The sequence below is a fragment of the Triticum aestivum genome, chromosome 3A (genome assembly GCF_018294505.1).
Source record: "Triticum aestivum cultivar Chinese Spring chromosome 3A, IWGSC CS RefSeq v2.1, whole genome shotgun sequence".
Lineage (NCBI taxonomy): Eukaryota > Viridiplantae > Streptophyta > Magnoliopsida > Poales > Poaceae > Triticum > Triticum aestivum.
Genome location: NC_057800.1, coordinates 250,922,628 through 250,994,716, shown reverse-complemented (window position 1 = coordinate 250,994,716; position 72,089 = coordinate 250,922,628).

The following is a 72,089-nucleotide window of genomic DNA, read 5'->3' as shown; positions in this document are numbered from 1 at the left end:
AAATGCCCAAATTCTAATATTTATGATTTAATTCAAAAACCCTAGGGTGGCCTAGGAAAATGTGCACCACTTTTGGCAGAGGTTCTGAACCAAGGCAAAAATGATGGGCATTTTAGAAGGGCATTTCAGGTTCATTGAAAAATTATTTTAGTAACCCTAGTTGGTTTCAGAGGGGACTGGGGGTTCTGTCATCCCCATTTCAAGTTTCTGATGAAAGAGTAAACATGATGCAACACTCTAATGCATGACTAGCTAGGGTGTGACAACTCACCCCCACTCAAAAGAATCTCGTCCCGAGATTTGGGTTCCTCCGGGAAGAAGGCGGGATATTCAAGTCGAAGACGATCCTCCCTTTCCCAAGTTGCTTCATCCTCAGAATGGTGCGACCATTGAACCTTGAGAAACTTGATATTATGACGTCGCATGGTACGTTCGGCCTGATCGAGGATACGAATGGGGTACTCTCGATATGTAAGATCATCTTGGAGATCAAGCGTTTCGTGGTCCACTCCACGGATAGGATCCGAGAAGCAACGCCTGAGTTGAGAAACGTGGAAGACATCGTGAACTCTGGAGAGGTGCGGAGGTAGTTCCAACTGGTAGGCAACTTCTCCTCGTTTGGCAAGAATGCGAAAAGGTCCAATGTAACGAGGAGCCAATTTGCCTTTGATACCGAAACGATGGGTTCCCTTCAGAGGGGTGACCCGAAGATAAGCCTTCTCGTCAACCTCGAAAGTCATAGCCTTATGTTTTCAGTCATATTGACTCTTTTGACGAGATTGGGCTGTTTTCAACTTTTCACGAACGATACGAACTTGTTCTTCTGCTTCCTGAATCATATCCGGGCCAAAGAATTGTCTTTCCCCGGTCTCTGACCAGTTAAGGGGTGTTCGACATCGTCGTCCATAGAGAACTTCAAAAGGGGCTTTACCCAAGCTAGATTGATAGCTGTTGTTGTAGGCGAATTCGGCAAATGGAAGGCACTTCTCCCAGTCCATTCCGAAAGAGATAACAGAGGCTCGAAGCATGTCTTCTAGAATTTGGTTGACGCGTTCCACTTGACCACTCGACTGAGGGTGGAAAGCGGTGCTAAAGGAGAGACGGGTTCCCATAGCATTTTGGAAACTTTCCCAAAATCGAGAGGTGAAAAGACTTCCTCGATCCGAGTTAATTTCCAAAGGAACACCATGGAGAGACACTATTCGGGAGATGTACAAATCTGTCAGCTGACTAGCGGTTATACTCTCACGAACAGGTAAGAAATGGGCTACCTTGGAAAGACGATCGACCACGACGAAAATAGCATTATTCCCTCTCTTGGTCCTAGGAAAACCGGTAATGAAATCCATACTAATTTTATCCCATTTCCATTCAGGAATAGCTAAGGGTTGAAGAGTGCCAGCAGGCCGTTGATGCTCTGCTTTTACATGACGACAGACGTCGCAATTTGCAATATACTGAGCAATTTCTCTCTTCATCCTAGTCCACCAGAACCTCTGGCGTAGGTCCTGATACATTTTAGTACTACCGGGATGAATAGTGAGAGGAGATTCATGAGCTTCCTTAAGGATTAATCGCCTTAGGTTGCGCACTTTGGGAACTACTAGTCGATTCCCGAAGTATACGACTCCTTGATCATTAATGGAGAAACAATCCGCAATTCCTTTCTGAATGTTCCTCTTGATGCGGGAGATTCCCGGATCTACCTTCTGTGCTTTGATAATTTGATCCGTAAGGGTAGGTTTTGCCACCAAGGTGGAAAGAAAACCTTGAGGTACAATGTGAAGGTTAAGTTTCCGAAATTCCTCATGGAGAAACGGTTGACTTTGTTGTAACATCAGGTTGTTACAATAAGATTTACGACTTAGCGCATCAGCCATGACGTTGGCTTTCCCTGGGGTGTAGGTTATTCCTAAGTCGAAGTCTGTGATCAATTCAACCCAACGTCTCTGCCTGAGATTCAAATCCGGTTGGGTGAAAATGTACTTCAGACTTTGGTGATCAGTGAATATTTCGCAACGATTACCGAGGAGGTAATGTCGCCAGGTCTTAAGTGCATAGACTACGGCTACAAGCTCTAGATCATGAGTAGGATAATTCTCCTCATGTGGGTGCAATTGCCGTGAAGCGTAAGCAATTACGTGTCGATCTTGCATGAGAATGCAACCTAGTCCTTGTCGCGAGGCGTCGCAGTAGATAACGAAGTCCTTGGAGAAGTCTGGCGGTACCAGCACGGGAGCAGAGGTCAGGCGTCTTTTCAGTTCCTGAAAGCTGTGCTCACATTGTGGAGTCCATTCGAACTTCTTATCTTTCTTGAGGAGTTCGGTTAGAGGTTTAGCAACTTTGGAAAAGTTCTCGACAAGGCGACGGCAATAGCTCGCTAAGCCTAGAAAACTCCGAACTTGCTTGACCGATTCAGGTGGAGTCCAATTAAGGACGGCTTGCACTCGCTCAGGGTTAACAGCAATACCTTTACCAGATATTACATGACCCAGATAGGTCACTTCTGACAACCAGAATTCTCATTTAGAAAATTTGGCATAAAGGCGATGCTCTCGAAGTTTCTTCAACACTAGCCTTAAATGTTCGGCATGTTCTTCCTCGTTCTTGGAGTAGATGAGTATATCATCGAGATAAACTACGACGAATTTATCCAAATACTCCATGAAGATTGAGTTCATTAACCGAGAAAAGGTGGCTGGAGCATTGGTTAAACCGAAGGACATGACGGTGTACTCGTATTGGCCATAACGAGTAACAAAGGCCGTTTTAGGAATGTCCCCGTTTCTGATTTTGATTTGATGGTAGCCCAACCTCAAATCCATCTTGGAGAAGACTGAGGATCCAGCGAGCTGATCATACAGGTCGTTGATCCTGGGAAGCGGGTATTTGTTTTTGATTGTGACCAAATTGACAGGTCGGTAATCTACAACCATCCGGTCCGTACCATCCTTCTTCTTAACGAACAGGACGGGGCAAGCCCACGGAGATGAACTAGGGCGGATGAAACCCTTTTTCAAGGACTCATCGAGTTGTTTCTTAAGCTCGGCTAGTTCTAGTGGTGCCATCTTATAGGGTCTTCTAGCAATCGGAACGGTTCCGGGGATGAGGTCTATTATGAACTCAACATCCCTGTCAGGTGGAACACCTGGCAATTCCTCTGGAAAGACATCCAGGAAGTCACAGACTACCGGCACGTCCTCAAGGTCTGGCAAAGGGCTGGCGTTAAGAGAATATAATTGTCGCTTGGCTATTCGGGTCAAGACATTGACTATCTTCCCCGAAGGATGGGTGAGTTGAACAGTCCTAGAGAAGCAATCAATTTGGGCATGATGAGCTGACATCCAGTCCATACCCAGAATGATATTAATATCTGAAGATTTAAGGGCTATCAAAGACGCGAGGAAAACAAGTCTGTCGACTTGGATTTCATTTCCATGGCTTACTCTAGAAGTTTGCCATTTGGATCCCGGAGTTTGAATTACCATAGAGGTTGGCATATCACCGAATGCGACGTTATGCAAGCGAGCATAGTTTTCAGATATAAAAGAATGAGAGGCTCCTGTATCGAAAAGAACAGATGCCGGGTGGCAATTAACAAGAAGCGTACCGAGAACGACGTTGGGATCCTCTTGAGCTTCTTCGGCAGAGATACAGTTGACATGGCCACGTGAAGCGGTGACCGGCTTGGCGTGGATTATTTTTCCTGTCGGCTTGCCACGGCCAACAGCTTTAGTGGATTGGTTGGGGTTGGTCTGGGGACACTCACGCATATAGTGACCAGATTCCCCACATTTGAAACAAGTCACGGAACTGGTACGTGGAGGAGCATTATTGGTTGGACCCCCATAGGGCTTGGCTGGAGCAGACTGTTGAACGGGGCGAGGCGCTTGGAAAGATGGCCTCGGTGTGAACCTGGGTGGCAGGGCGGTGTTGGGCACCCACACGCGGCGCTTCTGAGGACCAGCACCGGATGAGGAACCCATATCACGGCCATGCTTGCGTGTTGCGTCATAGTCAGTCTGACCAGTTTCAGCACTGATGGCTTTGTTGACAAGTTTCTGAAAAGATGTGCACTCATGCAGACGGAGGTCGCGGCGAAGCTCAGGACTAAGGCCCTTACGGAACCTTGCTTGCTTCTTGGCGTCAGTAGACACTTCCTCAGTTGCATATCGGGCGAGATTACCAAACTCCCTGCTATAGGCATCCACAGAAAGTCGGCCTTGGGTGAAACTGCAAAATTCTTCACGTTTACGGTCCATGAGACCCTCCGGAATGTGATGTTCACGGAAAGCCTCGCTGAACTCAGCCCAAGTAGTGACATGGCCCGCTGGCCGCATAGCTCCATAATTCTCCCACCATAGACTGGCGGGGCCTTCAAGATGATATGCAGCAAAGGTGACCTTGTCAACCTCAGCTACTAGCGCGGAACGCAGCTTGTGAGAGATACTGCGAAGCCAATCATCAGCGTCGAGAGGCTCGACGGAGTGGTGGAACGTGGGTGGATGCAATTTGATAAAATCACTCAGTGACACCACGTTAGCCCTCTGATGGTGTGCTGTATTCTGTTCAATACGCTCCAACAAACGGTTGGTCTCCCGCTTGTTTCTCTCAGCTTCCATCATAACCTCGGCTAGTGAAGGGGGATGAGGCAGATTTGCATCCCTGGCTTCACTGCCTTCGGCCTGCTCTTGGGAAGCAGGGTTAGCGCGCGTGTTGACCATCCTAGGTAACCAAGACAATGATTTAGTCAGGATGGTAAAATTCCGACATAGGATACATAATGTAAGGAATAAGTCGGAATGCAAGATGATCATCCGTATGCCATGGTAGATACAGAAACTGCTTCTTTTATTCCATCATCATACACACCATACAGGGTTTAGTACAAGACCAAACAAAGTACTATTACGGTGAAAAAGGATTACATCTCATTGGAGGCATTCCAAGCTCCTATACATTATTTTTCTACACCTCCGGAAGAGTACAAGCTAAGTCATATCCCACGAGTCACGCGGGACGATAGACGACACAGCTAGTGCGAACTAGTGATACTACCACTAACTCAGACCGATCCGTAGTAGTCCTCGTAGAAGTCACCTCCATAGCCTGGAAGTTCAACATGATCATCCGGAAACAGACGGTCTCGCGGAGCTTGTGGACCATAGGGGCTAGGATGAGGCCTTGGACCAGCAAACGGTGGCCTGCGGGGACCGCGAGGTGGGGTGATGCCTCCTACATCACGCCAAACCATCACGTCCGGCAGAGCAGATCTCACAGGATAGAGATCGCGCATATCTGAATATCCAGCTTGCACCGCCGGTGCGAACCGAGTCAACGTGGCCCAGTGGTCAGCACGGGTATTGAAGAGCTCTAACCTTAAGGCCCGATTTTCACGGTCCTTATCCTCGAGCATCTCAGCAGTGGTGCGAGTCCGTGAATCCTCCTGAGTGGGGTCAGCATAGATAGCCTGGAGATACCCTTGTGCTCCCGGAAGTGATCCTGGCATATACCGGAAATCAGAGTCCCGAAATAAACCAGATCTGACTCGCATAATGGTCATCATAGAGTAGGTGGCGTCCTGCACAGCCATCTCAATAGTAACCCCGAGTCCATAGGAACAGTGAAGAGGCTCGGTGGATCCAGGATAAGATGGAAATATCCTGACAGTGCAGAGATACTGGCTTTGATTAAAATCTCGGAATTGCTCTTCGACCGTGTACTCGGGATACCAGCGGTATCCAGCCTCAGTCATTACCCTGACCAACTTAGCAGTATGGCCGGGTACATCTAGACATCGAGTCAGGCGAACCACTTGATTGAGGTCGCGAGTGGCCATCTGAAAGCACAATCATAATGCAAAGGCATTAGAATTTCTAGCAAAATTTCGGCAGCATAACAGCTGTAAATGCTCAAGAAGGATTTGAGACATTTGACAAAGGATTTCGTACACACTCAACATCATCACCTCAAAGTTCTGAAACCATTCTAACAACATAATGTGGTAGTAGATCTGAACTAGGCTTGTATCCATCAAACCTATAAGGTACTACTGATTAGTAACATGTGATCCTGATAGAGAAAATAGATCCTAATTCCTTAACCCCCGGTGGAAGAATGGACTGACTCAGATCAGAAAGTCATAAGGTATAAGGAGTAAAAAGAGCCTTACGTTCCAACCCACAAACAATTCCCCTACATATAACTAAAGAATTTCTAGACTCAACATCGACCAGTTTGGCTTGGAGAACCTACAGGCAGTCCGGCTCTGATACCAACGCTGTCAGGACCCCGGCTCGATGTCACATCGATCTAGCCGGTAACACCTCATATCACTTTGCGGCCTCACGCACGGTATCCCCATGGGTGTCGTCTTACCTTTTCCCGGGACCGTTTGCGCCTTTTGGCTCACGTATATGATAGTGTCGCTAGCATCCATATGATAAGGAGCCCGGGCTGACATGACTAGTCGTAAACCCAAAGTGGCACGGACTTACAGGGACAGGCATCCATGACCCAGCTTCGAACGTGTCGGTCATCAGCAAGTGGGTCCGGGCTGTAGCACTGGGCTAGCAGGACTCCGGTAAACCGGGCTGTAGCGGGCTAACAGGACTCCGGTACTCAAAGCGTGACATTTCCCCGAAGGGACAGACACAGGAACGAAGAAGGACACATGCCGGCCAGCCTAAGTGTTCCAGAGCAGTAGCAAGCTACCATGGCTCAGCGGTAACACTAGGAGACATTTCCCGGTAAGAGAGGCTACTAAAGATAAACAACTAGATAGTCAGATCCCACACATACCAAGCATTTCAATCATACACCCAATATGCTCGATATGTGCAAATACAACGAAGCATCACAACATGACTCTACGACACAAGTACTTTATTTAAGGCTCAGGGAGCCATACATATCATACACAAAGGTACGGGTCTCACGACCCTACATACAAGTCATACAGTCACACTTATCTTGAGGCTTTTAACAGTATCCATTTACTTGTCTATGAACTGTATAGGCAACCAAGTAGTCCTTTACCGCGGACGCGGCTATTCGAATAGATCATGTTAACCCTGCAGGGGTGTACTTCTTCATACACGCTCTCACCACTTATCGTCGCTTACACGACATGTACTCGGCAACCTTCAAGCGGAAGCCCAACGTGGGTGTCGGCCACGACCTACCTAATCACCTAAGCCTCCAGTCCAGGTTTATCGCCTATTCAGGTTCCATCCGCAGGGAGTCCGGCCGAGGTTTCCCATACGGCCCCGAACGATGTGAATAGGGTTCCCGAGATACCTAACGGGTATTCGGTACACCGTGCCACGTACCTACCGCATCACAGCCCACCCCTACGGTCAGCGCTGTCCACGGCCTCCAGTAGGCTACAAACACCAGAAACTACTTGCAACTCCTGGACGGAGAACTAGGGTGAATAAGAAGCCGAGAGGGTCCATTGGTTTCGGGCCCAATGCATGGTAGTAGCTGATTCTTAAATCACACATACATATCTCAGTGCTTAAGGTCGGCTTCAATGAAACAACCCACCATGTACTCCTACATGGCCTCTCATCGATACCTTTACCAAATCGTGTTCACCACACCACTCTCATTACCGACATAATCATTTCACTCTAGCCCATCACCCAGATGGACCAGACCTGACACGACTCTAAGCATAGCAGGCATAGCAAGGTAGGAACAACACATACATAGGGCTCAATCAACTCCTACACATGCTAGTGGGTTTCATCTAGTTACTGTGGCAATGACAGGTCATGCAGAGGAAATGGGTTTAACTACCGTAGCACACAGCAGTTTGAATCGCGTTGTCTTAATGCAGTAAAAGAGAGCAGGAGCGAGAACATGGGATTGTATCGATATGATCAAATGGTTGGTTGCTTGCCTGATGGTTCGATGCACTGATATGGTTCTTCGTTAGGGTAATCACGGTACTCCTCGGGGGCAGAACCTGTCGCAAAGGACATCGATACACAAGCATCACCAAACAATGTGCAACAATATGATGCATGCATGAAACATGGCAATATGAGTGTGTTGGGCTAATGCAACTAAAACCAGAGGGGTTTGAACAAGTTTGAATCAAGGATTCAAATTTCAAATTCAAATATGGTCTTTTAAAGTGCTTTTCCTTGTTCTGCTTAAAACATCAATTTAACTTGTTTGATCATGCATGAAAATAGTACAGATGGATAGATTGGATTTTTCTGATCATTTTTCATATATAATTTGTCCAATTTGGAGTTACAGAATAAAAGTTATGAATTTTTGAAGTTTAAATAATATTCTGGAATTTCCTGATTTAATTTAAATCCAGAAAATCAATTACTGCGTCAGCCTGACGTCAGTGTGACGTCAGCAGGTCAACGGAACAGGTCTGGGTCAAACCTGACAGTGGGTCCCGCATGTCAGGGTGATTATTTTAATTAAGATTTAATTAAAACTAATCCTGTATAATTAGCAGGGCTGGGCCCCACCTGTCATTGACTCAGGAGAGTCAACCAGGGCCCACCCGTGGTCGAAGTCAAAGTCGGCTGCCGGCGTTTAGCCGCCGGCGAGCCCGACGCGGCGGCGGGAGTGGTTTTGGCCATTTCGGCCACCAAATGGACCGCGGAGACCACCGGAGTGGAGCTGAGGACAAACCGCAGCTCTTGGCGGAGTCCGTTGGGGTTGGGGTGGCCGGAGCTGGCGCCGGCGACGACTTTGGCGGCCACCGGGGTTCGGTCGAGGATGAACTTGGCGCTAGAGGGGTCGGTGAGGCTCGTGGAGTGGCTAGCTAGGTGCTGTGGGACTCGGTGAGCAAGATGGACACCATCTTGTGGCCGGAGTGTGGCCGGAAGCACGTCGGCGACGAGGTCCGCGACGGTGCGGGCGTGTGATCCTCGTGCGGTGGCTACATGGCTCGGGAATGAGAGAGAGAGGGTCGGAGGAGTAGCTAGGCTCACAGCGCTCCCGTAGAGGCCACCGGCGGGGTCGGGGACGAGCTGAGGCAGCGACGGCGTTGAAAGGGATCTCCGGCGACGGCGAGCTCGGGCGAGGTCGGTGCGGTGGTCTCGGGCCGCTCGAGCACACGGGGCTCGGCTAGCTCGATGAAGTGGACGGCGGCGAAGCTCCTGGACACGGTGGCACGGCGTGGGGTGGACGGAGGGCGTGGCTACGGCGAGGGGGTGGCGGCGATGGCGTCGGCCATGGCTGGGGCGTGCGAGGGGGAGGAGCTGGAGAGGAGAGGGGGTGTCTGGGGGGTTCGGGGGAGAGAGGGAGGCCGGTTCACGGCGTTAGCTGGGCGAGGGAGGCGGCGAGGCGGCGAGCAGCTGCGTGGCGAGCTGCGGTGCCGCCGCCGAGCACCTTGGATGCCTGCCTGGCAAGCCAAGCAGCTCGCTGGAGCGGTGGCCGGGCTGGGCCGGCCAGGTGGGCTGGCTGGTGGGCGACAGGTAAGTTTTCCCCTTTTTTTTCTGTTTCTGTTTTTTATTTAATATATCTGCAACTTTATTGAATTTAATAAAATACCTAGGCAACTTCAAAAATCACCAAACTATTCCTGGCCCATAGTTGGATTATTTCCAACATGAAACATTTTAGTTTGGAGATATTTGAGCATTTAAATATTTTATATTATTTTAAATGCCCAAATTCAAATATTTATGATTTAATTCAAAAACCCTAGGATGGCCTAGGAAAATGTGCACCACTTTTGGCAGGGGTTCTGAACCAAGGCAAAAATGATGGGCATTTTAGAAGGGCATTTCAGGTTCATTGAAAAATTATTTTAGTAACCCTAGTTGGTTTCAGAGGGGACTGGGGGTTCTGTCATCCCCATTTCAAGTTTCTGATGAAAGAGTAAACATGATGCAACACTCTAATGCATGACTAGCTAGGGTGTGACAGCAGGGTTCATGCCTGGTGTCTTGAGGAAGGTGACCTTGTCCTTAGGCGCGTTCAGTACGCCAAGGGTACACACAAGTTATCAACGAAGTGGGAAGACCCTTACCATGTAGTACGAGTCTCCAGACCCGGCACAGTCCGTCTCGAGACCAGAGATGGCACATTGTTGCAAAACTCATGGAACATGGAGCATCTCCATATGTTCTACCTGTAAGGCGCAGAGGCTTTCGGTCCCTGCCTGGCAGCCACCCATTGTACATGGCATTGCCGAAGTTGCATGTAACCCCTTGTACAAGCCGGGGCGATGACCCCGTGCAAGAGAAAATAAAGAAGCGTTATAGGGGGGCCCAACTAAGATTGCATGCATGCACAAGCACACCCAGATCACTGCATAAGCACCTCATGAGCATTTGCATATGCATATAGATAGGATTGCATCATGCATTCATTCTCATCTACATGGAGTTGCAGGTTCTTGCCGTGAACCTTGCTTCGGCAAAGGAAGAGAAGATTGCATGGCATGGCGATCCCCGGCAAGCCAAACAAATAAGTTCACCTCTTGTCTATTAGTATTCTGTAAAGCTACAACTTTGCATAAGAAAACCTCGCCCCCTCTTTGAAACTTAGGTGCTCCCATCCGTGACTCGAATGCTGCTTTAGTCAGGGTGGTCATAGTGGCCTTTGGGAAGAAGGGGTTAGCGGGGGGCTGGACCCTCTGTTTGTTCCCTGGCAGATGGTTCTCCGGCAGACAAAGAGGGTGCCGACAGGATATCCTGCTGGCGAAAACTCATTTATTCTATTAAAGAGGCACTTTGTCTGTGCATGGACATACACATGTATGAGTTCCCGACCAGATTCATCTTTTTATTCATATGCAGTTACAAGGACAAGCATTATAGAATACAAAGATGGACTTGAGATATTACATTATTTGAAAAAAAGATAAGTGCCCCGTGATCCCCTCTTTTCGTTTTCCCTCCTTCAGGCACTGCGGCGGAAGGAGGAAGAGACGAGAAAAGGAGCACTCAAGCAGGAGCCCACCCCGGTTCATCAGGGCCCATCGGGCACGGCCTGATAAGACCAGGAGTGGCAAGGCTGCAAAGGAGGAGCGCGGGGGACAGGACAGCCCCTTCTGGTCGCCACCTCCGGGGCCAGCAAGAAGCCCCGGCTTGAGCGCCAGTGGAGTCATCCATCCAAGCTCAGCCGGAAGACTGCTGGAGGCGAGGAGAAGACGCCAAGAGAATGTCCCTCCCTGGCTATCACCCAAAGAGGGTGAAGATGACGATCCCGGGGAGGGATGGGAAGAGCGGAAAGACGAGGCGGCAGGTTGACGGTCGGAGGCAAAGGCGAAGGCATCCACGCCATCATACTCCAACCTGATCCCCTGCCACCCGCCTTCTCCGTTTTCCCTCGCTTTGTCGTCACCACTACTGCTCCCTGGAGGCGCCAAGACTCTGGTCCAACGCCTCCAGCGGAGAAACAACAAGCACCCAGGATAGCCAGGAAGCTCGAGGCGTGCCACACCCTACCTTGGCGGGCAGGAAGGCAAACCTCCCGTCGTCAACGGCCCCAAGGCCTCTAGGAGGGGCACCATTGGGATTACCAATGATCTCCAGCTCCTCCTCCCGGACGAGCTTCAAAGAGACCAAGAGGTTCATCACACCAAGGACCAGACTCACTCCCCAAGCGTCAGCACCTACATGAGGCAGCAATTGCCCTGACAGAAGCCCGGGGGCTGGCCCCGGGCCCTTCCCTTCAGCATTACCAGAAGAAGCAGAGAACCAGGAAAGAAGTTAGATAGGGATGCAGGGGCGGACGACTTCGCCCTCCTTAGCCCCTCCTTTTATAGGCCAGGCGGGGAAGGGAAGCTGCTCCATCGACAGGCAATCGCCGCCTTCCTCCGCCAGTTCAAGACGGATGGACCCACTTCAAGATGCTCTTCCGCACCACGCACCTCCATTACCTACCCCGCGCTATGCATGCAGCATGCATGGCTGAGGATAAGAGCACGCTGTGGGAAGAGTAATTTGGCGGTTTCTACCCCGTGCGTTAAAGTCATTCACGGGCCATCACTGATGCGTCCCCACCACTGCTGGCTTCACACCACGCGCGGGAAAATCAGAAACCGCCCCCAAGATCAAAACTAATGAAGCAGCAATGGAAAACATCAAAGGGGCCAACCCCTTCAGCAGCCCTGCCTCTGCACTTATTAGGCCCTACCCCGCCGACGCTCCGCAGCGCGATCGCGGAAGGCCCGGGGGCTTCTGTCAGTGCAATAGACTTCAGGTATGTTACCCAATAGTGCACAGGCACAAGATCAAGATTGGAGCACTAGCTTAATGATGACCCACAAGTATAGGGGATCTATCGTAGTCCTTTCGATAAGTAAGAGTGTCGAACCCAACGAGGAGCAGAAGGAAATGATAAGCGGTTTCCAGCAAGGTATTCTCTGCAAGTACTGAAATAAGTGGTAACAGATAGTTTTGTGATAGGATAATTTGTAACGAGCAACAAGTAACAAAAGTAACTAAGGTGCAACAAGGTGGCCCAATACTTTTTGTAGCAAAGGACAAGCCTGGACAAACTCTTATATGCTGTAAAGCACTCCCGAGGACACATGGGAATATCGTCAAGCTAGTTTTCATCACGTTCATAGGATTCATGTTCGGTACTTTGATAATTTGGTATGTGGGTGGACCGGTGCTTGGGTGCTGCCCTTACTTGGACAAGCATCCCACTTATGATTAACCTGTATTGCAAGCATCCGCAAATACAACAAAAGTATTAAGGTAAACCTAACCATAGCATGAAACATATGGATCCAAATCAGCCCCTTACGAAGCAACACATAAACTAGGGTTTAAGCTTCTGTCACTCTAGCAACACATCATCTACTTATTACTTCCCAATGCATTCCTCTAGTCCCAAACAATGGTGAAGTGTCATGTAGTCGATGTTCACATAACACCACTAGAGGAGAGACAACATACATCTCATCAAAATATCGAACGAATAACAAATTCACATGACTACTAATAGCAAGACTTCTCCCATGTCCTCAGGAACAAAAGTAACTACTCACAAAGCATAAACATGTTCATAATAGGAGGGGTATTAATGTGCATATAGGATCTGAACATATGATCTTCCACCAATTAAACCAACTAGCATCAACTACAAGGAGTAATTAACACTACTAGCAACCTACTAGCACCAATCCCGGACTTGGAGACAAGAATTGGATACAAGAGATGAACTAGGGTTTTGAGATGAGATTGTGCTGATGAAGATGTTGATGGAGATTGCCCTCTCCCGATGAGAGGAGCGTTGGTGATGACGATGGCGATGATTTCCCCATCTGGGAGGGAAGTTTCCCCGGCAGAACAACCCCGCCAGAACCCTAGATTGGTTCCGCCAAGGTTCCGCCTCGTGGCGGCGGAGTTTCGTCCGAGAAGATGGCTTCTGATTTTTTTCCCATCGAAAGAGTCCACATAGCAGAAGATGGTCACCAGAGGGCCACCAGGGGGCCCATGAGGTAGGGGGGCGCGCCCAGGGGGTAGGGCGCGCCCCCCACCCTCGTGGGCAGGGTGTGCCCCCCCTGGTGAAGTTCTTGCGCTCAATGTTTTTTATATATTTGGGAAACATCATCCATGAAGTTTCAGGACTTTTGGAGCTGTGCCGAATAGGTCTCTAATATTTGCTCCTTTTCCAGCCAGAATACAAGCTGCCGACATTCTCCCTCTTTATGTAAACCTTGTAAAATAAGAGAGAATAGGCATAAGTATTGTGACATAATGTGTAATAACAGCTCATAATGCAATAAATATTGATATAAAAGCATGATGCAAAATGGACATATCAACTCCCCCAAGCTTAGACCTCGCTTGTCCTCAAGCGAAAAGCCGAAATCAAAAAATATGTCCACATGTTTAGAGATGAAGGTGTCGATAAAAATTAGATACGGACATGAGGGCATCATGATCATTCTTAGAGCAGCAACTTATATAATTCTTGTCATATGATATCTAATGCTAGAGTAATAATTCAATCACAATATCAAGTATGAATCGTAAACTTCATTGAGAACTAACAAACTATAATCTCAGTCATTGAAGCAATTGCAATTTATCATAACATAGGAAAGAGTAAATGTATAAGAGCTTTTCAGCAAGTCCACATACTCAACTATCATATAATCTTTCACAATTGCTGACACTCACGCCATACTTATGGGTATGTAGTTTTAATCGGACATAGAGAAAGATATGGGCTTATAGTTTTTGCCTCCCAACGTTTTACCTCAAGGGTAATGTCAACAGTAATAGTTCATGAAAATACACATCCAATTAGCCATATATACCAGGAACTTTCCAACATATTGTGCTTGCCAAAGGATAAAATGTAAAAAGGAAGGGTGAAGATCACCATGACTCTTATGCAATGTAGGAGATAAAAGTAAAGGATAGACCCTTCGCAGAGGGAAGCAGAGGTTGTCATGCGCTTTTATGGTTGGATGCACAAAATCCTAATGCGAAAGAACGTCACTTTATATTGCCACTTGTGATATGGACCTTTATTATGCAGTCTGTTGCTTTTATTACTTCCATATCACACGATCGTATAAAGCTTATTTCTTCCACACCAATCAATCATACATATTTAGAGAGCAATTTTTATTGCTTGCACCGATGACAACTTACTCGATGGATCTTACTCAATCCATAGGTGGGTATGCTGGACTCTCATGGCAAAACTGGTTTAAGGGTATTTGGTAGCACAAGTAGTATTTCTACTTGGTGCAATGAATTTGGCTAGCATGAGGGAGAAAGACAAGCTCAACATGTTGGAGGATCCAAGACAATATAATTTATCTCAGATGTAAGAAAACATAACCCATTACGTTGTCTTCCTTGTCCAATATCAACTCTTTAGCATGTCATATTTTAATGAGTGCTCACAATCATAAAAGATGTCCAAGATAGTATATTTATATGTGAAGACCTCTCTTTCTTTATTACTTCCTATTAATTGCAACGATGACCAAGACTATGTTTGTCAACCCTCAATAACTTTTATTCATCATACTCTTTCTATGTGAGCTCATTACTCTCCATAAGAGTCACATGATCTCTTTGTTTCTTTTTATTTCTTTCCCTTTTCTTTTATTCACTGAGGATCATGGCAAAATAATCAAGCCCTTGACTCAACACTAATCTTTATTATATAGCTCACAGACTCGATTACATAGAAGGATAATAAAGCAAAACTCACGACTAGATCATACTAAGAACTTTTTATTCTACTAGATAAAGATATTACCAAAAGGATCAAACTAAGAAAAATGGTAAAGATAAAAGTGATGGTGATACGATACCGGGGCACTCCCCCAAGCTTGGCAGTTGCCAAGTGGAGTGCCCATACCAGATACTCAATTCTTCTTTGTTGGAGGAGACGGTAGTGATTTTGTTGATGGCACATGCTTCTTCCTAAATTTGCGCTTGAGGACAGAATTTTGGTCCCTTAGGTCCTCGATCTCCTGCTCCAACCTCAGTATCTTTTTGCATAGTTCCTGTTTGTTCTCCTGCAAGAGGCGAAAAGGGATAAACTCGATCTTAGGTTTCTTTACCCTATCCAGGAGGCCTGACTTTTTGAACTCCACATGCATGTCCCCAGGCTGAGGTAGTGGGACTTCATCTTCATCTGAGCTCGTCTCCTCCTTTCCCTTGGGTTCATAGTCCTCTTCTTCTTCCGTAGTCCAACAGCAATGCTCCACATCCCCATAAACCTTAGGATCTGCAAGGTAATCAACCACGTAGCTTTCTCCTTCCGAATCCTGGGACGACATGCTGCTCTGTCTGTAGCAGGACAGCTCAAAACAAAGACAAGAGATATTTGCGTGATACGGGAATCAAAACCCCCGGGAGGTTATATAATGAATTTTTACCGACCAAAATACGTGTCATGTAAGCAAACAGAGTCCGGAGAGCACACGAGGTGCCCACGAGGTAGGGGGGCACGCCCTCCACCCTCGTGTCCTTTCCGGACTGCTGCTTATTTTTCTATTTTTCTAAATATTCCAAAACGGAGAAATATTGCCTTAAAAACTGTTTTGGAGTCGGTTTACTTACTGTACCACATACCTATTCCTTTTCAGAGTCTAAAACGTTCCGGAAAGTGTCCTTTATGTATTCTTCCGGGGTTAGGGTTTCAATAACATTGGTTTCAACATTTATGGGATTACTTGAGATATAGTGTTTGATTCTTTGACAGTTCACCACCTTTGGATTTGTGCCTTCGAAGTTGTTGATTTTTATGGCACCGGAACGGTAGACCTCCTCGATAACATAAGGACCTTCCCACTTAAAGAGAAGTTTTCCTACAAAAAATCTTAAACAAGAGTTGTATAGCAATACATAATCACCTACGTTAAACTCACGCTTTTGTATTCTTTTGTCATGCCATCTTTTAACTTTTTCTTTAAACAACTTGGCATTTTCGTAGGCTTGGGTTCTCCGTTCATCAAGTGAGCTAATATCAAATAACCTCTTCTCACCGGCAAGTTTGAAATCATAATTAAGTTCTTTAATAGCCCAATAAGCCTTGTGTTCTAGTTTGATAGGTAAGTGACATGCTTTTCCATAGACCATTTTGTACGGAGACATACCCATAGGATTTTTATATGCAGTTCTATAGGCCCATAATGCATCATCAAGTTTCTTGGACCAATTCTTTCTGGACCTATTAACAGTCTTTTGCAAAATTAATTTGAGTTCTCTATTACTCAATTCTACTTGACCACTAGACTAAGGGTGATAAGGAGATGCAATTCTATGAGTAACATCATATTTAGCAAGCATTTTACGGAAAGCACCATGAATAAAATGTGAGCCACCATTAGTCATTAAATATCTAGGGACTCCAAACGTTGGAAAAATAACTTCTTTAAGCATTTTAATAGAAGTGTTATGATCAGCACTATTAGTTGGAATAGCTTCTACCCACTTAGTAACGTAATCAACATCAACTAAAATATGTGTATAACCATTAGAGGAAGGAAAAGGTCCCATATAGTCATAGCCCCAAACATCAAATGGTTCAATAACAAGTGAATAGTTCATAGGCATTTGTTGACGTCTACTAATATTAGCAATTCTTTGACATTCGTCACAAGATAAGACAAACTTACGGGCATCCTTGAAGAGATTAGGCCAATAAAAACCAGATTGCAGTACCTTATGTGCAATTCTATCTCCAGCATGATGTCCTCCATATGTTTCGGAGTGACACTTGCATCGGATCTATTCCTGTTCATGCTCAGGTACACAACGTCTAATAACACCATCTACTCCTTCTTTATAAAGATGTTGGTCATCCCAAAAGTAATGCCTCAAATCATAGAAAAACTTTTTCTTTTGCTGGTATGTGAAACTAGGTGGTATAAACTTAGCAACAATGTAATTAGCATAGTCAGCATACCATGGAGCAGTATGAGAAGTATTAATGACATTTAATTGCTCATCAGGAAAGCTATCATCAATAGGTAGTGGGTCATCAAGCACATTTTCTAACCTAGACAAGTTGTCTGCAACGGGGTTCTCAGCTCCTTTTCTATCAACAATATGTAAATCAAATTCTTGTAGCAAGAGAACCCATCTAATAAGTCTAGGTTTAGCATCTTTCTTTTCCATAAGATATTTCATAGCAGCATGATCAGTGTGAATAGTTACTTTAGAATCAACAATATAAGGTCTGAACTTATCACAGGCAAATACAACTGCTAAGAATTCTTTTTCAGTAGTAGCATAATTTCTTTGAGCATTGTCTAGAGTTTTACAAGCATATTGAATAACATTTAGTTTCTTATCAACTCTTTTTCCTAGAATAGCACCTATAGCATAATCACTAGCATTGCACATAATTTCAAAGGGTAAATTCCAATCAGGTGGCTAAACAATAGGTGCAGAGATCAATGCTTTCTTAAGTATTTCAAATGCTTCTACACAATCATTATCAATGACAAATGGTATATCTTTTTGTAATAAATTAGTCAGAGGCTGAGAGATTTTTGAGAAGTCCTTAATGAACATCCTATAAAAACCGACATGACCAAGGAAACTTCTTATACCTTTGATGTCCTTGGGACATGGAATCTTTTCAATAGCATCAACCTTGGCTTTATCAACTTCAATACCTCTTTCAGAAACTTTATGACCCAAGACAATACCTTCATTAACCATAAAGTGGCACTTTTCCCAATTCAAGACAAGATTAGTTTCTTCACATCTCTGCAAAACTCGATCAAGGTTGCTCAATCAATCATCAAAAGAAGATCCATAGACGGAAAAGTCGTCCATGAAAACCTCACAAATCTTTTCACAAAAGTCAGAGAATATAGCCATCATGCATCTTTCAAAGGTAGCAGGTGCATTACATAAACCAAAAGGCATACGTCTATAAGCAAAAGTACCAAAAGGGCATGTAAAAGTAGTCTTTGATTGATCTTTGGCTGACACAGGTATTTTGGAGAAACCAGAATAACCATCTAGAAAACAAAAATGTGTATGTTTGGATAATATTTCTAGCATTTGATCGATAAAAGGTAAGGGGTAATGATCCTTTTTAGCAGACTTATTTAATTTGCGGAAATCAATTACCATCCTATAACCAGTAATGATTCTTTGAGGAATCAATTCATCTTTATCATTAGGAACAACAGTAATACCTCCCTTCTTAGGGACACAATGGACAGGACTTACCCACTTACTATCAGCAACGGGATAAATTATACCTGCCTCAAGGAGCTTTAGTATCTCCTTTCTTACCACTTCTTTCATTTTAGGATTCAGTCGGCGTTGATGATCACGAACTGTTTTAGCATCTTCTTCCAAATTAATTTTATGTTGACATAGAGTGGGACTAATGCCCTTAAGATCATCAATAGTATACCCAATAGCAGCACGGTGCTTCTTCAGAGTTTTTAATAATCTCTCTTCTTCATGTTCTGAAAGGTTAGCACTAATAATAAGAGGGTATATCTTTTTCTCATCAAGATAAGCATATTTAAGAGTATCAGGTAATGGTTTAAGCTCAAACACGGGATCACCCTTGGGTGGAGGAGGATCCCCTAGGATTTCAACAGGTAAATTGTTTTTCAGAATAGGTTCTGTTTAAAGAATACTTCATCTAATTCCCTTCTTTCATTCATAAACATATCATTTTCATGGTCTAGCAAATATTGTTCTAAAGGATCACTAGGAGGTATGTCAATAGAAGCAAGACCAATAATTTCATCCTTACTAGGTAGTTATTCTTCACGGTGTTATCTACTAAATTTAGAAAAATTAAATTCATGAGTCATATCATCTAAACCGACAGTAACAACATCCCTTTTGCAATCTATGGTAGCATTAACAGTATTCAAGAAGGGTCTACCAAATATAATGGGAAAAAAACTATCTTGTGGGGAACCAAGAACAAGAAAATGAGCAGGATATTTAGTTTTCCCATACAAGACTTCAACATCTCTAACAATTCCCATTGGTGAAATAGTATATCTATTAGCAAGTTTAATTGTGACATCAATATCTTCCATCTCAGCAGGTGCAATGTCATGGATAATTTCTTGGTATAAAGAATAAGGTATTGCACTAGCACTAGCACCCATATCACACAAGCCATGATAACAATGATCTCCTATTTTAACAGAAATAACATGCATGCCGATCACAGGTCTAGGTTTATCTGTATCACGGGGTTTAGCAATTCTAGCAGTTTCATTATAGAAATATATAACATGCCCATCTATATTATCAGACAAGAGATCTTTAACAATAGCAATATTAGGTTCAACTTTAACTTGCTCAGGAGGTGTATATGTTTTAATATTGCTTTTACGAACCACAGTTGAAGCTTTAGCATGATCCTTTATCCTAACAGGGAAAGGTGGTTTCTCAACATAAGAAGTAGGAACAATAGGATCATTATAAGTAATAGTCTTTTCTTCAACTTTAATAGGTGCAGCTACTTTTACTTCTATGGGAGGATGATATTTAAACCACTTCTCCTTGGGGAGATCAACATAAGAAGCAAAAGATTCACAGAAAGAAGCTGCTATCTCAGAGTCAAGTCCATATTTAGTGCTAAATTTACGAAAAATATCGATATCCATAAAAGATTTAACACAATCAAAACTAGGTGTTATACCTGACTCCTTACCATTGTTGAGGTCCCAATCTTTGGAGTTGCGTTTAATTCTTTCCAATAAATCCCATTTGAATTCAATAGTCTTCATCATAAAAGAGCCAGCACAAGAAGTATCAAGCATGGTGCGGTTGTTACCAGAAAGCCGAGCATAAAACTTTTGAATAATCATTTCTCTTGAGAGCTCATGATTGGGGCATGAATATAACATTGATTTAAGACTCCCCCAAGCTTGAGCGATGCTTTCTCCTTCGCGAGGCCAAAAATTATATATATAATTGCGATCACGATGAACAAGATGCATAGGATTAAACTTTTGATGAAATTCCAATTTCAATCGTTTGTAGTTCCAAGACTCCATATAATCACATAGCCTATACCATGTCGATGCGTCTCCCCTCAAAGATAAAGGGAAGACCTTGTTCTTAACAACATCTCCGGGTACACCTGCAAGCTTAAATAATCCACAAACTTCTTCCACATATATTAGATGCTCATCAGGATGTTTTGTTCCATCTCCTAAAAAAGGATTAGCTAGCAGTTTTTCTACCATACCCAAAGAAATTTCAAAGCAAGCATTTTCATTTTTAGTAGGTTCAGTAGGTTGAGGAGCAACTCTTTGCTCTACTGGTCGGGGTGAAGATACCCCGAACAAGCCCCTCAGAGGATTACTTTCCATAGTAACAAGTGACAGTAAATTTCAGCACACTATATAAATTTTTCCTTACCAAAGGCGCTTCACTCCCCGGCAACGGCGCCAGAAAAGAGTCTTGATGACCCACAAGTATAGGGGATCTATCGTAGTCCTTTCGATAAGTAAGAGTGTCAAACCCAATGAGGAGCAGAAGGAAATGATAAGCGGTTTCCAGCAAGGTATTCTCTACAAGTACTGAAATAAGTGGTAACAGATAGTTTTGTGATAGGATAATTTGTAACAAGCAACAAGTAACAAAAGTAACTAAGGTGCAGCAAGGTGGCCCAATCCTTTTTGTAGCAAAGGACAAGCCTGGACAAACTCTTATATGATGTAAAGCGCTCCCGAGGACACAGGGGAATATCATCAAGCTAGTTTTCATCATGTTCATATGATTCGCGTTCGGTACTTTGATAATTTGGTATGTGGGTGGACTGGTGCTTGGGTGCTGCCCTTACTTGGACAAGCATCCCACTTATGATTAACCTCTATTGCAAGCATCCGCAAATACAATAAAAGTATTAAGGTAAACCTAACCATAGCATGAAACATATGGATCCAAATCAGCCCCTTACGAAGCAACGCATAAACTAGGGTTTAAGCTTCTGCCACTCTAGCAACACATCATCTACTTATTACTTCCCAATGCCTTCCTCTAGGCCCAAACAATGGTGAAGTGTCATGTAGTCGACGTTCACATAACACCACTAGAGGAGAGACAACATACATCTCATCAAAATATCGAACGAATACCAAATTCACATGACTACTAATAGCAAGACTTCTCCCATGTCCTCAGGAACAAAAGTAACTACGAACAAAGCATAAACATGTTCATAATCATAGGGGTATTAATGTGCATATAGGATCTGAACATATGATCTTCCACCAATTAAACCAATTAGCATCAACTACAAGGAGTAATTAACACTACTAGCAACCTACTAGCACCAATCCCGGACTTGGAGACAAGAATTGGATACAAGAGATGAACTAGGGTTTTGAGATGAGATGGTGCTGATGAAGATGTTGATGGAGATTGCCCTCTCTCGATGAGAGGAGCGTTGGTGATGACGATGGCGATGATTTCCCCCTCCGGGAGGGAAGATTCCTCGGCAGAACAGCCCCGCTAGAACCCTAGATTGGTTCCGCCAAGGTTCCGCCTCGTGGCGGCGGAGTTTCGTCCGAGAAGATGGCTTCTGATTTTTTTCCCATCGAAAGAGTCCACATAGCAGAAGATGGTCACCAGAGGGCCACCACGGGGCCCACGATGTAGGGGGGTGCGCCCAGGGGGGTAGGGCGCGCCACCCACCCTCGTGGGCAGGGTGTGGCCCCCCTGGTGAAGTTCTTGCGCTCGATGTTTTTATATATTTGGAAAACATCATCCATGAAGTTTCAGGACTTTTGGAGCTGTGCAGAATAGGTCTCTAATATTTGCTCCTTTTCCAGCCAGAATCCCAACTGCCGGCATTCTCCCTCTTTATGTAAACCTTGTAAAATAAGAGAGAATATGCATAAGTATTGTGACATAATGTGTAATAACAACCCATAATGCAATAAATATTGATATAAAAGCATGATGCAAAATGGATGTATCACTTAAGTCTCAGATTGAAGAACCAAGAGACTTGAAGAACCAACATGTAGCTCAGAGGGATCAAGATTGAGCCAAAGCAATAGGATATCGGCAAGAGAAGGGCCTTCCTCGCCGAGCAGGCGAGCCCGGCAAGGGGCCAGGCCACCACCAGAAGCAAGCAGCCAAGACTCCCCGGTAGCACCTGCCAGGGCTTGCGAGGCCTGAACCACCCCGCCAACCACGCAAGAACGACCCACGTTGTCAATCAGTGTGGTGTCAAGCCACAAGGTGATTAAGTGGCAGCATTCGCCACGCAAGAACGACCCACGTTGTCAATCAGTGTGGTGTCAAGCCACAAGGTGATTAAGTGGCAGCATTCGCCACATGGCAGACATCTCCTACAAAAGAAACCCACAGGTGACACCGTCCAGCGACGTGTCAAGAGAATAGGAGCGAAGCTGGCAAGATAAGCCCGGCAGGCCTTGCCGGGCAGCTAGTGATGTGACATTGAGTGATGCATTCAATGCACACTGCCAGCCCGCAGAGTTAGGTATGATAGCACTATTTGCTATCATATCAATGGGTAATGACCGTTTTGCCTCTGTGGTGACCCCTTAATCTGTAAAAGGAGGCCCATGGTAATCGTAGGAGGGGGTTAGAGGTTTTGAAACTTGACAAAACCCAAGCCACCATACGCTGGTGGTCACCGTAGTCCATAGGCAGATCCTGTCGGGCAAGTGTACCACACACCACCATGTTCATTTCCACCATCAATCCACCAAAGCAGGAGTAGGGTCTTATGCCTCGTGGCCGCCCGAACCTGGGTAAATTACTTGTGTGCTATCTGCCACGCTGCCATGCGTTGGTCTGCTCTTTGTGCAATGTGACGTCCCCCGCAAAACCAGCAAGGGGCCATCCGGCCCCATAGGTGGCCGTGGATATCCCGCGACAGAGTTCTAGATCGAACAGGGAAAGGGGGAGATAGAATTACGAGCTAGGGGTTCAGCCGAGGGGTGCGGCAGTGTTTTGTAGGGCACCGGGGTGCGCTGGATGGTCAACACGCATGGCAAGGTGCAGCCATGCTGGTGGATGGCCACCACGATACCTTGCCTCCTATAGCGAGGTTGGGAATGGCCCAAGTTGGGCTGGGCTGGTTCCTGTAGCTAGTAGACCGTGAGTGCATATAGTAGTTTAGTTTTTATTCATTTCTATTTTCTATTTTAGCCACTGTTTGCATTTGTTTTGCTATCAAATCTTTTTTTGCAAACTGTGGAACTTTGCAAGAAATAATGCCATGCAATATTCTAAGGTTGCACAAAAGTTTAAGGGCATTTGCAATTATTTAAATTTACATTTGAATTTAAATGGCCGACTTAAATGCTACTGATCCACTTTAAAAAAATGCTAGTCAACTTTATAATCCAAATGGGTTTGGTTTTATATATCGAAAATACTCGGGGAATTTATTGAAGAACAAAAACAATTTTGTTTCACTGTTTCAAGAAAAATTATTTTGACCTTATTTTAAATTTGAAAATGGCTTTGACTTTTATCAAGTGGAAATTTGGCTTAGCTAATTGTGATGACATGGCACCATTAGCATGGGTTACTATAGCTTAATTATCCGGACGTGACAATTGTCCTCCACTATAAGAAATCTAGTCCCGAGATTTAAGAGGGGGAGTAAGGGGGAATGGATTTGGTTATGAAATTCTAACGAGTCTTGTTGGTATGGTTACTCTTGTCGAAGAGGTCGATCCATTACGTTGATGACTTCATTTCTCTGCTTCGAGTCATCATGATGAAGCCAACATCCATTCTTCAGGATCTCTATTGTACTTACGAAAAAGATAAGGGGGGAGGGACTCGGAGGACGAAGCTCAACACATGTTAGGTACCTGGGGGCTATCTCAGTGAAGGAGGCATAGAGGCATCTCTCGAGTTGAAATTCAAGAAAGTCACCGAGAGCAAAGTAAGAAGGTGCAATAAGAAGTTTCACACGGATAGACAATTGTTCGATGTCTGAAGCAAGTGTGAAAGGGGTCCAAAGTTACGAGAATAAGTATTGAGTCTGATACCAGAACAGATCATTAGGAAGGTGGCTCATGAATTAGATACGAGGCCACGTGCGAGGGATAACTTTGGAAATTGGGGGTGTATAGGAGAGTCAGGTTCCAATCCTGTGGAACTATGGGTTATGGGCCCACCGTGTGAGTTAAAAGTACAAAGAGTGATGACATCTTGCACGATTATGATAGCAATGCATGTCAAAGGATAGCATGTTAGTTATGTTTGTCAACAACGCTTATACCAAGGGCGAGGGACAAAGAGAACCACTTTCCTGCTTGTTGAAACGAGGCAGACCAATAGGCAAAGTTCTCGTCCATTGGTGGTTACCGGAATGTCATCAACAGTAGTAACAGGGTCTTACTAACAGAGTTGCACACCGAGGTGCTTACATAAATAGGGAATTATCACTACTCAGTTAAGTTAGATTACAAGAAAGGTTAAACAAAAAATGGAAAGGAAAATGTGTTTAAACATATATTTCAGGGGTATACCCTTCCTAAGGACAAGCAAAGCATGATATCCATGATGGGATATAAAGTAGAGAACCCTTTAGGTAAGGGGATGGAAATTTCATGACATTAATTACCTATACAACGCTGTTTGGATAATTGATAAAGAAAATTTCGCATTGTGCTTCAAATGTTCTTATTGAAAATCAGAGTACCTCAGACATGCTTCCAGATAGCATTTACATGGTCTTCAAGCAAAGGTCAGACTTTGGATACACAAAGGATGCATCAGGAACAACTCACAGAATAAGTCTTACAATTTCCTCATGGAAGAATGTCTAACCTTGCTAAAAAAGGAAACTATAACAATAGGTCCTCCGGCCATGTGTGCTAAATGTTACATCACCTTACTGGGTCATATAAAGACCAATGTTATAACTCTTGGAAATAAGTTCCAACCATCATATCTGACCGAGATTTAGATCTGGATGGTGTCAGGATACCTCATACTCAGGATGCGTGAGAAGAAAGGTGCAACACAAATTGATGAGATGACCTTGTATGATTCTCGGGAAATGAACTATGGAAGCAAGTTCCAAAACAAGAGTTCATTATTAAACCAAGGAGAGGATGAGGAGGTGGCTGATGGACTCAGCGACAATTCATCAAGATTTCTAAAAGATGGATTTCCACAATCATGTGAACAAGGTGATAGCAATGATCGGACCAAATTGTATAATGTCGTCTGTTCGAGGAAAACATCTATAATTAAACATTCGTTGAAAGGTGCACCCATAATATGGGCTAGGTTGCATGACTAATGCTAGAATGGCGATTCAACAACTAGCTCACTAAATTGGAATTATTGTCCATTAACCCTAAAGCAATAGGGTTGCTAGAAATACTGAAGTCTCATGACAAAGTTCATTTATTGGTATTCCAGGTAGAATCAACACAGGGACCAAGAAAATAAGGGTGATGGCGAGAAGCATCACTATAACAAGAATCTTTAAGAAAATTCTTGCAACATTCTCTAGATAAAAGACAGTAATACTTCAAGGTAGAACAAAATACAAGCTGGATAGCAAGTTGCATGCATAACATGAACAAGTTTGTGATGAAAGGAAAGTAAGGATGTTGTCGATGGTAACTAAAATTACCAAGGGACGAGGATGGAGGTTATCATCATGAATTCATTTGATATCTTGGAAGGAGTCGAAATGTTGATGACGATCACGGAAATTTTTGTCGAGAGGCCCCACGAAGAAGCAATCGGACAGCGACTGCATCAGGCAAAAATGATTGATGTAGCGGAAGATTGTTGGATCCACAGATACGACACAAACTCGGAATCAAGCTTGATGTTAAAGGCGAAACGATATGACGAGGAAGATCGACGTAATATTAGCTCATCGTCGGAAATTGTGCTCCGGAAGAAGGACTAGGTAGCATATTAAAATCAGGATGATAATGATATAGCCAATCAGGCTAGGAATGACATGATTGGATAAAAACTCATAAGTAAGAAGATTACTAAGAGTTGTTTAATTGCGGTGCGGACTCGATTCACTTATCAGTGTCCTTGAGTGTCTAATGACTCAGAACCCAGGAAAAATCGAAATCAGTGAGAATGTAATACTTGGAGAAGACTCGTAATAAGAAACATGGTTCTATGATATATCATCAAGATACGAGAGGGTAATACTCGAAAGTAGGACATAATAAAGGTTGGACAGGTGTATTGATCTACAAAAGACAAGTACTTTAATTTGTCTGAGAAATGGGATCAAAGAAGAACAATATGGTCGAAGAAACCATGATTGCAAAAGACTAGATCTTAGATATAAGATGAACTTATACCAAGGGAATAATTAATTTAAGAGAAGCTTCCATGATAAGATCTACATCGTGTCCATGGGCATGAACACAAAGTTCAAGGCCAACTCCCACTTTTTCAATGCCTAACCTTTCATTCACTTCTCATCTCCGAAGAAGTTGTAGGGTAGAGAATTATTTGGTAAACACCAGAAGGGTATGAATTGTAACTTTTGGGTTCATATGGTTTTAGGGAAGGTATAGGTTCAACCCACCGGGGCATCTTAGAAACATATACAACAAGCTTCAAGAGTAAATATCACTAGCTCGAAAGTAGAGCATGATTGGCCAAATAAGAGAATAGGGTTTACCAATGGTATTAAGTATCAAGGGAAGAACTTCTCGAGGTTTTGTACACAAAGGACACTGTCGGATGATAATTCAACAAAGGATCTAACGGTCCATAACGGAGCTGATGTGAGCATCGGCACACACCCAGAGGAAGAAACAATGCAAGGTGAACATATTATAGAAACAACTGACTAATTCAAAGCTCAAATGCAAAGGAATTATGATTTCCAAATCAAGGGATCAGACGCAAACACTCTGATTAAGGATAGGTTAGTTAAACAGACTTAGGGGTACAATCAATGATAATTTGATTGGTGGAGAACCAGCTTATGTTTAATATGGCGTCTGTGCCGAAAGGATGAATTCTAGGATCTGATCGAGGATTGCGAGCATCCGCAACATATTGAATTAGCGGACTCAAAATGATAATGAAAAAGGATGCCAATAAGATTACGAGACTTATGGGATTATCCATAATGCAAGCAAGCAATAATTTCAAGAGCAATAAGTTGTTGAGGATTTTCCGAAAGATTGAATAGTATTTCAAAGACTTTTGTGAAACACATGAACAATTGGGTAGAAACAAATCCTAAATAAGTGTGAGGAAGTAAGCACAAAGGATTCTCGGAATAGCAGGAAGTAGTTCAGGGTATCTTGTACTAACAAGAGTAATCGAGAACGAAGGTAGGAACGGCAAGTATAAGTAGTTACCTATAGGGATGTATCAATGGTAGGGAATTGCAGACCCGATGAGCACAAGTTCTCGGGAGAACATCGGAGAGTATCTTCGAAATCTATTTGTGCACCAAGCAATCATCTGGAATGAGGGGCTCTCCAGGTGAATGTGACCACGAGATCCTAATGTTGGAGTTAGTAAATTTATTTTAACCCGAATAGAAGAGAGATCAGAGTCCCAGAGTATAGACGAGGAATCAAAAATCGTAATACCGCCCAATGGTGATGTGGGCCTGTAAGCCGCACAGCCATATTAGTAAAAGTTTTGCAATGACTAGACTCAACTTCGGCCAAGGAGTTTGGAAAGGGGAATCCTACAGGTAGTTGGCTCTGATACCAACTTGTGACGCCCCCAATTCAATCATACACTAATCATGCATGCAAATGTGTATGATCAAGATCAGGGACTCACGGGAAGATATCACAACACAACGCTAAACACAAATAAAAGTCATACAAGCATCATATTACAAGCCAGGGGCCTCGAGGGCTTGAATACAAGTGCTTGATCATAAATGAGTCAGTGGAAGAAACAATATCTGAGTACAGATATAAAGTTAATCAACGTGCCATAGGATGGCTAGCACAAACTTGGATACAGATTGAAAGAGGCGCAGGCCTCCTGCCTTGGATCTTCCTAAACTACTCCTCGTTGGCAACGGCCTGCACATAGTAGTAGGCACCCTTAGTGTAGTAGGGGTCATCGTCAATAGTGGCGTCTGGTTCCTAGGCTCCAGCATCTGGTTTCGACATCCGAGAAGAATGGAGAAGGGGGAAAGGGGAGCAAAGCAACCATGAGTACTCATCCAAAGTACTCGCAAGCAAGGATCTACACTACATATGCATTAGTTTCAATGAAATGGGCAGTATCTATGGATTGAACTATAGAATGCCAGATTAAGAGGGGGTAGCTAGTCCTATCGAAGACTACGCTTCTGGAAGCCTCCATCTTGAAGCATGTAGAAGAGAGTAGCAAGTGCAGCATCAAGTAACAACGCATAGCATAATCCTACCCGGAGATCCTCTCATCGTTGCCCTATGAGAGAGCGATCACCGGGTTGTATCTGGCTCTTTAAAGGGTGTGTTTTATTAAGTATCTTGTTCTAGTTTTCATTAGGTAGGAATACAACTCCTGGTCGTCCTTTTACCAAGGGACACAACTATTCGAATAGATAAACTTCCCTGCAGGGTGCACCACATTACCCAACATGCTCGATCCCTCTGGTCGGGCACACTTTCCTGGGTCATACCCGGCCTCGAAATATCAACATGTCACAACCCTACCTAGGCACAACAGAGAGGTCAGCACGCCGGTCTAAATCCTAAGTGCGTAGGGGTCTAGGCCGTCGCCCCTTGCACACCTCCACATTGTGAGGGTAGCCGGTGAGCAAACCTACCAACCTTCATTACGAACGAAGTTGCGTTACGTGGTCCAACCCGGCACGCACCACTCAGTCGCTGATGTCAAGAAGGCTTCGGCTGATACCACGACGTCGAGTGCCCATAACTATTCCCGCATAGTTGGTTAGTTCGTATAGGCTCGTAGCCAGACTCAAATCAAATATCCAGATCTCGTTAAGCATGTTATTTGAAGTATCTGTGGACGCTGACCAGGATTAGGCCCACCTGTCTCCTCGGTGGTCACAACCTGCCCTGTCGCTCTGCCACAAAGTAACACTCAGGGGCCGTAGGGAACCCAGGCCCACCACTACTTGGGTGGAGCCACCTGTCTGTTCAGCCCCCACATCCGAACGGTATCACAAGTGATGTAGCAGTATAGTAGTATATAGTATATATCCGTGATCACCTCCCGAAGTGGTCACAGCCCAGTAGTATAGCATGGCAGACGGACAAGAATGTAGGGACATTGATGACGTACTAGCATCCTATACTAAGCATTAGAATAGCTGGTAAAGGTATCAACAATTGTAGCAACAATGACAGGCTATGCAACAGAATAGGAGCTATCGAATCTACAAGAGTGGCAAACCTAATGTAAGAATAAGGGAGAAGAGAGTGGGCGATATCTGGTTGATCAAAGGGGGTTTGCTTGCCTAGAATCTTTGCAGATGAAAACAAATCTCGATGGTGAAGTAGTCGATCACCAGATCAACCGCGGTCTCGGGGTCTACCGGAAAGAAGTAATGGAGGGGGAACATAACAAATAATAGAGCAAACAAATGCATTACGAAGCATGACATGGCAAAACGTTGTGCTAGGGTTGACCTAACACAATGCTATGCAAAACAACCAGGAATGTTTTCCCGGTGTTAGACATTTTCGGATAGATGAAACAGAGGGTAACAGTATCATGTTCGCTATGCTAGAGGCATGTGACACATGAACGAACTGCGTATTCGGATTCGTTGTATTTTTCTGAGCAACTTTCATATATAAATTACTTTAATCCGAGTTACGGTTTATTTTATATGATTTTACAAAGTTTTAGCAATATTCTGAAATTATATTAATTCGAATATCAAAATAGAATATTCTTTTGTCAACTAGTGCTATCCTAGCCGGTGTGTATGACAGTGGGGCCAAGGGCTTGGGTTGACCCAGTCAAGGCTGACAAGTCCATTGGGGCATGGGGTCCACATGTCATTGGCTATTAAGCTAACTACTTTATTAAATAGTCTAACTAAACACATGCAACCACTTAGCTTAGACTAGATTAGTCCCTGATTACTCCACAAACCTAAACTGAAATTAGTGCTAAACTAATCCTACCCCTAAACAAATTGGGCCAGCTAAAAGTGCAACTATCCCTGGGTGGTTTTGGTAATTCCTAACAACATATAGCTCATTGAGCTAACATTATTCCCAGATTAATATTTCAGGAAAAGCTCAATGAATGGCATGGCATGGATGAGGAAAGTGGACCCCTCAAAATACTAAGGACAAAAAGGTTGGCTCAAGCTCAAAGCTCAGGACTCTAAATTTTATATTTTAGTGATCCAAGATCACATTGAGTCTATAGGAAAAGCCAATACTGTCAAGGAGGGATGAGGTGTTTCTTGATGAGGTTCTTGCTTCATAGTGCTTAGTGATATGCTCCAAAACCCTCAACTACCTTCCCACATCCACATATGACCTAAACCAAAAGTCAAACTCGGCCCCACTGATTCTTTCTATCCGGCGCCACCGAGTTCAGGTGTCATAGCCACTGCCACAAACCATAGGCAAATCGGTCTCACCGATAGGGATCTCGGTCAGACCGAGATGGGGTTGTAATCTCTCTGTTTCCCTTCGTAACATTTCGGTCCTACCGAGATGAGCGATCGGTCCCACCGAGATTGCAATGTAAACTCTCTGTTTCCCTTTTGTAACATTTCGGTCCCACCAAAATGAGCAAATCGGTCCCACCAAGTTTACCTGACCAACTCTCTGGTTAGCTTATTACCAAAATCGGTCCCACCGAGTTTGTGTAATCGGTCACACCGAGAGATTACGTTATGCCCTAACCCTAACCATATTGGTCCTACCGAGTTGCATCTCAGTCCCACCGAAAATCCTAACGGTCACTAGGTTTGCTAAATCGGTCCGACCGAGTTTCTCAATTCGGCCTCACAGAGATTGGTAAATTGTGTGTAACGGTTAGTTTTTGTGTGGAGGCTATATATACCCCTCCACCCACTCTTCATTCGTGGAGAGTGCCATCAGAACATACCTACACTTCCAATACACATTTTCTGAGAGAGAACCACCTACTGATGTGTTGAGGCCAAGATATTCCATTCGCACCATATGAATCTTGATCTCTAGCCTTCCCCAAGTTGCTTTCCACTCAAATCTTCTTTCCACCAAATCCATATCCTGTGAGAGAGAGTTTAGTGTTGGGGAGACTATCATTTGAAGCACAAGAGCAAGGAGTTCATCATCAACACACCATTTGTTACTTCTTGGAGAGTGGTGTCTCCTAGATTGGCTACGTGTCACTTAGGAGCCTCCAACAAGATTGTGGAGTTGAACCAAGGAGTTTTTAAGAGCAAGGAGATCGCCTACTTCGTGAAGATCTACCGCTAGTGAGGCAAGTCCTTCGTGGGCGATGGCCATGATGGGATAGACAAGGTTGCTTCTTCGTGGACCCTTCATGGGTGGAGCCCTCTGTGGACTCGTGCAACCATTACCCTTTGTGGGTTGAAGTCTCCATCAACGTGGATGTACGATAGCACCACCTATCGGAACCACGACAAAAACATATGTGTCTCCAATTGCGTTTGAATTCTCCAAACCCTTCCCTTTACATTCTTGCAAGTTGCATGCTTTACTTTCCGCTGCTCATAGACTCTTTGCATGCTTGCTTGAATTGTGTTAACATTGCTTGGCTTTTGCTAAGATTGCTAAAATCTGCCAAAGACTAAAATTGGGAAAAGGATAGATTTTTAATTGGTCAAGTAGTCTAATCACCCCCCCTCTATACATACTTCCGATCCAACAAGTGGTATCAGAGCTTTGGTCTCCATTTTTTTTGATTTCCATAGTTTTTGGTGGTCATAGCCTTGGTTACACAACCAAGGAGAGTATGGCGTCTAGCGAGGGAAATTATCACCGTAGAGGTCCTTACTTTAATGGTACTAATTTTGCTAGTTGGAAGCATAAGATGAAAATGCATATTCTTGGACATAACTCCGCCGTTTGGGCTATTGTATGTATTGGCTTGCAAGGTGAATTCTTTGATGGGAGAGAACGGAATCATGAAGCCAAATCGGAAGAGTTGAAAATGCTGCAATACAACGCTCAAGCTTGTGATATCCTCTTCAACGGATTGTGCCCCAAAGAATTCAACAAAATCAGTCGTCTTGAGAATGCAAAGGAAGTTTGGGATACTTTGATTGACATGCACGAAGGTACCGACTCCGTCAAGGAATCCAAGTTGGATGTGCTTCAAAGTCAACTTGACAAGTTCAAAATAAAGGATGGTGAAGGTGTCGCTGAAATGTACTCTAGGCTTTCTCTTATCACAAATGAGATTGCCGGCTTAGGAAGTGAAGAGATGACCGACAGATTCATCATCAAGAAGAACCTAAGAGCCTTGGATGGAAAATATGATACCGTGTGCACATTGATTCAAATGATGCCCAATTACAAAGATCTCAAGCCAACAGAAGTCATTGGAAGAATTGTTGCTCATGAGATGTTACTCAAGGATAAGGAGGAACTTCACAACAAATCAAGTGGTGCTTACAAAGCCTCATGCGAAGCCCCCACATCATCAAGTGAGAAACAAACCTTCAATGAAGAATTGAGCTTAATGGTGAAGAACTTCAACAAATTCTACAAGAGTAGAAGCAAAGAGAGAAGCTCCAGTTCAAGGTCCTACAATGACAAAAGATCTTCTAGTCGAGAGCGAAACTGCTACAATTTTGGAAGGCCTAGACACTATTCCAATGAGTGTACGACACCCCACAAAAGAAGAGAAGATTCTCCAAAAAGAAGAAGTAGAAGACAAGAATCACCACCTAGAGAAAGAAGGAGTAGAGATGATCATTATGAACGAAGACCCTCACGGAGAAGCAAGGATTCGGAAAGAAAGGACAAGTCATCAAGGAGCTACACAAAACAAAGACATCAAGCTCATGTTGGTGAATGGGTATCCGGCTCCAACTCCGACAATCACTCCGAGAGAAGCTATCACTCCGACTCTGAATATACTCAAGATGAAGGTGTTGCCGGTTTAGCACTTGTGTCAACCAACTCCTACGACATATTTGATTCACCAAATGAAGGAATTGGAAGATGCTTCACGGCCAAATGTCCAAAGGTATCACACACCGAGTATGTTGATTTCAATAGTGATGAAGATGACTTGTTAGGTGATGATGATTTACTTGTGACAACTCTAGTGATGAATACTATGATGAAACGTCAATTAATCATGCTAATCAAGATGAAATGAATGACAATGATAAGGAGAAGATTGAGTCTCTAACTAAAGAACTAAACACTCTTAAGTTAGCTCATGAAACTATCTTAGGAGATCATCGAGAACTTTTAAGGACTCATGAGAAATTACGTTTTGAAAAGCTCAACCTTGAGCAAGAGCATGAGTTCTTGAAGGCAATCAATGATGATCTTAGCAAGAAAAGTTCTTCTTACATTGCCAAGCATTTACTCTTATCCACTTACATGCCTCAAGTCAAGTCTAGTAACAAGAACAAGAAAGATTCTTCCTCTAGTAGTAACAATAATCATGCTAAATCCAATGTTGTTGCTTCTAGTAGTTCTCTTGATTCCACTAATGATTCTCTTAGCCAAGTTACACTTGAGCAAGAAAATAGCTTATTGAAGGGAATTATAGAGAAAGGTGTTTACAAGAGCCTTTCCGAGAGTAAGCAATTCGAGGAAATTGTACGCAATCAAGGAAGACATCGGAAGAACAAAGGTGTTGGTTTTGAACGAAAGTTCAATGCCAATGGAGTTGAGTGGGAAGAAGATCAATACCCAAAGACAAAGTTTGTTGCTCAACAAGAGAAGTATGATCCTACTTCTTTCAAAGGGACACAAGCTCAAGATGATCTTCCACCACAAGACCACAAGCAAAAAGGCAAGGACAAGCTTCAAGAGGAAATTGATGCATTTGAAGAAGCTTCTAAGGCCTTGGTCAAGTGGGTTCCCAAGACTACATCAAGTTCCACTTCATCAAGTACAGCTACAACTCCGAGGATTCCCATCAAGATGGTGTGGATCCCGAAGAAGAAGAACTAGAGAGTTCTTGAGGGTGACTCCGCCAACATACTTCACTCTTATCATTTTGGCAAGAACGAGTGCAATCAACTTCCACATCTTGCACTAGTTCAAGGAGTCACAAACCCTCTTGTTGGTAAGACAAGGGACAAGGTAACCTAAAGCTTTCATAGACATCATCTTGTGTGTGCATCACTCTATGCCTATGGATATCCTTGTGTGTTCCTTGTGGGACTAACCCATGTAGGTATTGAAAGTGCAACTCACTCCAAAGGATAGCTCCATATGATCTACATCAACATTGAGCATCCACATCTTCAACATCTACATGAAGTCATCATCGACAAAACCCAAGGTTAGTTCATCCCTCTTAATTCTTCTTCTAGGGAAGTGTTCCACACCCTTCCTTAGTGGAAATTGAAATTTAATATTGCCTTCTTTCATATCTATCACGACACCAATAGTACGTAAAAACGGTCTACCAAGTATAATTGGACCAGACGGATTGCAATCAATATCAAGAACAATGAAATCTATGGGTACATAATTCCTATTAGAAAGAATAATAACATCATTAATTCTTCCCAAATCCTTTTAATAGTAGAATCCGCCAAGTGCAAATTCAAAGAACACTGTTCAATATTGGTAAGACCAAGCACATCACATAAAGATTTCGGAATTGTAGAAACACTAGAACCCAAGTCACATAAAGCAAAACGCTCATAATTTTTAATCTTGACTTTGATAGTAGGTACCCATTTATCATGTAATTTTCTAGGAATTGAAATCTCGAATTCCAACTTTTCTTTCAAACCTTTCATCATAGCATCAACGATATGTTTAGTAAAAGCTTTATTTTGTTCATAAGAACAGGGTGAATTTATCATGGATTTCAACAAGGAAATACAATCAATCAAAGAGAAATTATGATAATTAAAGTCTTTGTAATCCAAAAGAGTGGGCACATCACTAGTTAAAGTTTTGACCTCTCCAAACCCACTTTTATCAATTTTCTTAACAAGATTTTCACCGTCCAAATTATCTGGACGCCTTCTAACAAAAGTTGACTCTTCTTCAATCCCTTTTTCATCAATCTTAATTTTACTAAACAAGGAATCAATATAAGAAACACAAATCATTTTAAGATCTTCATCATTTTTATGAAAGCAATCGACAGAAAATGTTTTTTCTAAAAATTCTCTTTCAGATCTAAGCATCGCAGTTCTTTTCTTACTTTAATCCATAGAAAAATATAAAGCTTTAATTGGTTCCTCAACCTTAGGCACAAAAATTTTCATCTTGATATTTTCTACATCATGAGAAATTCTATCAATGCTTCTAGACATATGATCAATCTTACTCAACTTTTCTTGTATCGTAGTATTAAAATTCTTTTGAGCATTGATAAATTCTTTAATATTATTATCAAGATCATAGTTATTCCTATTATTATTATAAGAAGGATTACCATAGGAATTACCATAATTATTAGAGGAATTTGTCGAAAAAGGTCTAGAATTAAAATTACCTCTATAAGCATTGTTATTAAAATTCTTTCGCGAAACAAAATTCACATCTATGGCATCACTAATTTTCTCAATCAAAGTACAAAAAAGCACATCACTAAAATCAATAGGAGAATTTTTATTAGAAACCAACTTCATAAGAGCATCAACTTTTTCACTCAAAGAATTTATTTCTTCTACATAATTAACTTTTTTATTAGTAGGAGCTCTTTCGGTATGCCATTGTGAATAATTTGCCATAATATTATCAAGCAATTTAGTAGCTTCACCCAAAGTAATTTCCATAAAAGTACCACCCGCGGCAAAATCTAAAAGATTTCTAGAAACAAAATTCAATCAACCATAAAAATTTTGTATGATCATCCAAAGATTTAGACCATGAGTAGGATAATTTCTTAGCATCAATTTCATTCTTTCCCAAGATCGCGCAACATGTTTGAGGGAGTCCTGGATTAGGGGGTGTTTGGGTAGCCGGACTATACCTTCAGCCGGACTCCTGGACTATGAAGATACAAGATTGAAGACTTCGTCCCGTGTCCGGATCGGACATTCCTTGGCGTGGAAGGCAAGCTTGGAGATGCGGATATTCAAGATCTCCTACCATTGTAACCGACTCTGTGTAACCCTAACCCTATCCGGTGTCTATATAAACTGGAGGGTTGTAGTCCGTAGGACATCAACTCCATATACAACAATCATACCATAGGCTAGCTTCTAGGGTTTAGCCTCCTTGATCTCGTGGTAGATCTACTCTTGTACTACCCATATCATCAATATTAAAAAAGAAGGAGTAGGGTATTACCTCCATCGAGAGGGCCCGAACCTGGGTAAAAACATCGTGTCCCTTGTCTCATGTTACCATCCGGCCTTGACGCATAGTTCGGGACCCCCTACCCGAGATCCGCCGGTTTTGACACCGACATTGGTGCTTTCATTGAGAGTTCCTCTGTGTCGTCGCCTTTAGGGCCGATGGCTCCCTTGATCATCAACAACGATGAGGTCCAGGGTGAGACTTTTCTCCCCGGATAGATCTTCATCTTCGGCGGCTTCGCACTGCGGGCCAATTCGCTTGGCCACCTAGAGCAGATCGAAAGCTACGCCCCTGGCCATCAAGTCAGGTTTGGAAGCTTAAACTACACGGCTGACATCCGCGGAGACTTGATCTTCGACGGGTTCGAGCCACGGCCAAGCGCGCCGCACTATCTCGAGGGGCATGATCTAGCTCTGCCTCCGGACAGTGTCCTGGAGGCCGCACACGCACCGGTTCCGACCCCTAACTCGGAGCCTATTGCGCCAATCGAGGATGAGCGGTTGGACATCACCTCGGGGGCTGCGATCTCAAAGGCGATCGAGCCGAACGCCAGCCCCGCACTCTGCATGACTCGTGACTCCGAGGATCCGAACTCCTCCCCGGACTCTGAAACCCCCGCGCCCCTGCCAATCGAATCCGATTGGGCGCCGATAATGGAGTTCACCGCCGCGGACATCTTTCAGCACTCGCCTTTTGGCGACATCCTGAATTCTCTCAAGTGTCTCTCTTTATCAGGAGAGCCCTGGCCGGATTACGGTCAGCGAGGATGGGATACGGATGATGAAGAAGTTCAAAGCCCACCCACCACCCACTTTGTAGCCACTGTCGACGATTTAACCGACATGCTTGACTTCGGCTCCGAAGACATCGACGGTATGGACGACGATGTAGGAGACGAACAGGAACCAGCACCTGTAGGGCGCTGGAAGGCCACCTCATCATATGACATATATATGGTGGATACTCCAAAAGATGGAGATGGCGATGGAACAGCGGGGGATGACACCTCCAAGAAACTGCCAAAGCGCCGGCGTCAGCGGCGCCGCTCTAAATCCCGCCAAAGCAAAAACGGTGATTCCGGCACGGGAGATAATACTACCCCGGATAGCGCCGAAGAACACCCACCCCAGCAGGATTCGGCACAGGAAGATGGAGAAGCTAGCCCTCATGAGAGAGCGGCAGACTGAGAGGTCGAGGATGATAACTATATGCCTCCCTCTGAAGACGAGGCAAGCCTCGATGACGACAAATTCGTCGTACCATCAGACCCCGCCGAACAAGAGTGTTTCAAACGCAGGCTTTTAGCCACGGCAAGCAGCCTCAAGAAAAAGCAGCAACAACTTAGGGCTGACCAAGATTTGCTAGCTGATAGATGGACTGAAGTCCTTGCGGCCGAAGAGTATGACTCGAACGCCCCTCCAAGAGTTACCCAAAGCGCAGGCCGCTACCCCGATCAGAGGAGGAAGCACCTACATCACCAGCGCACGACATGACAGACCGGCCACCTCGCGGCCACGACAAAGAGGCCTCTCGGCCCTCCACCCAAGCCATGTCCCGCCGCCGCTCAACTATGGCACGGGAAAATGCGCCAGACCTGCGAGACATACTGGAGGATAAGGCAAGACAAACAAGATCGATCTACGGATCGCGCAAGCGCCCTACGGCACGTGACGCTGATCTTCACTCCGGATACAACAAATCCGGCCGGGCCGAACACAACAGACATAGCTCTTCCGAGCTGCGTCGTGATATAGCCCAGTACAGAGGCGCCACACACCCGCTATGCTTCACGGATGAATAAATGGATCATAAAATCACAGAGGGTTTCAAACCCGTAAACATCGAATCATACAATGGCACAACAGATCCGGCGGTATGGATCGAGGATTATCTCCTTCACATCCACATGGCACGCCACGCCATCAAATACCTCCCGCTCAAACTTAAAGGACCGGTCCGGCATTGGCTTAACAGCTTGCCAGCAGACTCAATCGGTTCTTGGGAGGACCTGGAAGCCGCATTCCTCGACAACTTCCAGGGCACTTACGTGCGACCACCAGATGCCGACGACTTAAGCCACATAATTCAGCAGCCAGAGGAATCGGCCAGGCGATTCTGGACACGGTTCCTAAGAAAGAAAAACCAGATAGTCGACTGTCCGGACGCAGAGGCCCTAGCAGACTTCAAGCATAACATCCGTGACGAGTGGCTTGCCCGGCACCTAGGACAGGAAAAGCCGAAATCTATGGCAGCCCTCACGACACTCATGACCCGCTTTTGCGTGGGAGAAGACAGTTGGCTAGCTCGCAGTAACAACTTATCAAAGAACCCTGGTAATTCAAATACCAAGGACAAAAGTGGCAGGACACGTTGGAATAAGAAAAAACGCCGTGTTAGCAGCGACAGCAATGAAGACACGGCAGTCAATGCCGGATTCAGAGGCTATAAATCCGGTCAGTGGAAAAAGCCATTCAAAAAGAATACTCAGGGCCCGTCCAGTTTGGACCGAATACTCGACCGCTTGTGCCAGATACATGGCACCCCCGAAAGGCCAGCCAATCACACTAACAGGGATTGTTGGGTGTTCAAGCAGGCAGGCAAGTTAAGAGCCGAAAACAAAGACAAGAGGCTGCACAGCGACGACGAGGAGGATCCCAGGCCGCCGAACAACAATGGACAGAAGGGCTTTCCCGCACAAGTGCGGACGGTGAACATGATATACGCAACCCACATTCCCAAGAGGGAGCGGAAGCGTGCGCTATGGGACATAGATGCGTTGGAGCCAGTCGCCCCAAAGTTCAACCCATGGTCCTCCTGCCCGATCACTTTTGATCGAAGGGACCATCCCACTAGCATCCGTCATGGTGGCTTCACCGCATTGGTTCTCGACCCAATCATCGACGGATTTCATCTCACAAGAGTCCTCATGGACGGCGGCAGTAGCCTGAACCTGCTTTACCAGGATACAGTGCGGAAAATGGGCATAGATCCCTCAAGGATTAAGCCCACAAAAACGACCTTTAAAGGCGTTATACCAGGTGTAGAAGCCAACTGTACAGGCTCAGTAACACTTGACGTGGTCTTCGGATCCCCGGACAATTTCCGAAGCGAAGAGTTAATCTTCGATATAGTCCCGTTTCGCAGTGGCTATCACGCCCTGCTCGGACGAACCGCATTCGCAAAGTTTAATGCGGTGCCGCACTATGCATATCTCAAGCTCAAGATGCCAGGCCCTCGAGGAGTAATAACGGTCAACGGAAACACCGAACGCTCCCTCCATACGGAGGAGCACACGGCGGCTCTCGCAGCGGAAGTACAAAGCAGCCTTCTTAGGCAATTCTCTAGTCCGGCCGTTAAAAAGCCAGACACTGCCAAGCGCGCCCGGAGTAACCCACAGTAGGACCGCCTGGCATGCTCTGAGCAAGCGTAGCAATGCGCCCCCAACCCCAGCTCTCGCGACATAGCGAAACTAGTGCCTCGCGTACATAACTACGCCCTTGAAATACCATGGGCACAGGGGAAGGGGCACAATAACGGCACGCCCAAAATACAGCTTAAAACGTACTAGGGGCTGCCGGATTCTTTTTTTAATTTTTTCTTACTTTCAGGACTCCACACTTCGGATGACCTGTTCGGCAATTCGACTGCCGCACAAACGATGCAAGATCCAGGGAGGCAGACAAGCCATGCCGCATTATGGAACTCCCAGGTGGTCTCTGTTACGAGCGGTATACCTGTTTTGAATACAATTCCGCGGCCTGCCCCTGGTCAGGACATGTTAAATAGTCCAATACCTTTTTGCTTATCACACTATTTGTATCGTTCGGCTTTGATCAATAGCCTCTCTATAAACAATGCATAGCTTTTTGTCTATTTTTTGCAATATCCTCTTTTCACATATATGTTTATTAAATGACATGATTGCACCCGTACACCATGGTACGGCAAACACGCCAGGGGCTTCAGTACCCCTCATCATGGTGTGAGAAGTCCGTACACTTTCACAAGTGCGGCACCTCGAACTTATAGCACTATATGCATCGGCTCTGAATCATGATTTGGGTCAATAGTTGGGTTTGCCCGGCTCCTATGTTTTGGTGCCTTACGTTCCACTATATCGGCTAAGGTAGCACTAGGAGAACCACTGCGATTGTGCCCCGGTTCAGCTGGGTTAAGCACCTTAGTGGAGAAAGCTAAAACTGACTGTCATGATGAGGCGAGAGACCAGTCGCTGTTCGAGAGGTTTTTCGAGTCCCTAAAGACTTATGCCGCTTTGAGCGAGGAGCTGGCTTTGTCTGGCCAAGGCGTGGATAGCGCCCCGAACTCGGTCTTCTGAACTAGGGGCTTCGCCGAAATTTAAAATTATAGAGTTCTATGGCTAAGTGAGAGTGTTCAAGCATTATAGTCCGATTGCCTGGTTCGGTGTGCTGAGCGCCTCCCTCGAGGGACCCAACTATGGGAAAAGAGCGCTCAGGTTTATCCCGAACACCCCAGCACTAGTGGCGTGGGGGCAGAAGCCGACGACTGGCCATCTCTCAATTTTTTGATAAACGGCCACACAAAAAGTAATATTTTATATTCAATAAGCATTGCTTAGCGCATATGAACAAGTTTTTAGCACACAGGATAAACACGAGCGAGTTCATTCAAAAATCACATCCTTGGTACAGTCATCCGCCACAAGGCGGGCACCTGCAAGAACATCGTTGTAGTAGTTCTCGGGCTTGCGATGCTCCTTCCCCGGCGGCGGCCTGTCCTTCACAAGCTTCTCACTGTCCAGCTTACCCCAGTGCACCTTTGCACGGGCAAGGGCCCGACGGGCACCTTCGATGCACATGGAGCGCTTGATGACCTCGAGCCTCGGACAGGCCTCCACCAGCCGCCGCACCAGCCCGAAATAGCTCCCAGGCAGAGCCTCTCTAGGCCACAGCCAAACTATGAAGCCCTTCATGCCCTGTTCGACCGCCTTGTGGAGCTCGACCAGCTGTTTCAGCTGGTCGCTCAAGGGCACAGGGTGTTCGGCCTCAGAATACTGAGACCAGAACACCTTCTCCGTCGAGCTGCCCTCTTCAGCTCGATAGAATGCGGCGGCGTCGGATACGCTGCGGGGAAGATCTGCGAATGCCCCTAGAGAGCTCCGGATTCGGGTAAGTAACTAGTTTACTTTTATATTTCTGCTTTGCATAAAGAATGCCTTACTCACTGCTATCTTCCTCATATCCTCCAACTCTTGGAGGGCCTTTTGGGCTTCGGCCTTGGCAGACTTGGCAGTCTCAAAGGCCGTCGCGAGCTCGGATGCTTGCGCCTTTGACTCAAGCTCCAAACTCTCATGTTTTTTCATGAGAGCCTGAAGCTCTTGCTGCACCTCGCCGACCTGAACCCCAAGTCTGTCTCGCTCGGTGCGCTCTGCAGCCGTTTTCTTTTCGGCCTCGGACAGCGCCTGCTTAAGGGTCGCCACCTCAGTTGTGGCCCCTACAATAAGCAGTACAATCCTGTTATTTTTTTGCAATCACTCCTTTTTATAGGCACTTTTTCTGTAAGGTATTTCTTACCTTCTTTCTCCTCGAGCCGCCGCTTGGCAAGGCCGAGCTCTCGCTCGGTCCACTTGAGGTCCTGCTTCAGGACACCCACCTCCGCAGTCAGTGCGGCGGTGGATAGCAGCGAAGCCTGCATACGCATATTGACTCTTTTTTGTTAGACTCCTGCGAAATTTAATAGATCATCTATTCGGCTTTTCTTTCCGAATGCCAAACAGAGCATCAGGGGCTACTGTCTATGCGGTAATATTTTTACTTACCTCGAAGCCTGTTAGAAGGCTAGCGCAAGTTTCAGTCAGTTCGCTCTTGGCGGACTGAACCTTCTGGATCACCGTACTCATAATAGTACGGTGCCCCTCATCGATGGAGGCGCCGTCAAGCACCTCCAGCAGATTGCCCGGCACCTCCGGTTGGACGGAGGCCGCGGGCTCAGAAGGCTTGCTCCTCTTGGAAGGAGTTCGCCTACTGCGGTCCGGAACTGTGGAAGATTCCGGCGCGGTGTCCGGCACAAAGCCAGACTTGGAGCCCTGGTGGGCCTTATCCCCTTCACTCCTGGAGTCCGGGAGGTTGCCTTGTGGCTCCTCCGAGACCACCTCCTCCTACCCCGGAGCTTGTCGCGACGCCACTTTGGCGTCGTCTGTAGTGCGGGGGGAGACAGCGGGCAGAACTGAGTTCACGTCCGATGAGTCCAGGGAGCCGCCCGATGATTCGTTGAATTCGGCCCGGGGCGAGCTGCATAATTACGTTTGACATTAGGGAAAGTTGTGCAAAAAGGAACGTCATGAGTTACTCTGATATCCGAACTTACGATTTCGCCGGACGCTTGGCCCTGTTTGGCCACTCCTCTTCGCCCTCTTCGGCGTCGGGGGAGTAGTCTGGCGGAGGGGTCTTCCTTTTCCTAGACCCCTCGGCCTCCCCCGTTGGGGCGGCCTTCCTCTTCTCTCCTCCCTCCGCTGGGAGGGGGAGAGTTTTCTTCTTCCTCCTCCTCGTTTTCACGAGAAGAGGGTGTCTCGGACTCGTCGGATAACGAGTCTGACACCACCACGTTACGGGCACTCTTTCGAGTCCCCGTGGTCTTCTTCTTCTTGGCCTTCTTCTCCGGCACCACATAAGGCGTCGGAACCAGCAGCTTCACTAGTAGAGCTGGGGCTGGGTCTTCGGGCAGCGGAGCCAGACAGTTAATCGGTCCGGATATCGCCCGCCAAGCCTGTCAAAGGTAAGGGAGTTTAGATCCCGCATGGAGTCAAACTATGAAAAAAGCTTAACATCATGTAAAAGGTGAAGATAGCTTACCTCGCTCGCGTGACGCTGCGAGCTGTATCCGTGATCCTCGGAAGCAGATGCGGGAGCCTCGGCGCCCTTGAATAGCACCTTCCACGCATCTTCGTACATCGTGTCGAAGAGCCTGCTAAGGGTTTGGTGCTGCGCCGGGTCGAACTCCCACAGATTAAAATCCTGTTGTTGGCACGGGAGGATCCGGCGGACGAGCATAACCTGGATTACCTTAACCAGCCGGATTGGCTTGTTCACCAGGGACTGGATGCATGTTTGCAGTCCGGTCACCTCTTTTTCGTCACCCCATGACAGGCCTGTCTCTTTCCAGGACATAAGCCGCGTGGGGGGTCCGGATCGGAACTCGGGGGCTGCGATCCATTTCGGATCGCGTGGCTCGGTGATGTAAAACCACCCGGATTGCCACCCCTTTAGGGCCTCCACAAAAGAGCCCTCGAACCATAGGACGTTGGCCATCTTGCCCGCCATGGCGCCTCCGCACTCCGCCTGGCTGCCGCGCACCACCTTGGGCTTGACGTTGAAGGTCTTGAGCCAGAGGCCGAAATGAGGGCGGACGCGGAGGAAAGCCTCGCACACGACGATAAACACTGAGATGTTGAGGATGAAGTTCGGGGCCAGATCGTGGAAATCCAGGCCGTAGTAGAACATGAGCCCCTGGACAAATGGGTGGAGTGGAAAACCCAGTCCGTGGAGGAAGTGGGGAAGTAATACTACCCTCTCATGGGGCCTTGGGGTGGGGAGAAGCTGCCCCTTTTCGGGAAGCCAGTGCGCGATGTCCTTAGACAGGTATCCGGCCTTCCTTAGCTTCTTGACTTGGCCCTCCGTGGCGGAGGAGACCATCCACTTGCCTCCCGCCCCGGACATTGCTGGAGAAGGTTGAGGTGGGAAGTGCGGGCTTGGGCGCTGGAGCTCGAGCGCGCAGGAGATGGATAGGCAAAGGAGGAAGAAGGCGCAGGTAAAAAGGTGGATCCTTATCCCCTTATATGAGCGGATGCGGTTGTGCGTCCCCGCCAGCCTAGTAAAACTCGCTTGCCTCCCAAGCACCGTGATAAATGGCGCGGTTGGGTTACCCACGTCCGTATTGATGAGAACCACGTAAAAGGGGTACACGATCTCTGCTTTGACAAGACGTGCCAAGGAAACCGCCTCGCAAAACATGCTGAGGTGGAAAAGTAAAAACGATTCGAGTAAAGGACTTGGCCGTAGTGTGATGACGCACTGCGGAATACGTCAACAGATTTGATTTGTGTTAATATTATTCTCTCTATGGCAATATGTGGAAACTTATTTTGCAGAGCCGGACACTACTCTAGGTGTTTACAATCTTCTATGAAGGACTTGGAGGAGGAACCCGCCTTGCAATGCCGAAGACAGTCTGCGCACCGGACTCGTCGTCATTGAAGCCTGGTTCAGGGGCTACTGAGGGAGTCCTGGATTAGGGGGTGTTCGGGTAGCCGGACTATACCTTCAGCCGGACTCCTGGACTATGAAGATACAAGATTGAAGACTTTGTCCCGTGTCCGGATGGGACTTTCCTTGGCGTGGAAGGCAAGCTTGGCGATGCGGATATTCAAGATCTCCTACCATTGTAACCGACTCTGTGTAACCCTAACCCTATCCGGTGTCTATATAAACCGAAGGGTTGTAGTCCATAGGACATCAACTCCATATACAACAATCATACCATAGGCTAGCTTCTAGGGTTTAGCCTCCTTGATCTCGTGGTAGATCTACTCTTGTACTACCCATATCATCAATATTAATCAAGCAGGAGTAGGGTATTACCTCCATCGAGAGGGCCCGAACCTGGGTAAAAACATCGTGTCCCTTGTCTCCTGTTACCATCCGGCCTTGACGCACAGTTCGGGACCCCCTACCCGAGATCCGCCGGTTTTGACAACGACAATGTTCATGCTCAAGTTGCTTAGAATTCATGATTTGTGTCCTGAGGGAAATAATTTTTGTGGACGGAAAATCCTTAGTAATAAAAGCGTCTTTGCACTTATCCCAAGAATCGATACTATTGCGGGGCAAAGAAGAAAACCAAATTTTTGCATGATCTCGCAAAGAAAACGGGAATAATTTCAACTTCACAATATCATTGTCCTCATCTTTTTTCTTTGCATATCGCATAATTCCATGAATGTGTTAAGATGTGATGTGGCATCCTCACCAGGAGTACCGGAAAATTGTTTTTTCATGACAAGATTCAACAAAGCGGTATTAATATCACAAGATTCCGCACTAGTGGCAGGAGGAACAATCAGAGTGCTAATGAAATCATTGTTGTTGGTATTGGAGAAATCACAAAACATGGTGTTCTCTTGAGTCATCGTGACTACGTAACAAGATTGCACTCAAAACAGATCTGACGATAAAATAGTGAATGAAAAAGAGGGCGAATAAAACAGAATTTTTTTGTGAAGTGGGGGAGATGAAAATGAGAGGCAAATGGCAAATAATGTAAATTGCAAGGAGATGAGACTTGTGATTAGGAACCTGGTAGATGTTTATGATGTCTCCCCGGCAACGGCAACAAAAATTCCTTTCGATGCGGCTTGAACCACGTCGGCATTTCCCCAAAGAGGAAGGGATGATGCAGCACAGCTACGGTAGGTATTTCCCTCAGTGATGAGACCAAGGTTATCGAACTAGTAGGAGAACCAAACAACACTACATGAACGGTACCTGCACACAAAGAACAAATACTTGCAAGCCGGCGTAAAAGAGGGGTTGTCAATCCCTCCCTTGTAAAAAGATAGATAAAATTGTAGTAGATTGGATAAATAGATCTCGCGGGAATACAAGATAAAATAAATAACAAAAAATTGCAGTAAGGTATTTTTGGCTTTTTGGATTAATGGATCTGAAAATAAAATCGAATAAAAATAGATCTTGAAGGCAAGTACGATAAAGAAGAGACCCGGGCGCCATAGATTTCACTAGTGGCTTCTCTCGAGAAAAATAGCATACGATGGGTAGACAAATCACTGTTGGGCAATTGATAGAACTTCAAATAATTATGACAATATCCAGGCAATGATCATTATATAGGATCACGTCGAAGATTAGTAGACCGACTCCTACTTGCATCTACTACTATTACTCCACACATCAACCGCTATCCAGCATGCATCTAGTGTATTAAGTTCGTGGAGAAACAGAGTAATGCAATAAGAACAATGACATGATGTAGAAAAGATCTATTGATCTAGGAATAGACCCCAACTTGTTATCCTCAATAACAACAATGCATACGTGTCATTTCCCCTTCTGTCACTGGGGTTGAGCACCGTAAGATCGAAGCCATCACAAAGTACTTCTTCCCACGGCAAGAAAATCGATCTAGTCGGCCTAACTAAACCAAAGATTCAAAGAAGAAATAAGAGGCTATAACTAATCATGCATATAAGAGATCAAAAGACTCAAATAACTTCCATGGATAAAAACATAGATCTTATCATAATCTCAAAGTTCATCGGATCCCAACAAACACACCGCAAAAAGAGTTACATCAAACAGATCTCCAAGAGACCATTGTATTGAGAATCAAAAGAGAGAGAGAGAGGAAGCCATATAGCTACTAACTACGGAACCGTAGGTCAACAATGAACTACTCACGCATCATCAGAGAGGCACCAATGAGGATGATGAATCCCTCTATGATGGTGTCTAGATTGGATTTGTTGTTTTTGGAACTTGCGGCGGCTGGAATTGTGTTTCGTCGACTCCCCTAGGGTTTTTGGAATATTGGGGTATTTATAGAGAAAAGAGGCGGTGCGGGAGGCCACCAAGGTGGGCACCAACCACCAGGGCTTGCCTGGGCCCCCAAGCGCGTCCAGGTGGGTTGTGCCCCCCTCGGGGCACCCCTCTGGTACTTCGTTGTTCCATCCTGTGTCTTCTTGCCCAGAAAAATTCTCCAAAAAGTTTCGCTGTGTTTGGACTCCATTTGGTATCGATTTTTTGCGAAGTAAAAAACAAGCAAAAAACAACAACTGACACTGGGTGTCAATAGGTTAGTCCTAGAAAATGATATAAAGATGCTATAAAATGGTTGTAAAACATCCAAGAATGATAATATAACAACATGGAACAATCAAAAATTATAGATACATTGGAGACGTATCATAGGCCGCCGCCGCTTGTATCCCATGAAGGCCATCGTCGAGGCGACGCCGGCATAAACAACCAGTGTCTTGCACGATTCCTCTTCAGCACAGACCATCCCCGATCCCGCATGGGCTCCACGGAAGCAGAGCCACCCTCTTCCCCTCCGACTGAAGCATCAGTTGGTGGTTCCACTCCAATGAGTGGCGGTGAAGTGAGTTGACCTTTGCACTAAAGCATATACCTCTAGGATCCTAACAGTCTGATGATAGGGCTGCTGGACATGAGGAAGACAAAGAGATCCGCGAGTGACTATTTATATTAGGTATATTAATTCTACCTTTAGCTCCAGGCTAGCACAAGTTATCTGGTGTAAATGTAATGAAATCCGTCATGTTTATATGAAATATGGCCGTGTTTGCATGAATTTCGTCCGGTAGGTTCGAACAATTGTCAAAATGTATTCGGCTATGGTTGGATGGCGTCCTCCCGCGTCTGTGTCCGCTCTCACGCACACGTACATAGACACATTTGAGGGTTTTCGTACACACCATCTCTGTCTAGGTTAGTGCCTTGAAGACAGCGTAGGTGCGCCTCAGTGTGAAAGATACTAGTAGTAGAAAATAGATGCATGAGTTGGGAGAGTGGCTGGGATGGGATGTCAGGGTTGCTGGAGCTCATCTGGAAAGCGCTCTCCACGTAGTATGTATCTGCGTCCACACTCGCGCTCTCGGTCGGTGGTCCTCGGCATCACCATCGTGGTATGCAACCTCACACTTGTGTCAAGCACAATCGCTGGAGTGGGACGACGGACTTCGTCTCTGAGAACACCGCAAAGTGCGTAACTACCGTGTGATGGCCAAGGCGCGGAGAAACAACAATGTCCTTCATTCCCGACGTGATGGCCATTATCGTGCGCTCGTGTAGACGGCTTGGTAGCTCAAGAAGCAACAACAACATGCCTGGTTGTGTGTCTAGTCCTACATTGTTGTCGTAGTTGCTGCATGCACACCTCGGGCTAGACAGTTCGGTAGCTCAATAAGCAGTAGAAACATGCCTAGTTGTGCGTCTAGTCCTCCGTTGAAGTCGTAGTTGCTGCATTGGTATTTCCCGGAAGAGGAGAGGATGATGCAGCACAACAATGGTAAGTACTACCCTCAGTTATGAAACCAAGGTTATCAATCCAGTAAGAGAACCAAGCAACACTATGTAAACAGCACATGCACACAAATAACAAATACTTGCAACCCATTGCGTAAGAGGGGTTGTCAATCCCTCCTCGGTATTGAGATAGATTAAATTGTATGAGATTTGATAAATAGATCTGGCAAAAACACAAAATAAAATATGGAAAGAAAAGTGCAGCAAGGTGTTTTCGGTTTTTTGGAAGAATAGATCTGGAAATAACATGATAGGAAATAGACCCCGGGGCCATAGATTTCACTAGTGGCTTCTCTCAAGAAAATAGCATATGGTGGGTAAACAAATTACTGTTGGGCAATTGATAGAAGAGAAAATAATTATGACGATACCCAAGGCCATGATCATGTATATAGGCATCACGTCCAAAATTAGTAGACCGAATCCTGCCTGCATCTACTACTATTACTCCACACATCGACCGCTATCCAGCATGCATCTAGTGTATTAATTTCATGGGAAAACGGAGTAATGCAATAAGAACGATGACATGATGTAGACAAGATCTATTCATGTAGGAATAGACCCCATCTTTTTATCCTTAATGGCAATGATATGTGTGTGTCATGTCTCCTTCTGTCACTGAGAATGAGCACCGCAAGATCGAACCCATCCCAAGGCACCTCTTCCCATTGCAAGAAAAAAACAATCTAGTTGGCCAAACCAAAGTTTCCTAGAACAAATACGAGGCTATAAAGATCATGCATAAAAGAGTTCAGACAATACTCAAACTAATATTCATAGATAGATCTGATCATAAACTCACAATTCATCAAATCCCAACAAACGCACCGCAAAAATTCATTACATCAAATTGATTTCCAGGAACATCGAGGAGAAAATTGTATTGAAGATCAAAAAGAGAGAAGAAGCCATCTAGCTACTGCCTACATACCCGTAGGTCTATGGTAAACTACTCATGCATCATCGGAGGAGCAAGGGTGATGATGAAGAACTCCTCCGTGATCGTTGACTCCTCCGGCAAGTGCCGGAAAAGGCCCCTAGATTGGATCTCATGGTTCTGGAACTTGCAGTGGCTGGAATTGTGTTTTGTGGACTCCCCTGGGGTTTCTGGAATATTAGTGTATTTATAGAGTTGGGACGTGGTGGAGGGGGGTTCTTGTGGGCCCCACTACCCACCAGGGCATGCTTGGGGGCCCTGGCATGCCCTGGTGCCTAGTGGGCTCCACAGAGCCCCTCTGGTGCACTTCTTGGGCCTCCTTGGTGTCTTCTGGGCAGAAAAAAATCTCCAAAAAGTTTTGCTGCATTTGGACTTCGTTTTATATGCATATTCTACGAAGGAAAAACAATAAAAAACAGCAACTAGCACTGGGCACTATGTCAATAGGTTAGTCCCAAATAATGATATAAAGTTTATAGTAAATGAATGTAAAACATCCAAAATTGATAATATAATAACATGTAACAATCAAAATTATAGATACGTTGGAGACATATCAGCATCCCCAAGCTTAATTCCTACTCATCCTCGAGTAGGTAAATTATAAAAATGGAATTTTTGAAGTGGAATGTTGCCTAACATGTTCATCACATATTCTTTTCTTTTGTAGCATGGACATTTGGACTTTAAGATTATTCAAAGCAATAGTCTATAATTGACATGAGGACATCAATACTCAAGCATATCAACAAGCAACCATTTCTTTCAAAATATCAACACTAAAGAAAGCTATCCCTAGCCCATCATGCTCAATCATTGATCCATTCATGAAGCACACTCGAATGTTAGCTACATCCAATGCACAAGTATGATGATAGTGTCACCTAGTTGGTGTTTTATAAGAGAAGATGGAGACTGAAAAGTAAAATTAAAAATTGCATAAAGTAAATAGATAGTCCCTTCGCCGTGGGAAGCAGATATTTGTAGAGGTGTCGGAGCTCAAAGCTTAAATTGAAATATAAAATATTTTGAGAGGCATGGTTTTCCCCTCAATGAAAACAATCGAGAATTTCCAATACTTTCCATGCTAGATCATAGGTGGTTCCCAAACATAAAATAAATTTTAATCCTTTTTCCACCATTCTTTCACAATCCATGGCTAGCCGTATCCACGGGAGCCCTACAAATCAACACTTTCCAAGGAATTTATTATTTGACAACATAAACAAAAAAATCATTTTGGGACTGGGCATCCCTATTACCTTGCCACTCTCTCGTGCAATGATGATGTCGATTGAAACTACGTCGGCATTTCCCCGAGGAGGAAGGGATGATGTAGTACAGCTACGGTAGGTATTTCCCTCAGTTATTAAACCAAGGTATCAATCTAGTAGGAGAACCAAGCAACACTATGTAAATGCTACCTTCACACAAAGAACAAATACTTGCAACCCGACGCTTATGAGGGGTTGTCCATCCCTTCTAGGTGATGGCGTTAGAAATTGTTAAGTTGACGGGAGACTTGACTTGATCCTCCCCGGCAAAAAGATAGATAAATTTGTGGTAGATTGGATAAATAGCTCTCAATAAAACACGAAATAATAAAAGTAATAAAAAAGTGCAGAAAGGTATTTTGCAGTTTATGGAATAATAGATATGAAAAGAAAAGCCAATAAAATTAAATATCAAAGCAAATATGATATAGAATATACCCAGAGCCGTAGATTTCACTAGTGGCTTCTCTCGAGAAATAGCACACGGTGGGTAAACAAATTACTGTTGGGCAATTGATAGAAGATCGAATAATTATGACGATATCCAAGGCAATGATCAATATATAGGAATCCCGTCCAAGATTAGTAGACCAACTCCTGCCTGCATCTACTACTATTACTCCACACATCGACCACTATCCAACATGCATCTAGTGTATTAAGTTCATGCAGAAACAGAGTAATGCAATAAGGACAATGACATGATGTAGAAGAGAAATATTCATGTAGGAATACCCCCCATATTGTTATCCTTAATAGCAATGATACATGCATGTCTTGCTGCCCCTTCTGTCATTGGGAAAGAACACCGCAAGATCGAACCCATCACAAAGCACATGTTCCCATGGCAAAAAAATCGATCTAGTTGGCCTAACTAAACCAAAGATTCGAAGAAGAAATACGAGGCTATAAATAATCATGCATATAAGAGATCAAAAGAAGACTCAAATAATAATCATGGATATTAATTTGATCATAAACTCAAAGTTCATCGGATCCCAACAAACACACCGCAAAAAGAGTTACATCAAATAGATCTCCAAGAGACCATTGTATTGAGAATCAAAAGAGAGAGAGAGAGGAAGCCATCTAGCTACTGCCTACGGACCCGTAGTTCTATGGTGAACTACTCACGCATCATTGGAGAGGCACCAATGAGGATGATGAACCCCTTCGTGATGGTGTTAGATTGGATCCCATGGTTCTAGAACTTGCGGCGGCTGGAATTGTGTTTCATCGACTCCCCTAGGGTTTCTGGAATATTTGGGTATTTATGGGGCGAAGAGGCGGTGCGGGAGGTCTTCATGGTGGGCAGAACACACCTGGGCGTGCCTGGGCCTCCTGGTGCGCACAGGTGTCTTGTGCTCACCTCGGGCCTCCCTCTAGTACTTCTTTGGCCCACTGTGTGCCTTCTGGTCCATAAAATACTCCAAAAAGTTTCGTTGCATTTGGACGTCGTTTGGTATTGATATTCTATGAAGTAAAAAACAAGCAAAAAACATCAACTGGCACTAGGCACTATGATAGAGGCAAAGGTGTCCCGTCTTTTGATGAGATGGTGGCTATCGTTTTGGAGGAAGTCGACTTTGACGATCCAACTACGAACGTGCGAGAACGTCGCGCCTTAGCAATCGCTAAAACAACTCCGAGAGGTTATTGACCACGCCGGAGCATGATCAACCTGACCACGAAGGTCTCTTTCCTGCAGGCAAACAAAGAACAAGCAAGAAACTAAGATTGCAATCTGGATATTGCGAATATAAGAGGAAAGCTTTATTGATCAAGGTGGGGTTCTGTGACGCCTTTGTCTGTTTGTTGAACACAAACAAAGTACACAAAGTTGCAGCTATGGCGAACTTCAATCTAACAAAACCTAAAGTCTAAACGACGCACTAAAGGCTGTATATATGGAGGAAGAGGGGGGGATTTCGTGGCCCTTGGAGGAGGGGTCCGAAAACAACCCTAACTCTTGCTTCCCCACACATACGGACTCTAAAAACAGCCTATACTCAAGTATTTCGAAATTACATGGTCCTGGCCCACTAATAAGGTGATGCGACACCTATAATAGCCTCTGGACAAAATTTATGAAGTGGCATCTTGTATATTTTGTCCAAGGATTCACGCACTCATTATGGTGGCTTCAAAGTCCTAAAATCATCACTTGTAACTCCGTTCTTGTTCCCCTTGCACATGCCATCATCTCCATGCTTGATCTTGCTCCAATGATCATCCTTCTTGTCCAAGCTAGGCCCTTCATTTGTAAGCAAGACAAATGTTTCCAATTTAGGTAGCATCATATTCTCACGAACATTAGAATCATTACCAAGAAACGAAAGTACCTGGTAATTTAATTGGCGTGCGCGAGCTCTAGTAATTGGTCATGTATATGTATCAGTAGGGGCTGTGGGTGTAACTTTGTTAGTGATGTCCTCATCATCCTCCCCTTCTTGAATTGAAGTCGTCCTCAACAGAAGCTTATCTTCCTCACCCAAGTAAGGCTTCAAATCTGCAATGTTAAAAGTGGGACTAACCCCAAAATCTGCAGGCAACTCAAGTTTATATGCATTATCATTTATTTTTTTCTAATACCTTAAAAGGACCATCAGCACGTGGCATTAGCTTTGACTTGCGCAAATTAGGAAACATATCCTTACGCAAATGTAACCAAACAAGATCTCTAGGTGCAAAGACAACATGTTTTCTATGCTTGTCTCCAACAAGTTTATATTTAACATTCATGTGCTCAATATTTTCCTTAGTTAACTCATGCATTTTTAAGATCAATTTAGCATGTTGTTTAGCATCAAAATTAACCTTCTTCGAAGATGGAAGAGGTAACAAATCAATAGGTGCATGAGGTAGGAAACCATACACAATTTCAAAAGGGCACATCTTAGTAGTAGAATGTAGCGACCGATTATAAGAAAATTCAATATGAGGCAAGCATTATTCCCAAATTTTCTTGTTATTCTTCAAAACAGCCCTAAGCATGGTAGACAATGTTCTATTGACTACTTCAGTTTGTCCATCAGTTTGGGGATGACATGTAGTACTAAAAAGCAGTTTAGTCGCCCACTTAGCCCATAAACATCTCCAAAAGTGGCTAAGAAATATAGTATCATGATCTGAAACAATAGTATTTGGCACACCATGCAAGCGAAAAATTTCACGAATGAACAAATCAGCAACATTAATAGCATCATCGCTTTTATGACATGGTATAAAGTGTGCCATTTTCGAGAACCTATCCACGACAACAAATATGCTATCCCTCCCCTTCTTTGTTCGAGGTAAACCTAAAACAAAGTCCACAGATATATCCTCCCAAGGAATACTAGGTACAGGCAAAGGCATATATAAACCATGAGGATTGAGACGTGACTTAGCTTTTTGACATGTAGTGCAGCGAGCAACAAAACGCTCAACATCTCATTTCATCTTTGGCCAAAAGAAATGTGTAGCAAGTATATCCTCCGTCTTCTTCACGCCAAAGTGTCCCATTAATCCTCCTCCATGCGCCTCCTGCAACAACAAAAGACAAATGGAGCTAGCTAGAATGCATAGCTTGTTAGCACGAAACACAAATCCATCGTTAACAACAAACTTGTTCCAAGTTCTCCCTTCCTTAAAATTATGCAATACATCTTTAAATTCAGCATCATGCACATATTGATCTTTGATGGTCTCCAAACCAAATATTTTAAAGTCAAGTTGTGAAAGCATAGCATAACGACGAGACAAAGCATCAGCAATAACATTTTCTTTACCCTTCTTGTGTTTAATGACATAAGGGAAAGTCTCAATGAATTCAACCCATTTAGCATGTCTACAATTCAGTTTTGCTTGGCTTTTAATGTGTTTCCAATATTCATGATCATAATGTAAAATAAATTCCTTGGGCCATAAATAACGTTGCCATGTTTCTAAGGTCCGAACAAGAGCATATAATTCTTTATCATAAGTAGAATAGTTCAAACTAGGCCCACTCAATTTTTCAAAAAAGTATGCAATAGGTTTGCCATCTTGTAATAACACACCTCCTAATCCAATTCCACCAGCATCACATTCTAGCTCAAAAGTCTTATTAAAATCAGGAAGATGGAGTAAAGGAGCATGTGTCAACTTATCTTTCAATACCATGAAGGCTTCTTCCTGTGCGGTATCCCAAACAAAAGGCACATCCTTCTTTGTAAGCTCGTTGAGAGGTGCAGTAATGGTGCTGAAATCTCTCACAAAACGCTTATAGAAACCAGCGAGGCCAAGGAAACTCCTCACTTGTGTGACCGTTTTGGGCTGCGGCCAACTCTCAATAGCTTCAATATTGGCTTTATCAACTTCAATTCCCTGTGGAGTAACAACATAGCCAAGAAAAGATACTCAGTCGGTGCAAAAGGTGCACTTTCCAAGGTTACCAAACGAACGTGCATCAGGTAGAGTAGTAAAAACAACACGTAAATGTTCCAAATGTTCCTCCAAAGATTTACTATAAATCAGTATATCATCAAAATAGACTACCACAAACCGTCGAATGAAAGCATGTAAAACTTAGTTCATTAATCTCATGAAAGTACTAGGTGCATTAGTTAACCCAAAAAGCATGATTAACCACTCATATAAACCAAACTTAGTTTTAAATGCAATTTTCCATTCATCTCCCAATTTCATACGAATTTGATGGTATCCACTATGCAAATCAACTTTGGAGAATATTGTAGAGCCACTCAATTCATCAAGCATATCATCTAGCCTAGGAATAGGATGACGATAACGAATAGTAACATTATTAATGCCTCTACAATTAACACACATACGCGATTTACCATCCTTTTTCGGCACTAGAATAATAGGAACAGCACAAGGATTAAGGGATTCAGGAATATAACCTTTGTCGAGCAGCTCCTGGACTTGACACATAATCTCCTTCGTCTCCTATGGATTGGTATGGTATGGTGCACGGTTGGGTAGCGAAGCACCGGGAATTAAGTCAATCTGATGCTCAATCCCTCGAATAGGTGGTAGTCTTGGTGGCACGTCTTGTGAAAAGACGTCAGGGAAGTCCTGCAAAATGTTAGTAACAGCAGGAGGAAAAGAGGAAGGCACGTCCTCAAATGAAAACAATGCATCTTTGCACACAGAAGCATAGCAAACAGATTTGCTGAAATCTAGATCATCAATATCAGATTTGGTGGCAAGTAAACATGCACTTTCCAATTTAATTTCAGAAGCAACACTAGATGGTTCATTATTAGGCTTCATTTGTTGCTCAAATTCTTTTGCCACAATCTGATTTTCACTCTTATTGTGCTCTTGTTTTGCTTTATTAGCTCTATTAATATCATCTTTCAAAATGGAATCAGGAGTCATAGGAAGCAAAGTAATATTTTTATCCTTATGAACAAGAGTATACTGATTGTTTCTACCATGGTGTAAAGAATTTTTATCAAATTGCCATGGTCTACCAAGTAATAAGGAACATGCTTGCATGGGTACCACATCAAATCAACATAATCCGCATATGTAGATATACTAAAATGCACACGACCAGTGCATGTTAGCTTAACCTTGCCGCTGTTATTGAACCATTGGATATAGCAAGGATCTGGATGTGGTCTTGTGGTGAGAGATAGCTTCTCCACCATCTCCATGCTAGCCAAGTTATTGCAGCACCCTCCATCTATGATGACGTGAATAGAACGTTCCTTCACAACTCCCTTTGTATGGAACAAATTATGCCTCTGATTTTGCTCTACTTGTGTGACTTGCACACTCAAAACACGCTGAGCAACTAAACATTCATACTTGTCAGCGTCTTCAGGAGCCATGTATTGCATCTCATTTTCAGAATCATCTCCACAGTGTTCTTCACGTGTAATAAGAGTCAAAGTCTCCTCATCATAGTCACTAGCAGACTCATAACCACCATCCTCAGTTGCAATCATCACACACTGAGATTTGCATTCTCTTGCATAATGACCTCTTCCCTTACAATGACGACAAATAATATCACTTGTGTGCCCTGTTGATGCCATGGAAGAAGAAGAGCTTTGTACAGGCCCGACAGGTGTGCTCTTGGTAGATAGTGGTGGTTGTGCCTGCTTTCTTGTATCACGACTGGAGGTGGCAGCTGATGGAGGTGCCGATGTAGTAGAATGTGTGGAAGTAGAGGATGCACGCCGTGTCCATGAGGAAGGTCGACCTGCAAAATAGTTTGTTCGTGCCAATGCCTGTCAATCCCGCACTTCACGTTCAGCTTTACAAGCAAGATGGAATAAACGAGTGATATTATTATACTCCTTATACTCTAGAATGGTCTGAATCTCTCTATTTAATCCACCCATAAAATGTGCAAGCATAGCTTCATTATCCTCAACAATACCACATCTAATCATGGCAGTTTGTAATTCCTGATAATATTCCTCTACAAAAAAATTCCTTGTCTTAAACACTACAATTTTGAAGTAATTCACGTTGATAATATGGTGGAACCCAACGAGTATGCATAGCAGTTTTCAAAGCAGCCCAAGTAGTTGGAATATTATTCGGATATAATCTACGATGTTCAGACCACCACACACAAGCAAAACTAGTGAAAGCACAAAGTGCAGCAGCAACACGTCTCTCCTCGTGATATTATAAACATGTAAAATGTTGTTCGGTTTCTAACTCCCAAGTAAGATAGATATCAGGAACGTATCTACCCTCAAATGGTGGAATATTCAATTTCAGTTTAGGGAGATGGTCATGATCTCATACCTGACGGGGAGCCCTACCATTGCGATTATTTGCATGTGGACGACCTGGTAGTTGTGGTGCTGGTGGTTGCACATAGTTCTGATTTTGATCAACTTCATCCTCCTAATCTCCCACATAATCATCCTCCTCCTCATCAGCAGCAGGAGCCACAGAAGAATCAACAGCAGCACCAACAGTTTGGCCAGGCTCAAGAGGGACATGGCTCGCTCGGCGGAGGGCTGTTTCGCGACCTGGAGGTAGTCGTTATTGTTGTTGTTGCTATTGTTGTTGTTGTTGTTGTTGTTGCAGAGGTGCGGCTGGTGCAGCCAGTGGTGGTTGTGGTAGACGTGCAAGCAGTTCATTAAATTTGTTTGAGCTTTGTTTCGAACGTCTTCTCAAAGCCAATTATCTTAAGCATGGCCTCTTCAAAATTGTTCAGCACATCTTGCACCTGTTCAGTCATCATTTGCTGAAATTTATCATGCAACTCCTTATTCATCATGTTCTCCTAGTCAGTCTCATCGACTTGTGATCCTGCCATGGTTAGCAGCAATAGAAACACACAAGAATATGATCTTACAGACTACTAGAAAATGGTGGTGGCGGGGCGTCACAAATCTGTCAAGCAAATCACAAATTCTTACCAGTTCTTACCCAGCAGCAGGCGGTGATCGACAACCGTCATAGTCAAAACTCTCAAATCTTGGATAGAGCGATTACCAGGGAGAGTCAAACGCACGACGTAGATGTATGTGGAGCTGGGAAGGCTTATAATATGGTAGCAAAAGTGTTAGCAATAATCAATTTAGAGATGCAAAGTTGAATAAACGCTCAACGATGGTACTGTGCTAGTCTTAGGCGAGACCGTGCTAGATACACGAGCCTAGAACACTAACAAAACACGGCGCTGCACGTGAGCACACTCTGAATTTTTTTTCTCTTTTTTTGCACTTTTTCCTCTCTTTTTTTGCTCCATAACAATTTTTTTCGAAAAAGTCTACAAATGGTCTAAAAACTGCCTAGCCAGAATTTTCTAGACTAGGACTGGAACTATTTTTCTACTGCGGGTATCATGAAAGTTCGGGAGTCCTACTCTGTCACGACTCAAAGTATGGCGTGATCTAGAAATTCGAAAGAGAGTAACAAAATACTGGACTCGGACTAGGACTGGTGGCGGACTTGAATCTGGTGGAACTCGGACTGGTGGCTGCGATGAATCTGCTGGAACTCAGACTGGTGGTGAATATATGTTGCAGGTGGACTCGGATTGGCGTGATGGCGGCAGATAGATGGTGGCGTATATGGAATCGGATTGGCGGTGAATATGTGGTGGTGGTATATGGCATCGGCGATGAAGTTGGTGTGGTGGTGGTATACGACAGCAGCGATGATTATGATGCGGTGGTGATATATGGCAGCGGCGGCATGAAAACCTGTGAACAGAACTCGAAACTCTAAAGGACTAGACGCTAAGACCAGCAACTTGACACGACGATGCAATAGCAATTTCAACAAAGCAAATACAGAAAAGATTATGCAAAGGCTCAGATTGGTTCAGATAGGATGAACAAACCCTAATTTTTTTGGCTTTTTCTTGGACTATAGGTATGAAGAACAGACTCAATCTAAACTACGAAAAAACTTTAAAATCTCACCGAGCAACCTGGAAATCCGATACCACTTGATAGAGGCAAAGGTATCCCGGCTTTCGATGAGATGGTGGCTATCGTTTTGGAGGAAGTCGACTTTGACAATCTGACTATGAACGTGCGAGAATGTCGCGCCTTAGCAATCACTAAACCAACTCCAAGAGATTATTGACCACGCCAGAGCACGATCAACCTAACCATGAAGGTCTGTTTCCTGCAGGCAAATGAAGAACAAGCAAGAAACTAAGATTGCAATCTGGATATTGCGAATATAAGAGGAAAGCTTTATTGATCAAGGCGGGGTTCTGTGACGCCTTTGTCTGGTCGTTGAACACAAATGAAGTACGCGAAGTTGCGGCTATGACGAACTTTAATCTAAACAAAACCCAAAGTCTAAACGACGCCCTAAGGGTTGTATATATGGAGAAAGAGGGGGGCGATTTCGTGGCCCTTGGAGGAGGGGTCCGAAAACAACCCTAACTCTTGTTTCCCCACACATACGAACTCTAAAAACAGCCTATACTCAAGTATTTCGAAATTACATGGGCCTGGCCCACTAATAAGGTGATGCAACACCTATAATAGCCTCTGGATGAAATTTATGAAGTGGTATCTTGTATATTTCGTCCAAGGCTTCACGCACTCATTATGGTGGCTTCAAAGTCCTGAAATCATCACTTGTAACTCCGTTCTTGTTCCCCTTGCGCATGCCATCATGTCCATGCTTGATCTTGCTCCAATGATCATCCTTCTTGTCCAAGCTAGGCCCTTCATTTGTAAGCAAGACAAATGTATCCAATTTAGGCAGCATCATATTCTCACGAACGTTAGAATCATTATCAAGAAATAGAAGTACCTGGTAATTTAATTGGCGTGCACGAGCTCTAGTAATTGGTCCTATATATGTATCAGTAGGGGCTGTGGGTGTAACTTTGTTAGTGATGTCCTCATCACACTATGTCAATAGGTTAGTCCCGAAAAATGAAAAAATTTGCTATAAAATGATGGTAAAACATCCAAGAATGATAATATAACAGCGTGGAACTGTCACATCCCTAGCTTCTGGTAATGCTCTAGGCTAGACCTCATATGAGCATCATGTTTAAATTCAAATGAAATTGAATTGAGGAATTTTCAAAGCCTCAGAAGACCTCTAAAAATAACCAACATTTAAATTTCATCAAATGAGTCCAAGAAAATGTTCCTGTTATTCCATGGAAATATTGGTGAGAGGTAAAATTTAAACCAATATTTTTGGAGTCACAGAGATATTTATTTTGGCCATTTGAATTAATCCAATAACTATTTTCTTTGGATTTATATTTAATATATATTAAATATGACTCCAAATAATTCTGGAAGTTTGTGAGTGGCTTTGTATATATTTTAGTAAGCCACATAATAAACTACAGAATTTATTAAAATGGTTTAGTATTTTACTAAACTAAAACAAAACAGAACAAAATAGAAAACAATAAACAAAAAACAGAAATAGAAAGAGAGAGAAGGAGTCTCACCTGGGCTTACCTGGCGGCCCAAGTGGCCGGCCCAGCCCACCACCACAGCCTCCCTGTCGTCTTCCTCCCTGGACAGGAGGACGAGCGCGTGCCCGCCGCGCGCTGGCCACGCGCCTCGCCAGCTCCTGCTTACCGCTCTCCCCCGACGCTCTGGACGCCCTGGACGTCGACACGCGGCCTCCCCGACCGCCCCTCACTCTCTCCCGAGCTCTCCCCCTCCTCTGTTTCTCTCTCCCTCTCGTGCCGAGCGCAGCCGTCGCCACCGACGCTGTTCGCCGCGGCCACCGGCCACCCCTCGCCTCGCCGATGCCTCCAGAAGAACCGCCGCGCCTTCTTCTTCGTCTCCACCAACCCATGTGACGCCGGAAGCCTCGGAGCGCCGTCCCCGACGTCTTCTTCCTCCTCGGGGCACCGAGATCGCCGGCGACCTCCCGTCGTCACCAGCCCCTCCCCGAGCCCACTGACCACCCCTGCGGACTCGACGTGAGCTCCTCTTCGTTTCCCCTCCGTATTTTCGTTCAATTTTGTGCCGTATCCATCGTCTCCGCCGAGCCCGAGAGCCCATTGCCGCCGGCCACGAGGTCGCCGTGGCTAGAGCTCACGCGCGTCACGTCCAAGCACACCACCATGCTCAGCACCACGCCAGGATCCCAAAACCCTAGTCTATCGCTCCTGTGGCGCACCGTAGCCACCGCCCGCGCCTCACCCGAACTCCGGCCGCCGCCGTCGTCATGATTGCCGTCGCCTCCGGCCACCTTAGCTTCTCCCGTCCGCCCTGTTAGATGCGCGCGAGTCTGGGCATCCCGTAGAGCCCCTCCGCCGCTCTTTTGGTCATCGGAGGGCGAATCCCGGCGCTCTCCGCCATCCCTGGCCTCGCCGGCGACGAGCCGCCGGTCAACTCCGGCGAGTTGACCCGGGTTTGACCCCCCTCTCTCTCACTGACATGCGGGCCCCGCCCGGCTAATCAAGTTAGGTTAGTATTAACTAAGTTAGATTAGTTAGTTAGACACTGACACTCGGGACCCACCGGTCAGGGGTTGACCGGGCTGTGCCACATTGACCTGCTGACGTCATCGTGACGTCAGTATGACGCAGTAATACTTTCTGGATTTAAAAATAATCAGGAAATTTCAGAAAATAGCTAAAACTTCTATAAATCATAGAAATTAACCGTAACTCCAAATTAAACAAATTATATATGAAAAATTATCAGAAAAATTCAAGGAATCCATCTGTACCATTTTCATGCATGTTAGAACAACTTATAGCTGTTGTTTAGCACAAATCAATTAAATGGCATTTGAATATCCACATATGGAGTTTGAATTTGAATCTTGGATTCAAACCAACTTCATTTAATCTGGTTTTAGTTGCATTAGCCCAAAACACATTCATTTTGCCATGTCATGATCATGCATCATATTGTGCATTGCATTGATTGTGTTCCCTTCTGTGTTGCCGGTATTTGTCCCCTCTCGATAGACGTGATACCGATGATGTGATCGTTGACACTGATGAAGACTCAATGTTATCTTCAGAAGTGCCAGGCAAGCAAAACCCCCCTTGTTCATTTCGATAAAATCCCACTCTCTCGCTCCTGCTCTCTTTTACTGCATTAGGACAACAACGACATTTTGTTACTTGCTGCGGTAGCTGAACCCCTTTATCCTTTGCATGACCTGTCATTGCCACAGTAAATAGATGAAACCCACTAGCATGAGTAGGAGTTGTTTGAGCCCTGATGTGCCTACTCATTCATGCTTGTTGTCATGCCTGCTATTGCTTAGAGTTGAGTCAGGTCTGATTCATCGGGGATGAATCAGAGGCGTGTGAACATGTCCTACTGTGTGTGAGCTAAGTGTGTGAACACGTTTTGGTAAAGGTAGCGGTGAGAGGCCATGTAGGAGTACATGGTGGGTTGTCTCATTGCAGCCGTCCTCAGGAACTGAGTTCTGTGTTTGTGATCCATGATTCAGCTACTACCACGCATTGGGCCCGAAACCAATGGACCCTCTCGGCTTCTTAATCACCCTTGTCCTCTGTCCAGGAGTTGCAAGTAGTTTCTGGTGTTTGTAGTATGCTGGAGGCCGTGGACAGCGCTGACCGTAGGGGTGGGCTGTGATGCGGTAGGCACGTGGCCGGGTAAACCGGGCGCCTGTTTGGTGTCACGGAACCCTGTACACATCGTTTGGGGCTGTGAGCAAAACTCCGGCCGGATCTCCTCATGGATGGAACCCGAATAGGCGATAAAGCTGGACTAGAGACTTGAGTGTTTAGGTAGGTCGTGGCCGACACCCACGTTGGGCTTCCGCTTGAAGGTTGCCGAGTACATGTCGTGTAAACGGCGGTAAGTGGTGAGAGCGTGTGTGAAGAAGTACACCCCTGCAGGGTTAATATGATCTATTCGAATAGCCGTGTCCGCGGAAAAGGACTTCTGGGTTGCTTATATCAGTTCATAGACAAGTGAAAGTGGATACTCTAAAATACGCAAGATAAGCGTGAGTGCTATGGATGGCGTTCTCGTAGGGAGACGGGAGCGGATCCATAGTGGTGTATTGATATGGTGAATATGTGGACTCGTGTGCGCCACCTCAAAAGAGTTACATTGCAGTCGTAGTTTAGGATAGCCACCGAGTTAAAGCTGGCTTGCTGCAGTTAAACCCCACCATCCCTTTGTTGATAATGATGCATATGTAGTTAGTTCTGATGTAAGTCTTGCTGGGTACATTTGTACTCACGTTTGCCTATTTTATGTTTTGCAGAGAGACTTCAGTCTCACTAGTATTTCCGCGTGGTCTTCGACGTTTAGCTTGTTACCTCAGCTACGATCTTGTGCCTCGGCAGGATTTGGTAGATAGTCAGGCTTCTCAGCCTTTTTCATTTATAGATGTCTGTACTCAGACATGATAGCTTCCGCTTGTGCTTGATTTGTATGCTCTGAATGTTGGGTCATGAGACCCATGTTTGTAATATCTCGCTCCTCGGAGCCTATTGAATAAACTACTTGAGTCGTAGAGTCATTTTGTGATGCCATGTTGTATTGCACATATCGAGCATATTGTGTGTATGTATTGAAATGCTTGGTATGTGTGGGATCTGACCATCTAGTTGTTTATCTTTAGTAGCCTCTCTTACCGGGAAATGTCTCCTAGTGTTTCCACTGAGCCATGGTAGCTTGCTACTGCTCCGGAACACTTAGGCTGGCCGGCATGTGTCCTTCTTCGTTCCTGTGTCTGTCCCTTCGGGGAAATGTCACGCGATGAATACCGGAGTCCTGTTAGCCTGCTACAGCCCGGTTCACCGGAGTCCTGCTAGCCCGGTGCTACAGCCTGGGTTCACTCGCTGATGACCGACACGTTCGATGCTGGGTCATGGATGCCTGTCCCTGTAAGTTTGTGCCACTTTGGGTTTACGACTAGCCATGTCAGCCCGGGCTCCTTATCATATGGATGCTAGCGACACTGTCATATACGTGTGCCAAAAGGCGCAAACGGTCCCGGGCAAAGGTAAGGCGACACCCGTGGGAATACCGTGCGTGAGGCCGCAAAGTGATATGAGGTGTTACATGCTAGATCGATGTGGCATTGAGTCGGGGTCCTGACAGGAACAATCAAAAAATTATAGATACATTGGAGACGTATCATCATCCCCAAGCTTAATTCATGCTCGTCCTCGAGTAGGTAAACGATAAAAACGGAATTTTTGATGTGGAATGTTGACCAACATGTTCATCACACATTCTTTTCTTTTGTAGCATGGACATTTGGAGTTTTATATGGTTTAAAGAAATAGTCTAGTTTTGACATGAAGATTTCAATACTCAAGCATATCAAGAAGCAACCATGTCTTTCAAAATATCAACACTAAAGAAAGTTATCCCTAGCCCATCATGCTCAATCATTGATCCATTCATGAAACACACTCGCATATTAGCTTCATCCAATGCCACGAAAATAGAATATCCTAAAAACAAAACAGTTTGTAGAAAACCGAATATATCATACTTCTATAACTCCAAAAATGCTAAAAAAAATTAGGACAACGTAGGAAATTCATACATCAATATTGTGTAAAAAAATTCAGTATTTTTCGTCTCTATAGTGATTTTTAACAAATTCCACTACTGGATGCAAAAGTTTATGTTTTCCATCAAGAACATATCAAGTATCACCCAAACAATCCTAAAGGCTTTACTTGGCACAAACACTAATTAAAACGTGAAAAACACAATCACGATAGAAATACAATTGTGTACTTATTGAAAAACAAAAATTTGAAGGATAAATATTGGCTACCTCCCAACAAGCGCTATTGTTTTATGCCCCTGGCTAGGCATAATGCATAGATTCAAGTATTGTCATCTTTCTTCTTATTTTCCAAAGATGTGTTTTTGTCAGGGGGCTTTTCAAATATAACTTGAAATACATTATCGATAAAAAATTTAGCATTATCAAGTTGTCCATTTGTTAATCCCCTTTGATTACCGGCTACAATCCAAGAATATTATTGATTAACATCATTGAAAACTTGTTGGATCATATCCAAAACGGGAAATTGCTTTTTCAGGTTCTAATCAAAGATTTGATTATTACTAAGCAAATGTCTTAAAACATAGTCACTATTGTAAAGGATCTCATCTATTACTGGGTTTTCACGGTTCATACCATAAAAGTCAAAGATCTCTCTAGGTTCCCGCACTATATGATCAAATTTATTCATAAGAACAAGGGTGGCTATCTTTTTAGATCATAAAACAATCTTTGCAAGGTAGCATGAGTACGAATAAATCTATTCTCAAGTTTAAGAACTAGTGCTCAAATAGATTCCGCATAAGTTTTAGTTCTTTTAAGTATAGGAGCATCATCACAAGTCAAAGTTCCAACACAATTAAAGAATTCTTGTATGGTAGTTTTTCCTATAACAACCCCTTGTCCCAAAACAAAAGTTTTAACATCCAGATTACAAGAACATCCAATTTTAGGAGTTCTGCCATCATCTGTTTTGGCCATACCAAAATTACCTATGATGACAGGTTCAAAACAAGCAAAAGATCGAACTACAAAAAGGCAAACAGAAAAATATTTTTGTATTTTTGCAAAAACGTTTTAGAAGTGGGGGCGATGAAAATGAGAGGCAAATGGAAGATAAAGTAATTGCAAGGAGATGAGAGTTTGTGCGTAGGAACCTGATAGATGTTGATCATGTCTCCCAGGCAACGGCGCCAGAAATTCTTCATGATTGCTTGTATCTGCATTGGTATTTCCTGAAGAGGAGAGGATGATGGAGCACGGCAACGGTAATTATTCCCCTCAGTTATGAAACCAAGGTTATCAATCCAGCAGTAGAACCAAGCAACACTATGTAAACAGCACCTGCACACAAATAACAAATACTTGCAACCCAACGCGTAATAGGGGTTGTCAATCCCTCCTCGGTATTGACATAGATTAAATTGTATGAGATTTGATAAATAGACCAGGCAAAAACACAAAATAAAATAAATAAATAAAAAGTGCAACAAGGTGTTTTTAGTTTTTTTGGAAGAATAGATCTGAAAAGGAAATAGACCCGAGGGGCGTAGATTTCACTAGTGGCTTCTCTTGAGAAAATAGCATATGGTGGGTAAACAAATTACTATTGGGCAATTGATAGAAGAGAAAATAATTATGATGATATCCAAGGCCATGATCATGTATATAGGAATCATGTCCAAGATTAGTAAACGGACTCCTACCTGCATCTACTACTATTACTCCATACATCAACCGCTATCCAGCATGCATCTAGTGTATTAAGTTCATGGAAAAACGGAGTAATGCAATAAGAATGATGACATGATTTAGACAAGGTCTATTCATGCAGGAATAGACCCCATCTTTTTATCCTTAATGGCAACGATACGTGTGTGTGTGTGTGTGATATCTCCTTCTGTCACAGAGAATGAGCACCACAAGATCAAACCCATCCCAAAGCACCTCTTCCCATTGCAAGAAAAAACAATCTAGTTGGCCAAACCAAACCAAAGTTTCAGAGAAGAAATACGAGGCTATACAGATCATGCATAAAAGAGTTCAGAGAAGACCCAAACAATATTCATTAATAGAACTGGTCATAAACTCACAATTCATCGGGTCCGACAAACACACTGCAAAAAGTCATTACATCAAATAGATCTCCAAGAACATCAAGGAGAACATTGTATTGAACATCAAAAAGAGAGAAGAAGCCATCTAGCTACTGCCGATGGACACCGGGGGTTGTTTGACATATACCAACTCATTCAAAGGACCATTAAGAAATGCACTCTTCAGATCCATTTGTTGCAATTTGAAATCATGATGAGATGCATATGCCAGCAACATGCAAATAGATTCAAGACGAGCAGCAAGGGCAAAGGTTTCAATGTACTCGATACCCTTGACTTGGGAGTAGCCTTGTGCCACCAATCTTGCCTTGTTTCGAACAACCACACTGCTTGCATCTTGCTTGTTCTTGAAGATCCACTTGGTCCCTGACATTGTGGTCCCCTGTTGGGCTTGGCACTAATTCCCTAACTTGGTTGCGCTCGAAGTTGTTGAGTTCATCATGCATGGCTTCAAGCCAATCTGCATCCTCGAGCGCCTCATGTACATTTTGGGGTTCAACACACGAAAAAACGCATGATGCTCACAAAAGTTTGACAATTGTCTACGAGTAGTTACCCCATTTTCAAGCTTCCAAGCACATTCTCCAAGACATGTTGTTGATGCTTGAGCTTGGAAGCCACCTTGGCGGCACGGCACTCCAAATGGTCCTCAATAGTAATTTGAGGTTCATCATATTGATCATTTTGAGCACCGTCTTGAGCTTGCTCTTGATCTTTACCATCCTCTTGATCTTGAGCAATATTGGTGTCATGAACTTGATCTTGGGCATCATTTGGTGAACGACCGTCATCATGAGGTTGATCTTGCCGTTGATTTTGTTAACTTGGTTGAGGGCCTTCAGTCTATTCTTCAGAAGCGCGTGGGTCTAGCGTTGGTGATGGCTCCACTTGAGTAGAGCATTGTCCTTCTCCTTCGGCCACAAGGGGTTCCTCAATGGGGAGTATTTGACCAATCCCCATTCTTCTTAAGGAATGAGGAGGAATTTCATCACCTACATCACAAAGACCACTTTTCTCCATGATTGCTTCTATCTACGTTTGTATTTACCCGAAGAGGAGAGGATGATGCAGCATAACAAAGGTAAGTATTTCCCTCAGTTATGAAACCAAGGTTATCAATCCAGTAGGAGAACAAAGCAACACTATGAAAGAGGTACCTGCACACAAATAACAAATACTTGCAACCCAATGCGTAAGAGGGGTTGTCAATCCCTCCTCGGTATTGAGATAGATTAAATTGTATGAGATTTGATAAATAGACTAGGCAAAAAAACAAAATAAAATAAATAAATAAAAAGTGCAACAAGGTGTTTTTAGTTTTTTTGGAAGAATAGATCTGAAAAGGAAATAGACCCGAGGGGCGTAGATTTCACTAGTGGCTTCTCTTGAGAAAATAGCATATGGTGGGTAAACAAATTACTGTTGGGCAATTGATAGAAGAGAAAATAATTATGATGATATCCAAGGCCATGATCATGTATATAGGAATCATGTCCAAGATTAGTAAACGGACTCCTACCTGCATCTACTACTATTACTCCAGACATCAACCGCTATCCAGCATGCATCTAGTGTATTAAGTTCATGGAAAAACGGAGTAATGCAATAAGAATGATGACATGATTTAGACAAGGTCTATTCATGCAGGAATAGACCCCATCTTTTTATCCTTAATGGCAACGATACGTGTGTGTGTGTGTGATATCTCCTTCTGTCACAGAGAATGAGCACCGCAAGATCAAACCCATCCCAAAGCACCTCTTCCCATTGCAAGAAAAAACAATCTAGTTGGCCAAACCAAACCAAAGTTTCAGAGAAGAAATACGAGGCTATACAGATCATGCATAAAAGAGTTCAGAGAAGACCCAAACAATATTCATTGATAGAACTGGTCATAAACTCACAATTCATCGGGTCCGACAAACACACTGCAAAAAGTCATTTCATCAAATAGATCTCCAAGAACATCAAGGAGAACATTGTATTGAACATCAAAAAGAGAGAAGAAGCCATCTAGCTACTGCCGATGGACACCGGGGGTTGTTTGACATATACCAACTCATTCAAAGGACCATTAAGAAATGCACTCTTCAGATCCATTTGCTACAATTTGAAATCATGATGAGATGCATATGCCAGCAACATGCAAATAGATTCAAGACAAGCAGCAAGGCAAAGGTTTCAATGTACTTGATACCCTTGACTTGGGAGTAGCGTTGTGCCACCAATCTTGCCTTGTTTCGAACAACCACACTGCTTGCATCTTGCTTGTTCTTGAAGATCCACTTGGTCCCTGACATTGTGGTCCCCCATTGGCCTTGGCACTAATTCCCAAACTTGGTTGCGCTCTAAGTTGTTGAGTTCATCATGCATGGCTTCAAGCCAATCTGCATCATCGAGCGCCTCATGTACATTTTGGGGTTCAACACACGAAAAAATGCGTGATGCTCACAAAAGTTTGACAATTGTCTACGAGTAGTTACCCCATTTTCAAGCTTCCAAGAACATTCTCCAAGAAATGTTGTTGATGCTTGAGCTTGGAAGCCACCTTGGCGGCACGGCACTCCAAAAGGTCCTCAATAGTAATTTGAGGTTCATCATATTGATCATTTTGAGCACCGTCTTGAGCTTGCTCTTGATCTTTACCATCCTCTTGATCTTGAGCAATATTGGTGTCATGAACTTGATCTTGGGCATCATTTGGTGAACGACCGTCATCATGAGGTTGATCTTGCCGTTGAGTTTGTTAACTTGGTTGAGGGCCTTCAGTCTATTCTTCAGAAGCGCGTGGGTCTAGCGTTGGTGATGGCTCCACTTGAGTAGAGCATTGTCCTTCTCCTTCGGCCACAAGGGGTTCCTCAATGGGGAGTATTTGACCAATCCCCATTCTTCTTAAGGAATGAGGAGGAATTTCATCACCTACATCACAAAGACCACTTTTCTCCATGATTGCTTCTATCTACGTTTGTATTTACCCGAAGAGGAGAGGATGATGCAGCATAACAAAGGTAAGTATTTCCCTCAGTTATGAAACCAAGGTTATCAATCCAGTAGGAGAACAAAGCAACACTATGAAAGAGGTACCTGCACACAAATAACAAATACTTGCAACCCAATGCGTAAGAGGGGTTGTCAATCCCTCCTCGGTATTGAGATAGATTAAATTGTATGAGATTTGATAAATAGATCTGACAAATGCACATAATAAAATAAAGAAAGAAAAAGTGCAGCAAGGTATTTTTGGGTTTTTGGAATAGTAGATCTGAAAACAATATGGTAGAAAATAGACCTAGGGTCGTAGATTCCACTAGTGGCTTCTCTCAAGAATATAGCATACAGTGGGTAAACAAATTAATGTTAGGAAATTGATAGAAGAGCAAATACTTATGACAATATCCAAGGCAATGATCATGGATATAGGCATCATGTCCAAGATTAGTAGACCGACTCCTGCCTGCATCTATTACTATTACTCCACACATCTACCGCTATCCAGCATGCATCTAGTGTATTAAGTTCATGGGAAAATGGAGTAATGCAATAACAATGATGACATGATGTAGAGAAGATCTATTCATGTAGGAATAGGCCCCATCTTTTTATCCTTAATGGCAACGATACGTGCATGTCATGTCTCCTTCTGTCACTGAGAATGAGCACCGCAAGATCGAACCCATCAGAAAGCACCACTTCCCATTGCAAGAAAAACCAATCTAGTTGGCCAAACCAAACCAAACTTTTGAAGAAGAAATACGTGGCTACAAAGATCATGCATAAAAGAGTTCATAGAAGACTCAAAGAATATTCATAGATAGAACTGATCATGAACTCACAATTCATCGGATCCCAACAAACACACCGCAAAAAGTCATTACCTCAAATAGATCTCCAAGAACATCTAGGAGAACATTGTATTGAACATCAAAAAGAGAGAATAAGCCATCTAGCTACTGCCTACGGACCCATAGCTATGTGGTAAACTACTCACGCATCATCTGATGGGCAAGGGTGATGACGAAGAACCCCTTCGTGATCGTTGACCCCTCCCGCAAAGTGCTGGAAAAGGCTGCTAGATTGGATCTCGTGGTTCTGGAACTTACGGTAACTGGAATTGTGTTTCGTTGACTCCCCTGGGGTTTTTGGAATATTAGAGTATTTATAGAGTTGAGAGGTCATGGAGGGGGTTCCTATGGGCCCCACTACCCACCAAGGCGCGCCCTGGTACCTAGTGGGCCCCATAGAGCCCTTGTGGTGCACTTCTTGGGCCTCCTAGGTGTCTTCTGGGCAGAAAAAATCTCCAAAAACTTTTGCTGCATTTGGACTTATTTTTATATGGATATTCTGCAAAATAAGAAACAAGCAAAAAACAACAACTAGCACTGGGCACTATGTCAATAGGTTAGCCCGAAAAAATGATATAAAGTTGCAGGTAAATGAATGTAAAACATCCAAGATTGATAGTATAAAGTTGTTAGTAAATGAATGGAACAGTAAAAAAAATATAGATACGTTGGAGACGTATCAGCAGCTCGGGTTGCAATTGCAGCTGAGCACGGTGACGCTTGATACGTCTCCAACATATCTATAATTTTTTATTGTTCCATGATGTTATATTATCAATCTTGGATGTTTTATAATCATTTTATATCATTTTTTGGTACTAACCTATTGACATAGTGCCAAGTGCTAGTTGCTGTTTTTTGCATGTTTTTACATCACGGGAAATCAATACCAAACGGAGTCCAAACGCAGCGAAACTTTTTGTGGGTTTTTTTGGACCAGAAGACAACCAATGGGCCGAAGAAGCACCTGGGGGCTGCTCCGAGGGGAGCACAACCCACCAGGGCATGCCTGGAGGCCCAGGCGCACCCTGGTGGGTTGTGCCCACCTCGGGTGTCCCCACGGACTGCCTCT